The sequence below is a fragment of the Ailuropoda melanoleuca genome, chromosome 10 (genome assembly GCF_002007445.2).
Source record: "Ailuropoda melanoleuca isolate Jingjing chromosome 10, ASM200744v2, whole genome shotgun sequence".
Lineage (NCBI taxonomy): Eukaryota > Metazoa > Chordata > Mammalia > Carnivora > Ursidae > Ailuropoda > Ailuropoda melanoleuca.
In genome coordinates, this window is record NC_048227.1 from 93,387,388 (window position 1) to 93,459,476 (window position 72,089).

The 72,089-nt window shown below is 43.5% G+C and overlaps 2 long non-coding RNA genes across 2 annotated transcripts; one reads left to right on the forward strand and one right to left on the reverse strand.

The window, feature by feature from the left end:
* The first annotated feature begins 13,579 nt into the window (after positions 1-13,579).
* Positions 13,580-19,094, forward strand: LOC117804016. The gene is made up of 3 exons (XR_004628171.1): positions 13,580-13,627; positions 13,767-13,866; positions 18,007-19,094. It is a non-coding gene; the product is annotated as an uncharacterized LOC117804016 (long non-coding RNA).
* A 709-nt stretch (positions 19,095-19,803) lies between these two features.
* LOC117804015 lies at positions 19,804-30,957 on the reverse strand. The gene is made up of 3 exons (XR_004628170.1): positions 30,429-30,957; positions 21,999-22,160; positions 19,804-20,102 (listed from the first exon to the last, which is right to left on the reverse strand). It is a non-coding gene; the product is annotated as an uncharacterized LOC117804015 (long non-coding RNA).
* Positions 30,958-72,089: the final 41,132 nt, after the last annotated feature.

Below are 72,089 nucleotides of genomic sequence, written 5' to 3' on the forward strand. Positions count from 1 at the left end.
GTGTCAGGGAGAGACTGAGGTCAAAGGCCCAGAACTTCGTGAACTAGAACCCTGGGGACCGTCACCAGCGTTCACATGAGGCAGTGGGGCAAGCCTGCAGCCCCGCCAGAGCGGACACGGCCTCTCCATTCACCAGAGCCTGCACGCAGCACAGACCAGGACAAGGAGCCGGGGATGCTGGGGAGAACGTGGGGCGAGCATGCTTTGGGGAGGTGAGCCTCTGCTCTCCGCGGACCTAGCAAGTGGCCTCAGCAGTCCCAAAGCCAGTCTTCCATTTGGGGGCTTCCTGAGCCCAGGTTTTCTGAGGACTCTCATTTGCAAAGTATCGCAGGCCTGGAGATACAGACACTGTGGAAGCCAGACAATAATTCCCAGTCCTGTGGAACATGCAAGGATTGTAGAGATCACAACTTTCAAGTCACATCAAGCATATGTAGGCAGCTTCAACCTTAGAAACAAGCAAGATTTTGATCACCGTATCGAATCCATTCTGCATGAAGCCAGGAAAATGAGCCAATGTGGGCAGATCTGTCTGGGATCACCGTGTGGAAAGTCCTGCTGAGAGGATCTTTAAAACGAGTGCCCACTTTCTCCTTCTCCCTCACACAGAAAGCAAAATGTAGCTTTGCAAGGAGTGTTTCCCCTGGAAATGATGTTATTGCCATGGAGGTGGAGAAAAATAATCTAAAACAGCAAAAAGACAGAATCTGGATAACTCCTTTTTCCTTTTCTTTTAGATCTGAGAAACCATGCACTTTCATACTGCGGCCCATGTGAGAATGCCATTCAAAATAATGGTTTTCTATTCTCTGAATCCTTGTTATTAGTCATTTTGAGGGAATATCATATATCAGAAGGCTGCTTTTATTTTTTCCCATCGGACAAGGATATCCTAAGCAATTACCGAATGCTGATTCAGTACCCATGATAAGAATATTCAGGAGTGGGGTGCCTGGGTGGCTCACTCGGTTAAGATTCTGCCTTTGGCTCAGGTCATGATCCCAGGGCCCTGGAATGGCGCCCTGCTTCAGGCTCCCTGCTCCGCGGGGAGTCTGCTTCTCCGTTTCCCTCTGCCCCTCCTCCCTGCTTGTGTTCTCTCTCGCTCTCTCCCTCTCTCTCAAATAAATAAATAAATAAATCTTTAAAAAAAAAAAAAAAGAACATTCGGGAGTTTTATAAGATGCATGGTTCTGTGGCCTCTTTAATCTTGGGGGGTTGTCGGCACATAACTAGTCTTTTTGCTCGGTGCCAGTGGTCATGTCTCGGGTTGTTCGTGCCACATGGGTTTTGTGTTTGTTGATGTTCTCATAGTTGTTTGCTTTTAGGTTAGCTCTTGGGAGGAGCAAAAGATAGTATCCAACACTGGTTATTTACAAAGAACATTAAATAATATTGTTCTCAAAATCATTAACAATCAACTATGGTAAATCAATAATATAAAGCTTAGGGAAAGACATCCCAGGTCTCTCACAGATAAGACGTATGTCTTTATAGATAAACCCCAGCATTCCAATTATTTTGATAATTATATCAACTGGGAAGTAAAAATGCAACGGTTCCATCGCCATAAAGAGGCTGTACTGATTTCTTTTACCCACATCCTTGTTTTGTAGTTGATGTGCCTGCTAGTCATGGCATGTGTGGCTGGAAGACCGCGTCACTGGGAAGGAGGAGGCAAGGGTGCCCCATCATTGAACCTGGCCACGCCAGGCACAGGGCTCTGCTGTACGATGGCAGTTTGAGTGCCTACATTCTCTTGTTCTTCTTCATAGAATTCCATTTAAATAACACTTAAAAAGTAGAATAAATCCCTCACAGTACTGACTGCAGTGGACCAGCAATTTTGACATGTTTTTGAAAACCAGAATGTATATGGGATCATATTAGTATAAAAACATTGCTGAGAAAGTAGGAGCCCAGAGTACACCTAAGAGGTAAGACGGTTCCTTCCAGAAGAAGGGCCTGCTCATCCATATTCGTTTCCTAGGACTGCTGTAATAAAGCACCACAAGCTGGATGGCTTAGAACAACACAAATGTATTTTCTGGAAGCTAGAAGTTCCTATCAAGGTGTCATCAGGATTGGTTCCCTCCGAGGTCTGTGAAGGAAAATCTGTTCATGCCCCTCTCTGAGCTTCTGGTGACAATCAGCCATCCTCTGTCTTTCTTGCCTCGGAGATGTGCAACTCCGTCTCTGCCCCTGCTGTTGCCTGGTGTTCTCCCTGTGTGTCTCTGTGTCTTTCCTCTTCTTCTGACGACACCAGTCCCACTAGACGAAAGGCCCGCCCTACTCTAGTATTTCTTCATCTTAACCTAACTAACGCCATCTTCAGTGACTCTGTTTCCAAATAAAGTCATATTCTGGGATACTGAGAGTTAGAACCCCCACATATTTGGGGGTGGAAGGAAGAAGGCAAGGTATTTCTCCCCCTCTTACTCTACTCTCCAGCAGTCGCTACATCTACTCCACGGTTCCAGTTCCTACCAGGAGGCCTTGCTCCACCCGGGTGACCCTACTCTGGTGTTCCAGAAACCAGCAAGGGAGAGCTGCTAAACTCTGAAAATCTTTTGCCCTCACACTCCTCTTGTTCTAAAATGAGTTGCTTCATCACCCTGTTTTATCTGTCAGCTCTCCCAAGATCTTTGTAATTAATTCCCCTAATTAAATTCCCTCTATAGAACTACCTGGCATGAGTTCTGTTTTCCTGACAAGACCCTTGACTGACACAAGCTTCAAGAGCTGCCAAGCTCTGAGCCATCCAGTAGAGAACAGGAGTGGACCAGGGGGCAGCCATCAGGGTAACTGTGGGAAGGACTGCCGATGGGATAGGTGGGCAGTGTTCACCTCTCCCTTCGTCCCCAGCAAATGCAGTACAATTGTCATGAGGAAGGCATGTGGGAAATAATAGTTGTAAGGATGCAAAACCCTTCATCTTTCTTAGTGGACCGTCAATAGATACTACCCAAAGTTGAGAAATTAAGAGGAAGAGGCATAAGTGTATTTCCAATGCAGTGGTTTTATCTCCTTTCTCAATGCCCAACTACGGATGGTCCCTCAGACATACTCAGCTGTAGCAAGGCCCAGGCTGAGCAGGAAGGAACACCTGGCAGAAATGGTAGGACCCAGTGGAGAAGGCTGGCAAAGAGGAAACAATGGGGCATGCTGTATGACAGCTATAGATGACCAGACTTGTTTATTACTACATGGGAGGCTTTCTCTAGGGAGCATCCCCCCCACACACCTCACCATAACACTTGAAGAGATTTTCCCAGGGTCTATACCAGCAGGCAGCAAAAAGACATAGAGAAACATGAGAGGTTACTATGATCACAACTATGGCTTACTCATAGCTAGAGTGGCATTGGGAAATTCCACCAATGAGTAAATGATACATAAACTATCTTTCGTTTGACTGCTATCAAGTTGTAGCCTTAAAGGAAAGCAACCTTGGTTTCTTGTCAGAAGCCTATTATTGGGGGTTATGATCCACAATAATTCAGTGTAAAGACCTCTGGAAATTTCTACAGGTATATAAACCATGATCTTAAGGCAGGGAAGACCTTTGCAGATGGTTCTAAGATAGGTATTACAACACCCACCCACCCCCGCTGTCTTCTTTCATGTCAGCTATCTCCAGGGGCTTGTAAAAAACCTTGTTTTCCTGATAAGGTGACATCATTTGATAGGTTAAGATACTTTTTGCTACAGTAACAATAAAACCCAGAAATTTCAATAACTTAACACAATAAAAGTTTATTTCTCGATCACATAATGTCTGATATGAATGGGTGGCTGTGTTCCATCCAAAATACATGCCGACTGGAACACATGACCTCCATGGTCATCATAAAAGGGAGAAAGAAAGCTAGAGAATCCTGCGGGATGATTTTAAGCGCCAGACCTAAGAACGGCTTAGCTCAGTTCTGCCCATCTGCTCATCAGCCAGAGTGAGTCTATGACCCGCCCCGGCCCGTGAGAGCAGGGAACTGTAGAGAAGCACCAGACCACTGGGTGAACACTAAGAATCTCACCACATCTTTTCTTTAATCATGTCATTTCTCTAATTAGTTACCATATTTAAATTGCTGTTACTAAATATGTTTGTGTCTCTTTACGGGACTGAGTTAGTCAGGAAAGTTGGAATTGACCCAACCACCACCTTGCACACTTCAAATATATTATAATTCTGCTTGTCAATTATACCTCAGTAAAGCTGGGGGGAAAGGAACATGAAAGAAAGAAGAAGAAAGAAGAAGAAAGAAAGAAAGAAAGAAAGAAAGAAAGAAAGAAAGAAAGAAAGAAAGAGAAAGAAAGAAAAAAAGAAAGAAAGAAAGAAAGAAAGAAAGAAAGAAAGAAAGAAAAAAGAAAGAAGAAAGAAAGAAAAGAAAGGGAGGAAGGAAGAAAAAAAGAAAAAAGAAAGAAAGGAGGAATGTATTAATCAATGTTAAAAAAAAAATCAGAAACCAGTACCAGACACTCTGATCCATCTCAGTGTGATTTATCTAGCAATGAGTTAAACACTTGCTGTATATTTACCACAGAAAAAGACAGAGCAGCCTTTATGTTCTCAGCAACAGCTCAGAAAGCTGCCAACATTAGAACCTATTTGTTTTATTGAGAAGAGGGATTGTTGGCTGGAACACAAGGGCTCCCCATTACTCTTTCTGGAAAAAGCAATGGGAACTTTAACTTTTTTCTGGACAGCTACCAACATCTATCAGGAGAAACACAAGTTTAACATCTCTTTCTGAAGGACAGCACTTAGAATGCCTCACAGCCCTCCCCAGCCTCCACTGGTGTCAGAACGGCCAGGGGTCCCAAATTCAAGCTCTTTTGTGTTTAATAGAAGTGCTAAAGCAAATCAACTGTACAAATTGAAAACACCCAACTGGCCTGACCTGGAATACTAATTGAAATGGACGTCTGATGGTGCCGAGCAAAATGGCAGGCACCAGGGCTCTCTCACAGGATTAATTCTGAGTTCTGACAGAGAATCATTCTGCGACCGGAGAGAGAGTTGTTCACATCTCCACACATCAGCGAACTTGAGTGCAAACTCAAGTCTCTTGGGCAGGGAGGTTTTTCCTTGAAGGACAATTCTAGAAGTCAGGATGACATCGAAATGAGTACTAAAGTCTTCCGTTTCTCAGAGTTGAGTTTTCAGAACTCCCTGTCTTTACATTTCACCACTGATCTTAATCTTCCATGCTGCTTCCTCAAGTTCAGGACATTATCTATCTCCTCCTAATTTACAGAGAAAGCAGAGACACTGGGTGGGAAATCTCTCAATTCTCTGACCACACTGCCCACAAGTTTTTTTTAACTGAGTATTTTCCACTTCCTGTCCTGTTTGTCCCTCCACCCGTCACCACCTGACTTGCCCCTTCACCACGCCACTGAAACTGTGCTGGCTAGCGATACTGCTGATGCCCTAACCCAGACAACACTTGTAAGTCCTTATTTCGTTTGACTTCCCCTTGGCATCTCGTCCTGCCTTTGGCCGTTCTCTCACTTTCTCCTCCGCTGCTTTCAGTTTCCCAGATTTCTGGTTCTCCTGCCACCTACCAAGTCTCTGTATGTCTACCTCTTCCATGTTGGTGTTCCCCTAGGTTGAACCTTAGCTCTCTCTCAATTTGTTCAACAAGACTTTCTTGAATGAGGAAGAGCTTAGAGGAAGTGCTAAACCAAGTCAGCTTCTCAGACTGTAAAGGGGCTCTGGGGTTAGCACAGGAAAAACAAGATAGGGTCAGATCCACCCTGCCCTCAAGGACCTGTGCTCTGGATCTCATTTAATGGCCCCAACACCTACCCAGGCACCCAGGTTAAAAAAGCGGACCCAGTGAGGACTCCTCTCTCACTCTCATGGCCAAAAAAATCCCCAAGTACAGTTGAATCTATCTTTTGAAGATCTGCATCTGCTCCCTCCTCTTCTGATACAGGGTCACTAGTTGAGTTCCAGCCTTCATCATCTCCCACCTGGACTGTTGGCAGTAAATCTTCATCGTTCACTCTGTTCCAGCCTCACTCCCCTGAAATCTCCCCTGCGTAATGTTCCAGAATTATCTTTGAAAAATTCCACGTAGTCACATCATTCTCTATTCAAATCCCTTCAGTAGTTACCCATCATCTCCCTCCAGGGTCTTCCATGAGCTGGCTCTCACCTGCCTCCCCTGTGCACCTTCCGCTTCTCCCTACTGAATCTTAGTTTCCAACGTTAATAATCACCATAGAGTTTCCCTGGAAGTTCATACCTCATTACACTTCCAGAACAATAGCCTTAAGAAATCCTTTCTAATCCTCTGACTGTGGTTTTCATTATGCTATGTATGTGGTTCACTTCGCACACTATGGGCTTCACACATGAAAGTGCATTGACTTAAATGCCCAACAGTCAACAGTCATCTCAAACTTAACATGTCCAAAGCAGAATTTCCTGTAAAATCTGCTTCTTTTCCCCAGTCCTTTCCATCTCCATTGCTCAGGCCAGAAACTTAGGAAACAAACTTGACTACTCCTCCTTTCTAACTTGTCCAAGTTACCTGTCAATTCCATAACCAAAATATATCCCAAAGCAATCCGCTTCCCTCCTTGCCATGGCTATGTGCATGGTCCAGGCCATCAGTCTCCAGACTACTGTACAAACTTCCCATCTGGTCTCCCTGCATCCTGCCTTGCCCCCTTAGAATCTATTCTCCACGTTGCAATCAACATGATCTTTTAAGAACACAAATCAGACCATGTCCCCCTCCTGTTTAAAAGCCTTGAATGGCTTCCTTGAGACTTACAATAAATTCAAACCCTTTGAGAGCCCTTCATGAATCAGCCATGTCCTCCCTTCCAACCTTCTGTATACACCTGTCTGTCCCTCACCCACTGTGCTCTGACACACTGGGCTTCTTTCTATTCCCCAAACATACCAACCCTAGTCCTGTGTAGGACCTTCACAGGATCTCTCTCCACGAGAAGCCCTTCTCTTAGAAGCTGTCTCCCTCCTAACATTAGATCCCAGCTTAAATACACCATTTCAGAAATGCCTTCCCCAGTCACCACGCCTAAATTAGCCTCCAACACATCGTGAATTGTTGTTGTTTATTCCAGTTTTCTTTTAACTTCTACTTAACATTCATTCAATCCAAAATCAAATACCTTCATACACCAAACTAAATACAAGATAAAAAGCAGAAAAGGTGTTACCCTCATAATATTACCCTATTTTATTTGTATTATGGCTCTTATCACTGCCTGACTTGTTAATCAGCTGTTTTTTTTCAATTGACTCTGTCCTCAAATGAAGACATATGGTCCACAAGGGCAGGAACTTACTTATTGGTGTATCCAGTGGTGGTATTCAAAATATTTAACAACGGCGGGGGGGGGCTGCGCACCTGGGTGGTGCAGTCTGTTGAGCATCTGACTCTTGGACTCTTGGTTTCAGCTCAGGTCATGATCTCAGGGTCATAAGATTGAGTCCCATGTCAGGCTCCACGCTCAATGTGGTGTCTGCTTGAGATTCTCTCTCCCTCTCCCTCTGCCCCTCCCACTCATGCTCACTCTCTCTCTAAAGTAAATAAATCTTAAAAAAAATATTCAACAACAGATATGTCATGAACACCCAACCCATCAGAATGGATGCCAACCTTTAAGTGCTCATATGGTCTTGCTGGTAAGTAGTGGCTAGATGTCAGTCTTCTTATTCTTATCCCCAGCATCTCAACAGAGCCCGTCTCTCAATAAATGTCAGTCAAATATATGAACCAATAAATCAACAGATGTTTCTATGGTAATTTCATTGCTCTATCATGAACACAGGTCTACATTAACAAAGGGATTTATTGGGCATCCCCACGTGTTTGGATAGAGTCTGTTGTCTTCAGAAGTTTCTGAAATCCACTGGTGTTGACTTCCTTGTCGTACCCTCTATAGGGACCCACAGCTGAGCAAGAGTGACAGGAGCAATGAAACTGAGTTCAGAAGACTGAGTTCGAGTTCAGGCACTAGCACAAGCCAGTTGAGAGGTGTATGGCCCTGGGCACGTTACTTTACTCTCTGTGTCTGCATCTCCCTCTATAAAATGGGCACACTCTACTTCCCACGGTAGCCAAAAGACTGAACAAGATAGTATACATTGAAGTATCCAGCCAGTCACACCTATAGCATCTAAGGTCAATATGTGTCAGTTTTCTTGGGGTCATCCTTTCCCTTCAGAGTTTCTGTGAACATCAAATGAGAACATGCACATACAACTGTTCTGAAAAACATGTATTGTCCAGGTTATTAATAGTATATCAATAATAAATTCTCCTTCTTTAGAGTTATCTGTTTAAAAAATTTCCCAGTTTTATTGATACATAATTGACATAAAACCTTGTATTAGTTTAATATGTACATCATGATGATTTGCTATGTGCATACTTTGCCACAATGATTTGATTACCACTATAAGTTTAATTAACATCCATCAGCTCACATACAGATTTTTTCCTTTCAATGAGATCTTTTAAAATCTACTCTCTTAGCAACTTTCAAATAAACAATACAACAGTGTTAACTATAGTCTCCATATTGTACATTATATCCCCAGAACTTAAACTCATCTTATAATTGGAAGTTTGTACCTTTCGACCACCTTCACTCAATTCCCCCACCCCCTGCCACTGGCAACCACCAATCTGTTTTCCGTATCTATGAATTTGGGGTTTTTTTTAGATTCCACATATAAATGAGGTCATACAGTATTTGTCTTTCTGTGTCTGACTTATTTCGGTTCGCGTAATGTTCTCAAGACCCATTCGTATTGTTGCACATGGCAAGATTTCCTAATAAATTATCCTTGATTTGAGAAATCAGGTGGCTTTCCAGGAGTCATAAAGGAGCTGGAAAGGAACTCTGGGTCTTGTGGGGGCAAAGCCAGAGTGCTCCAGTAGAGGAAGTCCATGCTTTGCTTAGCCGAACAGCTCTCCTCGGAGACAGTGTCTTTCTGCAGAAATCTGTTTGTATGTCATTTAAAGCTGCTAGATGCTGAGAGATAGACTTGGCAGTTACCTACAAAGAAGGAAGGCCTTCAGCGTTCCATGGGTTAAATGAATGAAATGGGTTCAAGTGTTTCCCCAACAGCAAGAGCTGGAACTTTCTCCTTTGTCTCTCCTTCCATCCATATATCGCTCCCTTTATTGGAAAACACAGCTCATCTGGACTCTGGCCCCCACTGACATAGGCTGAGGTTTCTGTCTCCCCATCCAACTCATCCAGGGTTTTCTCAGCATCTGAAATCCTGTCTTCTTCCGGCCTCCCCCGATACTAGGCCCCCCTCAAACCATGGTACAGATAATATACTGCACAGCCATGTGGGGCCCCACACTCATCACGGTCATATGGTGATTCACGACAGTCCCGACCAACACACACATTCCTGCCATTGTGTCCTCCCACCAAGGCCCCCACCACTACCTGTAGATAGTGAGTTATCCTGAGAAGAAGTTAAGATACCCAGGAGAGCACTTACAGCAGCCCTTAAATCAACAATGGCTTCCAGTGAGCTCTTTTACCAACAACCTCTATGTAACTTCCTGTTTTAACTAACAGTTTTTGCCACCTAGATGCTAAGCTTGTAAACATTATTTAAGTCTTTTGTGCCCTCTAAAGCCACTGCCTTGGAGCAAATCTCCAGGCACAGGATCTGATTACCCCCTTGCCTGGACTTTCTTGGGGAGTAGAGTAAAAGTGAGCTGCACAGTCAAGGTCTTCATTCAAAATCCATCTACCACTGACTTGAACAAGTCACCCAGCTTCGCTGAGCCTCAGTTTCCTCGTAGACAAAACTGGCAATGACAACGACGAGGAAGATGATAATGATGATGATGATGATACGTACTTCACAGAGTTTCTGTAAGGAATAGTCAAGAAAACGCTTGTGAGGTGTTCCGCACAGTGCCTAGCACATACACAGTAATTGGGGAATAAATGTTAATTTTAGTATTGGTATTATTGTTTTATTGTTTAGCCCAGAGAAGACAAACTAAGACCCAAATGCCAAGTTCAGCTGCATACACTCCAGCACATATCATGCGAGAATGCTCTCCTTACAACAGCAGAGCTCGGTAGCTGCCACACAGACAATATGGCGGCAAAGCCTAAAGTATTTGCTCTCTGGCCTCTTACAGCAACATTTGCCAAACTCTGCTTTAGCCCGTACCACCTCGCCACCTCCACGGTGAGATCAGCTTAAAACTATTGGTGGCAGAGGCCACCAGCAACTTGCCTCCCAATGTTAAGAGTGAGTTGGACAGTTCGGTAGGCAGGGCCGGGGTCCCCGACAAGAAGATACAGAGTCAGGACAGCTAAGATAAACAGCACTGATGTTCAATTTTGCAGCTTAGACAGGAGTGCGCTAGCATTCTGCTTCGCAGCCTTTGCAGAAACGACCTCTGCAAAATGTCCTAGAATAAGACAATTAACCACAAAGCATCTGTTACTATCACGGTCAAGGGGCAGTTAACACATAAACCCCCAGGTGTCAACAAAAAAGACCATCAGTTCATAGACATTAACTTAATAGGTAGACAGATACCTCTAGTGACCAGAGCCCTAATTAGCACAACTCAGCACACCCTGATTGCTTAAGATAGTTCCACAAAAGAGTTGGTGAAAACCCCTAAACTTAGACACTCCGGGGGCAACCCTCTCGGGGTCCCCTCCCTCTCCGGGCGCTTTATACTCTTGCTCAATAAACTTGGCTTTGCTGCCCACTGCTCTTCGTCTGATCTGCCTCTTCATTCTTCAAAGCAGCGTGACCAAGAACTGCGGGCACTAAAAGGCAGAGAATTCCTGCAACACCTTTACCTATTTCTCCCTCCTCTGTAGTAATAGAACCATCTTCCACTTTTAGCCTGCACATGATTGCCTGGAATAAAAACTGCATTTTCCAGACTCTCTCACTACTAGATGTAGCCATGTGACCAAGTCCTCGCCAAAAGGACACAACCTGCTTTATAGACCTCCCTCTCCTCCTTCCTCAAACCTAGAACGCAAAGCATGGAGGCTAAAGCTAGGTCTAGACAATGACGCGAACTTGAGAATGAAGGCCTCTCATGGTAAAGCTATAGGACAAAAGAAGCCTGATCCCTGTCACTGCAAACCTGACACAGACTGAGGTTTCTGTCTCCCTGTCCAACTCAGCCAGGCTTTTCTCGGTTTCTGAAATCCTATGTCCTTCGGCCTCTCCCAATGCACTGCCAGTGAACTTATTTGGGATTTTCTGCACTCCGTGATGAACTTGATCCTAACAAATGTAGTTGCCAAACACTTCTAGAAGAACAGAAAGCTTATCGTTAGCCCTCAGCATCTCCTATTTCGTACAATGCCTAAAAAACTCTTTGTAGTAAATTTGGTACTTGAATAAATTGGTTCTTGGCCACACCGAACACTGACTCTTGCAGAATGCCAAAAGAACACTGCACATGTTTTATACTTATTCAGGAAAAAAGATTAATGCTCATTCAGGGAAAAAAACATTTATTAAAATGCTTATTCAGGAAAAAAAAGATTAATTTGGAATCAAGATTTAAAAGAAGTTCAAAAACAAAAAAAAAGAGTGACGTTAAGCCTGAAGAAAGCATCCAAGTCTTGTGTCTACACTAGTTCAACTTGGGTTTCTGGTCTTGCAGCCAAAGAGGCTAAAACAGGCCCACACTTCCAGAAGGGGCTGTCCCCTTAGAAGCAAGTGCTCTGAGGGGCACCTAGGGGGTGAAGCCGGTTAAGCCTCCCACGCTTGGTTTCGGTTCAGGTGATCTCAGGGTCGTGGGATCGAGCCCTGCGGCGGGCTCCGAGCTCAGCACCGAGTCAGGTTGAGATTGTCTCTCCCTCTCCTTCTGCCCCTCCCCCCAGCACTCTCTCTCTTTCTAAAAAAATAAATAAATCTTAAAAAAAAAAAAAAAGAATCAGGTGCTCAGAGCTGGCAGGGTGGGGTAAAGGATAAAGGACGCTGCCGTCATGTCCTTACAGATGAGAAGCCCCAAGCTCAAAGAAGGCAGCTTGTCCAGGGTGGCTCAGCCGGTGAGGGTCTGCACCCCACCTGGCTGGCTCCGGATGCCACACGCGTCACCTCCAACCTCTCCTGGAACGAGGAGAGCTCGTGACCGAGTTTGCTTCTCGAGAGCAAGTCCACCGAAAATGCGTGGAGAGCAGGAAACAGCCCATGTTTCTGGGAACAGAATCTTCTGTGATCTTGCGTCCTATGTCTGTTTGGTGATGTTCAGCAGAGAGGCCTGGGAAATACGCACTAATGAGTAGAGAAGGGAAACCTAGTACTTTTTAAAAGGCCATTAAAATCCCTGACTGCAAAGAAGAGAGACCGCGAGTTTACTGCCAGCAGAAACCAGATTGAGAAAAGAAAGAGCCGTGTCCAGGAAACTTGTGAACTTTCTTTTTGGTTCGTTCACCTTTTTTTTGTTTTTTTAGTAAACGTTCTTTTGTTGTCACTTGCTCAGTTACTAACTACAATAGTCTGGGGAGGGTTGGGGAGGGGGGGCATCAGTGACAGCGGGAGGGCAAAGAGGCTCACAGAACCCCTCCCAGAACTCAAACCGTTAGCGCCCAGAAGCTTCACAGGTTAAAAATCTCTGTTCTGGATGAGGCAAGGCCACCATTTGCCATTGTTATGTCAGCTCTGTTTACCAAATTAACTTTTGTTTTCTTAAGTGTTTCGTATTTTTGTACTCTCTGTGTGTGTGTGTGTGTGTGTGTTTAATTGACTTGCTAATAACCACTGAACGCTTACTATACGCTAGGCCCTGGGTCAGGTACAGAAGAATGCAAATGCAATGTCACACTTTATACTTAATGACTCAATGCATTATTACCCCATTTTACAGAGAGGGAAACTGAGGTGACCACAAAGACCCGCTTGGATTGCGCTGTTAATGAAGTAGGCTTGCTGAGGTTCCAACCAAGTGTCTGTTCATTTAGGATCTGCTCTTTTAATCACTATTCTTTTTTTAAAATGGAGAGGTAGGAAAGGTTTTTAGGTCCAATGAAGGAACGGGCCTTTTTTAAGTTACCTACTACTTTTTATGTTGCCTTCGTTTTCATTCAGTGACCTGATTCAACCCTGCACCTTAGTTGTTTATATGTAATTAACTCATGTTTCAGTGAATCTCTTCCTGATCTCCCCAGCCCCCAGATTCTTCTTTACTTTTGATAACTTCCCAGTGTGTTTCTACTATACCCGAGAGCACCCGGGGTCCCTTACTGTAACCCGTAGTTAGCATAGTAACAGTAAAGCAGCAGTTATCAATTTTTTTTTACTCTCCAGGGCCCCCTTACATTCAAAAATTATTGAGTCCCCCGAAGAGCTTTTGTTTATGTAGGTCATATCTATCGATCTTCGATGTTTAATAATTTAAAATTGGGAAATTGTTAAACTATTGATTAATTCTTTATTTTTTTTTAAAGATTTTATTTATTTATTCAACAGAGATAGAGACAGCCAGCAAGAGAGGGAACACAAGCAGGGGAAGTGGGAGAGGAAGAAGCAGGCTCACAGCAGAAGAGCCTGATGTGGAGCTCGATCCCACAACGCAGGGATCACGCCCTGAGCCGAAGGCAGACGCTTAACCACTGTGCCACCCAGGTGCCCCTGATTAATTCACTTTAAATAATAATAACCCGATTGCATGTTTACGTAAATAACACTTTCAATAAGATTAACCATGATTTTTAAAAACGAATGAGAGATGAACTTTTTTGCAAATCTCTTTACGACTGTCCAGGTCCTCATGTCTTCTTCTGTATTCGATCTGCTGTGATATGTTGTTTTGGTTGAAATATGTAAAGAAAATCGAGCTCTATACAGATACAAAGTTGGAAAAGGTAGGAATCTTTTCATAACCTTTTCAGATAACTGGCTATTCCTCTCTGATACCATACCAAAGCTCAGCAAGTGGTAGTTTCTTTTTAAAAGGGTAGTAGATGGAACTGGAATCCATTACGGATGAACTTTTCATATTCTGTTACTATGAACTCCACTGGACTCTGTTTCACTACGAACCCATACATGATTTTGCAGCATCATGCATTGGTCATTTGGAAACTCACCGACTTATCCAGATCTTCCAAATGTTGGCACATTTCATTATATAATATCCCCCAAAATTAAATTTGTCAATATTACTACAAAACTCACCAGAAAATCTGGAGTTTGGGGAAGTTGTCAAGCCTACAGTGGAAGATACAAATTTTTTAAAGCACCTGATTTGCACTGGAAAGCTCGAATTTTATCTTTGGCAACAAAGACTGTCAGTTATTTTCCTTGAAAGAAAGCTGGCTTCGTTCATTTTCAAGAAAACCTCTGCCATACATCTAAGTCAGAATAACCAGTTTGCCCATCAGTCTTTCTTTCAAGGAAAAGTGGAATTCCATGAAAAGAGCAGCTAGTTAAGCTCATGACTCAAACAACCACACCAGGTGTTTTTCTCAAGCCCCCTGTGGTGCTTATGAACATAGCAGAAGGGCTTTACATGTACTTCCCATTTTGTCAAAATATTAATAAGACCTGTAACTGAGGATCAGAATTAATGCAATTAATACTTTAAACCGCTTCACGAGGCACTCTTCAGTGAACCTAGCATAGTTTACAAACAAGCACATGACAGTTGCACAGTTGACTTGACTTGAGGTCTCAGCAGCGGTACCTGCCACTCTTACTGTATCCCCCGCGCGAAAGTCAATTCAGTGAAAAAAGCAAATAATATCTGTGTTATAAAAATAGTTTTGAGGGGCGCCTGGGTGGCTCAGTCATTAAGGGTCCTGGGATTGAGTTCCATGTTGGACTCTCTGGGAGTCTGCTTCTCCCTCCCAGGCTCCCTCTGTTCTTGTTCTCTCTTTCTTAAATAAATAAATAAAATCTTAAAAAGATAAAAAATAAAAATAAAAATAGTTTTGACCTCATGAATCTCTCTTATAGGGCTCGGGGAACCCCAGGGGTCCACAGATCCCACTATGAGAACCACTGCTACCACCAAGTTGGGGAGCACCCTTGGGGGCCAGACTTTCTGTCCCTGTCCCTCCCACAGTGAAACAACATACTCTCTAATCACATTTAACTTCCTGAGTAAAAGTCTCTTTTTTTATTGTAGAGAGGAGAGAGGAAAGAAGTTCTTTATAAAGTTTAAGTAGAATAGGTGCTGCTGGGTGATCAATCCTGGAACACAAGCAAGACAGAAGTGACTTCCCAAGTATCTGAGCCCTGGTCTGACATTCAGAAATGCCAGTATTCCAACTCCTGATTTCCATTCCTATTACCAGACTTGGGGAAACTTACTCACCCCCTCTTGACCACGTGAATGTATGTAACAGTTACTCCCTTTGGAAAGAGGGAACTCAGGGATGATTAGAAGTGGGTCCCCTACTTTTCTTGCTGCTGTCTAGCCCCAGGCAGCCATGAAATACTGCCAGCCTCTCCCTTTCTCTTTCTTTCTTTCTCTCTCTCTCTCTCTCTTTCACACACACACACACACACACACACACACACACACACACACATCTCTCAGAGTCCGTACATTTAGAAAAGCTATTCTCGGGGCGCCTGGGTGGCACAGCGGTTGGGCATCTGCCTTCAGCTCAGGGCGTGATCCCGGCGTTATGGGATCGAGCCCCACATCGGGCTCTTCCGCTGGGAGCCTGCTTCTTCCTCTCCCACTCCCCTGCTTGTGTTCCCTCTCTCGCTGGCTGTCTCCTATCTCTGTCAAATAAATAAATAAAATCTTTAAAAAAAAAAAAAAAAGAAAAGAAAAGCTATTCTCCCAGAACAATTTTCCCTAACTGACCCATATCACATCTGTTAGGAATTTCTAATTAATAAGCGAAATTAACAAAAAGACCGAGAGTATCATCAATCCACCCTTCTGTTAGACTGTGACCTCCACCCTCTATTCATTATTGTCTGCATCAGCCTCATTTTCTGAACCAAGATCAAGTCTCAGAAGAAAAAAATTATTTTTTTGCTAAGAAGCAACAACCACACAACATAAATTATAAACTCAAAAGACGATCTTATTAATATAACACAAAGCTTTTAGGTAAGAAAATGGGGAGTCATCAGCTTTGTTTCAAGACAGACAACAGAGCCTGGTCTGTGTTTCTGCTACAGAATTCAGTTCTCAGAACATTCTGATCTACCAACGAGGACAACATGTCAGACAATCTTATCTCGCACCAGCTTTGCTTTGTCTCCTTAGTATGCAGAATCTGTGCCATTAAAAAGAAAATTCGAACAACTGATCCCTAAGACTCATCCAGCTCTGACATGGAATGGTTCTAGAACCCCCATTAGTTTCCACATTGGAGCCTGTGTTTCTTGCCGTTCATTGTCTCGCCATTTTAGAAAGTATGGTCCAGATTCTCTGTCCCCCTCCAGTCCACCGGGAAATACTTTCCACTTGAAATGCAAACCTGGATGGTTAGAAATGATAATTCTCTCCATTTAGATCTCCATTATGCAGGTTTTCTGTGACTTAGGAGATGAAATGCGTGGTACAGAGAGATTGACTCAGTTGTTTTCGAGAGTTCTTCGAATGTTGTTTCAGCTGCTTACGTAAAAAATGTGAAGCTGTGTGATTATTTGAAAACTTGACTTAGTGATGTTTTAATTGAATGCTTTCCATTTTCTGGACATCTAATCCAATTTTGTATATACCATACCTAGTTCAAACCTTCCAGGCCGTATTTCAAATACACCAGTAGCTGAGACTGATTGCAAATATTCCTTCAATCTGGCTGAGACCATATATCTCTCCCTTTAGGAAAAGGGGGGAAAAAAAACTGTAGGGACTGTCATAAATAATTTTACTTAAGTGAATGCTGAAATTAGGCACCACGTTGCCTGGCTCTCAGCAACCTCTTTGCAGCCAGATATGTCGAGTACCCACTGGCCAAAGCCTCGCCTTTTCAGAAATGGAAAGCAGGAAAAACAATACGATCATCTTTTAAAGTGGCATGTTGGACCCATCCCCAAAGTTAAATATACCTAGACAGTTTTCAGTGAGGTAACTACAGCTGACCTTGGAAGAAAACGATGTTTATAGCAGCCCATGAGCTGGGAAAGGTGATAATGAATGAGATGGAATCATGTGTTTCTGGCACACAGTTTTGATAGTACAAGGAGCTAATTGCATTTAAGTATTATCTTACAATATGGTGACCCAATCATTTTGGAAGATAACCAAAGTCTCCCTTTTTGGAAGAGTTACTCTATTTTGAGTCAACATTCATGAATGTTGCCCTCTGAAACTCCAAAAAAAAAAAAAAAATCTTTCCTGGATCAAGTCAAATGGCTTGGATTTTTCCTGTAAATCTTCCTATCCATGCTGTCAAATGCTAACGAGCATATCAGTGGTTCGTGGGCCGAACTCTGAAATAATGGATCCTGTTTTCCTTTTGCTCCTGGTAATCCTTGGTTTAGTGTAACTTGCGGCACTAGTCACTGTGGTTCTCACTAAGATTACACGACGGCAACATTCATCCTGCTAGAATCTGGTGCCTGTCCAGGGAAGCATGCCAGTCCGCAGTGCCACAAGGGGTGAGGGAGAGCACAAATGTCTCAAAGAACAAAAGAGCAACAGGAAGAAACTAGTCCTAAAATGGCAGGGTAAGAGTATTCTTTGCTTTGACTTTTTAAATCACGGACAGGTTGATTCATAGATTAATGCCGCCCTACATACCTTAATGTGGGAGTTAAGCAGACCCTTAAAATGTAAAAGGAGAACTGACAAAGGAATTAAGGTATTTTCTCCTACAGACGTATTTTTTTTAGAACGTGTCAGTGTAATTGATAGCATACGGCGCTCTTGGGTCATTTTTCAGCTCTGTGTTGATACGGGATGTTGGGCTTAATTGGTCTCTTTCTGGAATTTGTGTTTTGATCAAGTGCTTATAATTTCTATTACTTTTTTTTAAAAATACGATTTTTAGTTGAAATATATTTATAATCTCAATGTGTTATGTATATTACAGCCAAACAGAACAACAGCATCAAAAAGATACTGTCCCTGCTTCAGGAGTGTACGTGCTAAGCAATGAAAATGGAGAATTTGTAATGATTTGCAAACCTACTTGTCAGCAGCGTAGGCAACAGGGACATGAACCTTTTGAACAAGCAGAAACAGCGACTTGAGAAGTAGCCTGCAGGCCTTCAAAGCCCATCTGCGTTTTAAAGCTTTACCGTAACTAAATCCAATTTGTACATCAGAAAACTGGGAAAGAACAGGACTCTCCTAATAAAAAGAAAAAGTAGAACTCATGGTCTCAGGGAAAGTTTTCAGAATTTGCCAGATCTCAATGGTAGTCTAGAGTGTTTCGACACGTGCCAGGCAGAGCAAGAAGCGAGGCCAGGGTCTTCCCGCAGGTGGAAGGAAGGCTTGGAACAGGGCTATAACATAAGGTGGCTGGGGGCCTCCCTCCCGGCCCCTCTCCCTCTTGCGGATCAACCAGCCTTTTTAGAATAGAAATAGGAATTTTATTTGTCCCAAATCTAAGGACAGGGGCACAATTTTTAAACTGGAAGAGCTTTACCCCTCTCCCTCCCCTTCCCCCCAGTAAATTTCATCTTGCCTGAAAGTCACCAGGCAGTCGGCAAAAAGGAGGACCTGCTCCCTGCTGGAGTCTCTGAATGAAAAATATGTTTTGGTGTTAGCTCATCCCATTGCTGAAGAATTGGGAGAAAATAGAGCGTAGCATTTCAAGGATTCCAAAAACAAGCAGAATTTGAGAAGTGGAATATGAAGAGCTAAGACCCAAGATCAATACATCAGCCGTTCGAAGAGGATAATAAAGCAGGCATGAAGCCCTGGGGGTCCGCCACAGCGAGCAGGACTTGAGTCTTCTTGAAGCCTTTCCTCCCAGAAGCTCCAAAGGCAACACTGGGCGTCAAACTGACAAAGTACAAAAGCACGGAAGAACAACCACCAGGAGCATAGAAGGTTCGAATTAAATTGGGCTTAGGTGCAACAGGAAGGACCAGAGGACCCTGAGCTCTAGCCATGGGAGGTTAAGATGATTACCTGGCTTTGGAGCCAGCTAGACTGCTCTTCCCTCCGGGACGCAGGAAGTAACCACCAGCTCAGGCACGGCTGGGGGCTGAGAGGGGTCAAAAAGCGGTGTGAAAGGAAGTGTGAGGACCCATCTGCCCAGTTCCTCTGGGACTCCAAAGAACGTGCTCCAATTAGTCCTCTGGGAAGTGTGTGCGTGTCCATGCACAGGCTCCATAATTGACTTCCATGATCCTTTCCAGTCCCCATGTGTGTGTCGGGGCCCTGTTGCTTCAGCTCACTGTTCTGTGATGCTCCCACAAGCCGATGCACCGACCCGGGATAATTTGCTATTTTAGAAATACAGTTGACCCTTGAGCAACGTGAATTTGAACTGCGCCCATCAACTTGGATGGGGCTTGTGTTGATAAATACAAGATAGTACTGTACATGTACTTTCTCCTCATAATTTTCTTAATAATATTTTCTTTTCTCTAGCTTACTTGATGGTAAGAATACAGTGTATAATACATATACGATCTATGTGTTAATCGAATGTTTGTGTTATCAGTAAGGCTTCTGACCAACAATTAGCTATTAATAGTTAAGTTTTGGGGTGCCTGGGTGGCTAAGTGGGTTAAGCATCCACCTTGGGCTCAGGTCAGGATCCCAGGATCCCAGGATTGAGCCCCGCATTGGGTTCCCTGCTCAGCGGGGAGTCTGCTTCTCCCTCTCCCTCTGCCTGCTGCTCCCCCTGCTTGTGCTCTCTCTCTCTCTCTCTGTGTGTCAAATAAATAAATAAATAAATAAATAAATAAATAAATAAATAGTTAAGTTTTTGGAAAGTCAAAGTTATATGAAGATTTTTGACTGAAGGGGTTGGGGTCGGTGCTCCTAACCCCCCGCCCCCGAGTTGCTCAAGGGGGAAATCATTATAATACTCACCTTTCCCAGGTAGAAACTGTTTTACCTTAATGTGTTCCTAATTGATCCTCATCTGCAGCCAGTCCGAAAGCAGAGAGCGATGGAGACAGATCTTTGACTCCTCAAATAGCACCACAGAGTAGCATCTTCCCATTAACACTAATTTTTGTGAGACAGTAAGTGTAAGCGCAAATGGAAGGCATATGTGTTTTGCTAGTATTGACGTGCTTTTATCCCGGTGTGATCAGTGTCAGCCTCTCCGCTCAGTGAGGCCACTGGTTAGAAAAACAAACCGCCAACTGCGTAATGCTGAATGCGCCTAAACCCGAATTTATAAACTGCACTAAGTAACAAAGTCTTTAGAGCTCAGAAGAGTTTGATGAATGAAGGAAGGAATGAAAGAACGGAAGGGGTATTTATTCCTTTTTTAAAAGAGTTCTCTGCTTCTCAAACAGATTTATTTCAAAATCCGTGCACAGAACTCCAGATTCGGCAGAGAATTTTTGGTTCTTCCCTCCCCTCCAAAAAGCGAAACGAAACAGAACAATATATACCTAGTCTTTTCAGGAGCATGTATATTCTGGAAAGCAAGGCTCATCTCTTGTAAATGGTGTTTAATGTTAGAATTAGAGAGGGGTTTTTTGGTGCCACGTTATCTGAATTACAGAAATTAGAAACGGTAAACAAATTCTTCACCGTCTCCTGTGCATGACTAAATAGTATTATGTCCAGCGTCATTTTCTTAAAATGACTTAAAATGACTCTCTTTTCTTTGCTCCAATACACTTTGATCACCCTAACCACAACTTTTATAGCCTGCTTTGCGCTGAAAGTATGAAAAATGAGTGAAGCTTGTTTGTGAAAAATCTAGCTCCTTGATGTCCCAACCATAGGCCAGTATGAGAGGCTTTAAAAACTTGATATGAGCTCAAAGAGAAAGAGAGTCGTGTTACCACCAACAAGCAGACCAGGCAAATTCCCATGATGCCGGGCCACTGGCTGAGGGGGGAGGCGGGGGGGGGGGCCGGCAGGGCATTCCTTCAAGGGATTGGTTTCCTGTGTGATGTCACTGGGGGTGAGGCCAGGTTGCTACTTGTCCTCTAGTTCCATGAAGCCGCAACAGCCCCTGGAACACGTCACCAAGGATGAGTCTTTTCTGACCTTGGGTACAATGTGGGCCATATGGGCCATCCTTCCTAAAAGTCTAGAAGAGATGCTAACATGTTGAAGTATACTGGATGAAACAGATGATTTTTTTTAAAGGTGTGGAATTTGCTTTAAAGTAATCTATAGGGGAGGAGCACCTGGGAGGCTCAGTCGATAAGCGTCTGCCTTTGGCTCAGTCATGATCTCAGGGTCCTGGGATCGAGTCCCACATTGGGCTCTCTGTTCAGCGGGGAGTCTGCTTCTCCCTCTGCCTGCTGCTCCCCCTGCTCGTGCCCTCTCTCTCTCTCTCAAATAAATGAATAAAATCTTTAAAAAATAATAAATAAATAAACAAATAAAGTAATCTACCAGGATGAAAGAGGTCTTGATCATTCCTATTACTGGGTGATGTGTACATGGGTTCATTACACTATTCTGTGTACTTTTTGTGTATGGTTGAAACTCTTCAGAATATAATGGGGGTTTTTTAGCTTTTTTAAAAATTTAAATTCAATTAATTAACATATAGTGTATTATTAGTTTCAGAGGTAGAGTTCAGTGATTCATCAGTCTTATATAACACCCAGTACTCATTGCATCACGTGCCCCCCTTAATGTCCATCCCCCAGTTATCCTATCCCCTCACCCCTTGAGCCTCCAGCAACCCTCAGTTTATTTCCTATGATTAAGAGTCTCTCTTGGTTTGTCTCCCTCTCTGATTTCGTCTTGTTTTATTTTTCCCTCCCTTCCCCTATGCTCCTCTGTTTTGTCTCTTAAATTCCACATATGAGTGAAATCATATGATAATTGTCTCAGAACATAATGTCTTTTAACAACAACAAAATTCCCTAACATAGTTAGAGTGAGAAGCAAGCAGAGAGAGAGAACAAATAGAATGTCTATACTAACCTCATTTCTCAGGATGAAAAAAGCAGAAAGTCCTCCTTATTGGGTGAAATAGCCCAGCCGGAAGCACTGCCCTCTCTGATCAACATTGTGGCAAAGCCACAAAGCCCAGCACCAATTCAGAGAAAACAGCTGCAAAAATAGAGGCGGCTCCGACCTTGAAACCTAAGGAAAATAATAATTTAAAATTAAAGAAAAATCTCTGAAAAGAATCCATTTCCCCCCATTTACAATAACAACTTTTCACTTGAATTATGCATCACCACGACAATTTGAATTACAAATGTATGAATTATGCATTATCTGCAATGCGACTGAGTGTTTTGGTCCCACTTGTTGAAAGCCAGTGTTAAGCTTGCCTGGGATCTGGGTGGCAAGGGCAGGGTGGCATCTGGGGACCCTGGGAGGGAGTTGCCCTTCAGAGCCCTCCTCCACCAGGGGGGAGAATGGAAGGGGACATTGTACTGTACAGAGTTGTCAACTCTGACCTCTTCTTGCCATAAACCGTCCCCATCGTCTCCTGGCTCCCCAGCCTGTAACAGCTGCTACCCACTGGCACCACCTATATTTTAAACCAGCTGGAGACAGAGTTCTACGTGATAAGCCTGTTATATTTGCAGAGTAAGCGGGAACACCTAATGGGTTGGCCCCCTGACGATCCTGGGACTGGCCTCTGACAGGCTACAGCAGCGTGCACTGGCAAAGCAGAGGAAAAAATAATTAAAAGAGCCTTTGTCAAAGCTCCCTCTAAATCAACCTTTTAAATGTGCTGGGTTTAAGAGTCCCAAAGTTCCAATGCAATCACACTGGCCTCTAAGAACCACAGAAACCCCCAGGATAGCCATGGCCAATTAGTCGAGCAAGAGGGGAGTGTGTGTACGTGTGTGCGTGTCTGTGTGTGGATATGGTCAGAGAATCCACATAGATGCTGGAAGAGCCCCCCACCAACCCATCCCCGGAAAGAGGGCAGAGTGACCCCCAAACAGAACCGCACTGTTCTTGTTCCGGAGATTGAAACAAAACAAAAGGAACAATGAGAAAGATGGTAGTAAAGACTGACATTGATAATAAAAACGAGGGGAAAGGTCAGCACACAGGGGACCTCTAAAAGAGTGAAACTAAAACTAGTATTCTTAACGTCATCCACCAAGAAGGAAAGCCATCCAGCCGTCTAAAACCCAAGTGCACGCCTCGGGAAGGACGAGGGAGGGGAACAGGGAGAGACAGATAAAAGAAGAAAACACGCGAGACGCCAAAACCAAGAGGGAAGAAAAAAATGTGCGGTGTCAGAAACCCAGCGCAAGGGCAAGGATGGAATTGTCAACAGTGCAAAGTAAACCCCTGAACTGGCGATGTGGTTTTGCTAACAAAGAAAACGTGTGCTTTTTGTAGACAGCGCAGCAAACCTGAAGCCTTGCATATAAATGTCCTAAAGGGGGGCGGGGAGGGGGGGCAACAGCGGTGGTTCCCGCCTCCCCAGTGAACGGGCTTTCCTCCTGAGAGGCGCAAACCCTCCCCGGGAAGCGGGACGCGGGACGCAGGCCGCGGGTCCGCAGGGGTGGTGTCTGGTTGCTGGGAACGCCTGCAGCCACATCAGGGCGGCGCGGGCTTCGTTCCATGAGGGACAGTGGAGCCGGCTGAGAGTCAGCCGGGCGTGGAAAGGAGGCCGGGCAGCGGGTGTCTGGCCACAGAGCGGGGATCTGGGGACGTACGTGCGCTGTAGACGACCCGCGGTGCCATCTCCTGCGAGACCGGCTTGGCCAGACTCGGGTCTGAACCCGAGTTCGGATCTTCAGTGTCCTGTGTGCACCGCTGGGGGCCTCAAATGTCATCCGCGACTCCAAGGGTGCCCTTGGAGGTTAAGCTTTCAAACCATGGAGCAGAGGGCAGTGGGGTCGGTGTATTTGGTCTTTTAGTGGTCATGCTATCATTTGGACGCAAGTTTTAAATTTCCCCAAATCCTAATTGGAGTTGCTCAGGACATTGGCTAGTTTCAAGCTCTGGAAGTAATGTTTGGACACCTCTCCCAGAAGTGGGTAAGAAGTTAGAATAACGGAAAGGCTTGGCTCCAAGTTCAGTGGAATGTCAAACAGCCTATGTTTGGCTGAATGGACTTTGTACAATGAAATCTCAGCTTCCCTCTGTGCTCTTACAGGCCAAATACATACTGGATGAAACTGATGAAATTAAGCAAAGTGAGAGGCTTTGGAGTATTTACTGCAATATTCTATTGGTGAGGTGCATTGATTGCAATACGCTATCCATGAGGAGTATTTATGGTAACATGCTAGGGATGAACAACAATGGGTCTCTCTTTGGTTTCATCCTGTATGAACGTGTTCAGTCATTTACTAATTCATCTACTCGTGTATTTGATACGTTGAGCCCCTCCCATATGCTAGTCACGACAGAGAGAGCGAAGAACCCCTTCATCAGGGATGCCCTTCCCACCACCTTCATCTGTTCTGCGCAGACGGCAAGGGTGTGCTTCTCAGTTTCCTGCTCCCTCAAGGGTTAGGGGCTTGAGTTGTTCTACTGAAGAGAGTAATAAATCGGTCTCGAGTCCAACTGAAATCAATAACAGATAAGTCCTAGGTCAAGTGCCTGGGGCAAAGAATGGTGTTTGAAAATAAATGTATCAAGTTCTTTAGCTAGGCAGAGCAAAGCTCACTGATCCATGGTATGGCTGACTCTATTTCCTTGGTTATAAGCTAGTAGACTATTCTAGCTGGCCATAATCTGTCCAGCGTGGCGAAATCTGCAAACTGAATTGGCGGGGTCTTCTCACCAGTCCACAAGCAGACTGGCCTCGATGGAAGCCTCGTTGCCTACAAGGCCATAAGGACAAACTGTAGTGAACTGGAAGGTCTATTTTTGTCCTAGGAATTCGACCCCACTTTTGACACACTGGCATTCACAATAAAGGTTAGGAAATTATACATGTTCTTCTATGGTCAGGTTGATATTCTGGCATCTCAGGGTAACTGAAAACAGACCACTTAGTTCCCTGGAGCTTTTTATGTCTCCACTGCCCCTGGTTTTGCTGCAAGAGAGAGGAGAGCTACAGGATAGGAGGCAGGCGAGCTCACTAACTGAGCGTGGCGGCTGTGTTTTCCATTAGAGACGGATGTCAGGTGCCTCTACCTTCAGGACACTTCCGTTCTGATTCGAGGCTGCCACACCAACCGTGGAGGCTTAACATCACAGTTCAGTCCTTGTGCTTTGGAACTTTTACACCAGTATTTGGGAGGCATCAGGAAGGAGAGATGGAAGTGTAGACAATGATTCTCTTTTCTCGCGTGTATGAAAAGGGCAATGGGGCCGATGATTAACTACCCCATGCTTGGCGAACTTGAACAGTCACCGCATTAATGCCAGACTTTATTTTCTAAAAAGCTGAAAAAAAGGCATGCATCTGTGGTTATACACTGACACAAGTAGAGGTCTAACTGCGTTCTGTAAGTTGAAAGTGTGTAGGTAGTTATAGCTTGTGTAGTGACTTTTTGTGGTGTTTTCTTCTAATTTTCCTACAAATTAAATTTTAAGCTTGATTTGGGGATAATACTCAAAGTAAGTTTAATATCCTTTAAGTATCTTTTCTATATAGTATTTATAATCTGAAAAAAACACATAAAACAGTATATATAATCACTATATATATAAAACATAAATCAGTTTATTTTCTCTTGAAAGAAAAAAATTAACTAAGCTAAGTTAGAGTTCCTGTGTTTAAACAATTAAAATTCATCAAAATTTCTTTTAAATGAGTGTAGAATTCTCTTTCAGAAAGCTGACACTTGGGAAGACATCAAGAATCCATCTCTAGTCCTGGGTAGGACACTCAATCACCTGAGAGCATCCGAGATGTTTACATCTCTTCTTCCAGTTGGAGTTTCACAACTTTGGAAAAGAAAAGAAGAAATGAAGAATGAACAGCTGGCTTTAAATTGGTGTCAAAGAGCAGAGTTTGGTTTTCTGGACCAGGGCTAGCCACATAGAGCAACAGTTCCTGGCAAAGGGACAGTGAGCACGTCCACAGGCTCAGGAAGAATATGTTTGGCAGGAAACTCACGGACCCAAACAGAAGGACCAGAAATAGAAATTCGAAGAGGAAGTAAGAAAACTACCCCAGTACAACTGTGAACTTTACAGGAGAGGGAACAAGACGCGAGCTGGAGAGGGGGGAATGGTTTGGGAGGAGCCCATTAGTTTCAGCAGAGAACAAGAGGGAAGTGGGTGGTATACAAGGCTGACCTCCCAGGACCATTGGCCGAGCAGGTGCAAAGGGAGCATGATATTTTAACACAAGGTGGAATTGTGACCTCACAAGAGTCATGGAGATAGGAAACCAGGTCCATGACAGGAATATGGTTGGGAGAGTGTTTGCCATATTTGAACAACAGAAGTGCTGAGGGGGTTCTCATTGTATTGCTTAAAAAAAGAACTAAATTAATTTAGCTCTATGTACCAAGCACTGTGCTCTTTGCCTTCTATTGATTACTTCCTTTAATTCTATGAAGAAGGGTTCCATTTTACAGATGAGGAAATTGAGGCATAGAGAAGTGGAGTGGCCCAGGATCATTCAGTCGATAAGCTTTAGAACCAAAGCCCCTGCTTTTAGCCATGTACTAGACTGTCTTCTGAGAAAGTGTCCCAGAACAGACAAACCCCAGGATGCCTGTCATACCCGCCCTTCTTTGTGAGGGATGCTGCCATGCTTCTTCCATTGTGATCTGCACTGGAGCCAAAGTCTCACAGGGAGCCACAGCTGAGATCCCAGCGGGAGGACCCTCTCCCATGCCGGTCCATAGTCAGTAGCTTTACAATGAGCTTCATCCTCAGGTCACCTGTTTAGCGTCCACACCTCATACCAGGAGCGGGTCATCCTGTAGGGAAATCTACCAACCAGAGGCAGAGGCGGTAAGAAGAGCTTTGTGGGTGAGGATAAGTAATGAGAGAAAATAGTCAATAAAGAAACTAATGTTGTGGTGACTACCTGGGTAGGGGGAGAGCAATGGGACTTTTTTGGCACAAATTACAGCTGGGACCACTTAGCACAGTGACAGAATCTCAGTCATTCAGGTGTCCACAGTAAATCTCATTCCTTTCAATGTTCCTGCTCTGCTTCTCCATCATGAGAGCCCTACTGTATGTCAAGGAAGCCTATCCTGGGAGCTCTGACTCCAGGGAGAAGCAAACTAACGCTCCTTCCTGCCTGGGCCTAGAGCTGCCCGGTGCCCAGCAACCTGCTCTTATCTCTGTGTTGGATTTGTCACACATAAAGGTCATGGTCAAGTCATTTGTCTGTCTCCTCCATTATACTATGAGGCCCTTAAAGGTCAGAACTGCTGTTTTTGTCCCTGAATCACCAATACTGACCGTGGCCCAACACAGGGAAGCTCTAGGTAATTATGGATCTTAACTATTCTTCAAATGTGAACCCCTTAGGAAGGCTTTCCTCAATTGATGACTCCTGCTTTTCTTTGCAACAGAAATCACCTGACTGGGATAGAGGAATTCACCAGTTACTGAAAAGCCTGAGGGCAACTGGGGGCCAACCAGACTTGGAGCCAACAAGAAAGAGGTGATAATAAAAGATCCTGGTATCAGAAATTTTTTTACCATCCTGTCTGGCGCTATCCCTAGAACAAAAAGAATTTCAGGGTCACATGCCTACCCTTTGACTGTCCCAGGGAATTGACAGGAAGAGTCTGGCAGATGAAACTTCCAGAGATGTCTTTGACTTCCACATTGGGAGGACATCTATATTTGTTGTCCAACCCAGGCTGCTCTGGCAGAAGGTAGGTTATGCCCAGGAGAAAATCGTGGTGCTCTTAGGAAGGGGAAATGGATTGAAGGCATCCAAAAAAAATGAAAAATGACCACTACACAGAGCTCAAGATGGAGAAATACGTTCTAAATATTAAAGTGGTCCAGGAGCATAATGTCCACAAGGTCACTCTCATCCAAGGGATTCAAGCACAGATCATCATAGGGTCAAACAAGGGAGGTTCCAACCTGACACGAAAGTTACTGTTGGCTGAACTCAAAGATCCCTTAAATTCTAAGAGTCAACAACTCTAAGTAGTTTTCGATCCATGCACGTGTCAGAACCATGTGAGGAGAATTTTCAAATTATTTCTGCCTCACTCTCCTCCCTGTCCCCAAAGATTCTAAAGCCCCCTTCCCATCCCCTATACCCCATCCCCCATCCCCCATCTCTAGTTGAGAACCAAAAAACCCCACACATCTGAGGTTTCTACTATTGTGTCACTGCCTGACCTTGGTGAAATAGGCCAGGAAGGCAGACAAGATGCTCATCAAATGGGAAAATTCTTTTTTTTTTTAAACTTTTTTTATGCATTAGGAATGTCTAACTTGTAGATTTAAGCCATGTACGACATTTCTGTGAAAAATGAAAAGGAACTTGGTGGAAGAAAATTAATAGTTGGCGTTATCTAACAATGCTGCAAATGTTGGCTTCCTTCTGCTACTGCTATTTTGTTTGGAATGGGTCCAATTTTCCCCTCGCATAAAAGGAGACAAGATCTGTTTGAAGCCATTAACAGCACCAAAAGGAGGGACATTTGAATTAATAACCAGAAGGCCAGTCAGCCAGGAGCAATTTGGAGCATAATCTTTTCCTTTGACTTTTTTTGTGAGACTGATATTTTGCTACATTATATTTGGTCCGACATGCCACTGCAGAGCCAAATAATTTATCTCTCCAACTCTTTTTATTTTTTAAATTGACCTAAGTAAAATATTTTAATTTATTTGCATGGAGATGCCTTCTGTGGATTGTGTTAGGCGCTATTAAGCATTATTCCTGAGCATAAAGAATTCCTTGGAATTCAGCAAGAAATAACAATATATTTAAGGGCATGAGCAGATGCTCTCGAAATAATGCTAAGCGAACAGAGTAAGATACAAAACCAAATGTAATGTGTGATCTTCATTTTGTGTCTTAGAAAGTAAATTTAGGGGTGCCTGGGTGGCGCAGTCGTTAAGCGTCTGCCTTTGGCTCAGGGCGTGATCCTGGCATTCTGGGATCGAGCCCACATCAGGCTCCACACTGAGCGCAGAGCCCCATACGGGGCTCGATCCCACAACTGTGAGATCATGACCTGAGCCGAAACCAAGAGTCGGACGCTTAACTGCCTGAGCTGCACAGGCAATCCTGTACCACCACACTTTTTGCAAAGTTGCTTCTCCAGGGACACAGAGCCCCTCAGAAAGCAGCTTCCCAGGGCCACCACATACTCCCTGGATACAATGGAGTCACCAAGGGACCAAATCTGGGCCAAATGCTGTGCCAGAGTGGGGAGGCCGTCAGTCCTGCCTTTCCTTGAGCTAGTCACCGTACCCTCCTCCCACTCATTCTACACTAGGCCCTAGGCTGATCTTTGTGAAATGCCCACTGGAAGACAGGCCTGTCCTGCTTGCAAAGCCTTCCAAAGCTTCCTGAGAACTACACTATAAAACCAGAACCCCTTAGCCATACCTGTGCAGCCCTGCCTTGGCTTCCGGCAGAGACCCTGTCCTGGACCTCACCCCCTCTTTTCTGAGAACAGCAAAGGGCCTCCCATGAGACACCCATCCCCCCTCCCCCCTCACTGCAGACACCCTACTGTGTGCCAGGCCCCGGTGGGCTCAAGGATGAGCTGTGATCCCCTTTCTCAAGGGGCTTCTGCTGTCCTTCTGCCCCAAACGCTTCCCTCACCAAACCCATCAGCCTGACAAGCATCCACTTCTTCAAAACTCAGCTCAAACGTTTCTTCCTGTGACGTTTTCCTGAACATTCCCACTGTCCCCCCCCATGACAGTATGTCTGCCCACACTCAGTGTCCTCACAGCGCTTGGGTCTCCTTTTCCCTCCTCACTTCTGCAGTATTTCGCCCAGGCTCCTACCGGCATTCGCTCGTGTTTGTTAATCTGTCTCCTCCCTGAGGCAGTGAGCTGCTACAGTCAGGGACCCTCTCCTCATTGCTTCGGTGGACCCAGGACCCAGGACGTTGCCCAGCGTCCATTGGCCCTACCAGAATCTGACTGCACAAATGTGGAACTCCACACTGGAACTTCGGAATTTCCGAGAAGCTCCTAAGGGTCCATGTTTCTTTTCTCCTATGCTAAAGAGCACCTGATCGCTCAGTCCCCCTCTTCTCCACCCACGAGGAGGTCACAAGATGTGTTTGGTTTCTGGCCTGCGCTCCTCCAAGACTCCAAACCCGGGGCGTGTGCACAAGGCCCAGCTAACGGACTAGCTTCAGAATGATCGCGATTAACAGTGATCCTATGTGGCCCGGCCCAGTGACCCAGTGCCGAGTGAGGGCCCCGGCCTGACAAACACCCATCCCCACTACCCACCAGTTCCCACCCCACCCTGGGATCAAGGTCATTCCACCATGAGAACATGCCCAGCAAGACACAAACCTGTCGGAGTCCGGAAGCTGTCTGAGGCTTCGAGGGTATGTTCTCATCTCAAACACAGGTTTGCCTCTGCCATCTAAGGAAGGCTTTGCCAACACAGTGTGGTCTTCTGCTCAGAGGGCACTCCACCAGCTCCGCTGAGCCTGTCCCTCTTCAGGTGGCACGGCCACGAGTCACCTGTCATTTGTTCGAGGGTCTCGTTCAAGACCACCCTGCTTCACAGAGCTAGGGCTGCAGGCCTATCTCATCTTCGCCGTAAAACTCACACTTATCCTATGTAGAGGACCGGTTTGGAAAAGAAGACCGCAGCAGTGCAGCTGTCTCTGGGACCCCCACAAGGGGGTCACTCAACCGACTGTGGAACGTCAGTGCCTCACCAACCGAGAGCCGGTCACACACGCATTTCTCCGTCTAAAACTCTAGCGACTCTCAGAAAGGGATCACAGCAGATATCACACCCGCGGGGCAGGCGGGCCTCCAGCGAGCCTGGTGTGCCTGACCCTTGTGAACCCCGAGGTCACAGGATGGCCTGACGGGCACGCCCAAACCAAGGCCGGGCCGCGCCTCTTGGTCACCAGTGCTTCAAATCGTGCCCAGACTTGCCACGGCCAGAGCTGACTGGGGTTCTGTGGTGAGGTCACCTGAGCCAGAAGCCTAGTCGGAAAGCAGAGGCTGAGCCGTGCGATGGGCAGACCACGGCTGCAGCCACAACATCACCGCCAAAACAATGTCATGGACAAGCCTAGAATTTGTGGTTATCAAAAGGTGCTTTAAGCATGCGAGCGCCTTGCCACAATCCGAGGCTTTCAGTTAGAAAGGCATATGTAAATGTTTTGACATGGTGTTAAGACATTTCACTTAAATATAGTGAGCTTAGGTACCGGTAAGAAAATTCAGGCTGCATTTTGTTCAAGCTGTGTCCACGGGCTTCCTTATTCTGTCCCCTCGTGTGCTTGTGTTCATGATTGTTAACAAGGGGTGGATTTCGTCCTGAGCTCGGCACTTGCTTACCCCCTTGAGGCTCAGAATTGAGACACATGAGTCCTTATTCAACAAATGCCCACTGAGCCTCTGTTAGGTGCCCGGTACTGAGCTAGTCCCTGGGGGTCCAATGCTGAACGGGGCAGAAGCATCTCCTGTCCTCACGGGGGTGACAGTGCAGTGACAACATATTCTAGAGGTAAGCTCGGCCTGTTGTCAGGCCTTTCGCACAGGAGCAAGGCCATTCTATTCAAATCCTAAACCACAGAGCTCGCAGCAGCCCCCAAATGAGAAATGGGTTCCCATGACCGCAACTGATAGCCCTGCTGTCGACATGCCTCCCTGGAAAGTGGTGGAAAGTAGCAGGAGTTTCAGGCCTGGAATGGCCCAGTTGACCCTGCTCGTGGCTGAGCCAAGGTTCCTGGCTGTGCTGTTTTTATTATTACTAGTTCTAGTGACTATAATTTATTGAAGGTTCTCTAGAGACTGGGCCCTAGGCTAAGGGCCTGACCCATGTCACCTGGCTGTGGCTGGGATCTTCTGGTCTCCTTAGCTTGGGAGGAGGGGAAGAGGCACCCGGGGAGTTCAGTCTTAACTTCCCCTTTGGCCAGAAGGTTCCTCCAGCTTGCTGTCTCTGCGGTGGTGGCAGGACTTCTCCAGGCTCTGAAACCGCAGGGACATGTCCTGCCTCCCCAGGGGACTGCCCCTCCCTGCCAGACCCTTTTACCATTCAATAGACGTAGGCCTTAGGGAAAGAGCTTCTGGAATTCCAGTGTAAATAAGGTCAAGTAAGTCGAAATGCTTTGTAAACCGTAAAATGCTATAAAACTATAGGATACCATCATCATCATCATTATAAATCCATAGTGGTGACATCACCATTAGGCTTTGACTAGACAGATTCAAATCAAGAGACTTTACCTTTATTTTTCCACGCTTTCCACTACTTTTCTATTCTTTTCCTGATTGTGGTATATTCTACACACAATACAATGAACAGATTTTAAGTGTCCTATCCATTCCTTTTGTTCATTACTTGTTGACCAACATAAAGTCAAATAGTTATATTTAAACACATCGTGCAAAGTCAATGAGCTCTATTTCCATTAGTATAAATATGGAGAGCTGCACATTTGATTATGATACATGTTACGGACTGAATGTGTGCATCCCCACCAAAATTCGAATGCTGAGGCCCCAGCTCCCACTGTGACTGCATCTGAAGGTAAGGCTTCTGAGGGGATGACAGGTGCAGGCACCCGAGGCAGGTGCGCAGGGAGCAAGAGACCCAGGGCTCTTTCCTCTCGTGCCCAAACAATAAGTCATGTGAGCTCATGGCGACCAGGCAGCCATCTTCAAGCCAAGAGGAGAGGGCTCAGAATAAACCAACCCTGCCAGAATCTTCATCTTGGACGCCTAGCCCCCAGTACTGTGCGAAATACGGTCCTGTTGGGAAAGCCACCCAGTCTAGAGTGTTATGGCTGCCCGGGCAGATTAAGACGATACATTTCTGGCTAAATTTAATACTTACACTTGATAATAGATAGGCAAACCACACTTCCTTTTTTTGGGGGGGGGCTTGTTTTCAAATGGTGATGTTTTGCCTAAACTCTATAATTCTGTGTCCTGTAAATGATTTCAATGTTTTTATTTTTTTATTATTTTTTTTTAAGATTTTATTTATTTATGTGACAGAGAGACAGCCAGCGAGAGAGGGAACACAAGCAGGGGGAGAGGGAGAGGAAGAAGCAGGCTCATAGCGGAGGATCCCAATGTGGGACTTGATCCCAGAACGCCGGGATCATGCCCTGAGCCGAAGGCAGACGCTTAACGACTGCGCTACCCAGGCGCCCCTTAATGTTTTTAAATTGCCGTTACAAGTAATAATAACTTATTTGCTCTGTTTTGTCAGACACCAATCCGATAAATGTTTGAAAAGGTTGAATACCTGCAAACATATTTTAGTTTGAACATGCACTCCTTTAAAATCTCCTTGTGGGGCGCCTGGGTGGCTCAGTCAATTAAGTGTCTGCCTTTGGCTGAGGTCATGATCCCAGAGTCCAGGGATGGAGCCCCATGTTGGGCTCCCTGCTCAGCGGGGAGCCTGCTTCTCCCTCTGCCTGCCACTCTGCCTGCTTGTGCTCACTCTCTCTCCCTCCCTCTCTCTCTCTGTCAAATAAATAAAATAAAATAATAAAAAACTTAAAAATTAAATAAAAGTAAATAAAATTCTGTTCACAAGCAACTGTCCATACTGTGGATTAGGAAATACAATGCAAACGAGGTAAGTCAAAAAGGAAGGTCAGGCTGACTGCAATCTTTAGAGAACACATGAGACTCCAGGCAAATAGTACCAGAAATTCATACCACGCTATGCTATCTTGAGTGATTCACAAACCAGATTGTGATTTCTCCTGTAGCCCAAGCCAAGGGATTAGACTTTGATTGCATCTCTACGTAGACACCGAATCAACCTGCAAGATGGCTTCCCTGAACTCGTAGACGCACACGAGAAGCAGGAAGAATCGGGGAGGAGGCAGCCTTGACCCAAAGCTGACCCTCTGCCTTCCCACTGGTGCCTGCTCTCTCCGCTGCCCAGCAAGGGTGGCTCCCGGGGGCCCTGCGGTCTTCTCGGGTACCACATCCTCCACTGCCTTCCCCAGGCATCCTGACCTTTCCGCAGACACCCTCGCCCTCAAACCTTATCTGCCATGTGCCATTGGGCTCCACTTTCTGTTAGGAAACTGATACACTAGTCTCTCTAGAATAGGGAAGTCGCTGCTTGATCTGTCCCTCCTTCCTGCCAGTTAAACGTATTTATATGGGAACAATGCTCTTGAACAGACGGTGCTTGAACTGCACAATCATTGTGATGATGCCAGTTCTAGTCTTTGGTCTGTAGCTGTACTGGTTTCATGGACCCAATATTCATTTTTATTAAATTTGATTAATTGGTTTTTTCCACAGGAATATCATATCACAAGAGTCCCTGGAGGTTTAAGATAACTCAGCTATCGCCCTTGGTCCCATTAATAATAATATCAATAAAAAGTAATTTTTAAATATAAATAAAAACCTATTAGCACTGTGAAATCTAAATGAAACTATTCTCTACTTAGTGTCAGTGTCTTGTTGCCAGTTCGGGCTCCTATAACAAAATCCTATAGACTAGAAGGTGTTATGATAGACATTTATTTCTCCCCAAGTTCTGGAGACTGGGGGAGGTCCAAGATCAAGGTCCCTGCAGGTTCAGGGTCTAACGGGAGCCACTTTCTGGCTTGTAGACACAGCCTTCTGCTGTGTCCTTATTTGAGGGGATGAGGGGTGGTCCTAGTCTCTTCCTCTCCTTATAAAGGCACTAATCCCATCATCTGGGCTTCACACTCATGATCTCATCTTAACCTAATTACCTCCCAGAGGCCCCACCTCCAAATACCATCACCTTGAGGGTTAGGGCTTCAACATAGGAAGGGAGGGTGGGATACACATGCATTCATTCCATAACAGTCAGTGTGTTTAATTACAAGGTACATAAAATTGTCCTTGAGTAAAATAAGAAATAAATTTCTCCCAGTGAAAGGAAATGGAAGATTTCATAATGGACTCACAGTGCCCAAAAGGAGACATTTCCTCTGGTATTGAGCTGCCAACAAAATTGGAGTGTTCCAGAATGGATGGTTTAAGAGAATTTCCAACGTGAAACAAACAACACCGTTCTTGAGGAGCGTGTAAGTCATCCATCTTGGTAGTCCCCTGGTGAACCCCAAGGCAGCTTCTGTTTCCTGGCTGTTTTGCCACGGAGAAAAGGATGTGATTTAAGGAGAGCCCATCTCTCCTCTCCATGGGGCTGTTAACTCACCCCCACAGGTGGCCATCAACCCCCCCGCCCCCCAGAAGTGCCTGGCCCATGGACAAACCATCCAAGAATGGCAGGCTGTGTAAATCCCTGCTCCCCAGGGGAATTGCCAACTACATTATGCCAGAATGCACTTCATAAAGGGTGACCCGGGGTACCCAGTCCTTTCATCACTTCATTAGAAACTGGGATTCCCAGAAATTAGAATCTGAATCTGGAATTCCAGTAGGATCTCCATGTGGGCTCGAAATCTAAAAAGAGAGAAAAAATTGGCTATGCCTGCTGTTGGTCTCAACATCTGAAATTGTTCCCTGCTGATTCATAATGTAAACATAGAGGTTAATTTCCTCCTTTCAGAAATCTGCCCGTGTGCACCCAAAATTATTATTATCTGTGTTCAACCATGAGAACATGACAAGCTGAGTGGCTGCCAGCCTGGCCCTTTGCCTTTCCCGATTTAAATAAATAGATCTGGCTTTGGACAGGCTTTCCAGACTGACATACACTCCAGACATGAGTGTTATTTTATTAAGATATATAGTGACGTAAAAATATTTGTATAATCAATATATCTTGTTGAGCTTTAAAATCTAGGACAGGTTTTCAAGTAATCTCATTTTCACAGATCAAGTAGACTAGTCAGAAGCAATGACGAATGTTGGAGGAGACATCATGTTTATTTATAACGGATTGATATTATATCTAGTTTCTGTGTACTAGGAAACGGAAATAGGTTTGCCCAAACCTTTCCCCACACCCCAAACCTCAAAAACAGGAGACACTGCATCTGAGCCTCTTACTATATATATTTTCTCTTTAAACAGGAGATAGATGGTCCATATTTCCACCTTATTGGCTTTCCCCAAGCTTTTTGTTTCACTGAAAGAATCCCCGCAAGAGTGAAGGGCCATTCTTTGAAATGGAACTCTTCCTAACACTCTCCCTTGAATGGGTCTCTTTTAAGTCCTACTTTTGCTGATTGTTTTCACTTCAGTGCAACATCAATGGGGAGGAGTCGATGAAATGAAATGAAATTGAAATGTGGACCTAGGTAGAGGTGACTGAAGGTTCTTCATTTAAGGGGTTGGTTCCTTTTTCTTTTATTATATTGTGGAATCTGAAAATACCCCTTGAAATTCTGGTCACCACCATCTTTAGGACACACCAAGAGAAGTCCCCGTCATACTTCCCCCCTCCAAGATTTTCCCATCCCATTTGGCAAAAAAATAGCCAGGCTCGCACTCTTCTAGTGGGCAACTGAAAGAGATACCAAAGAAAGTAAACCCACACCATGAGCCAAGGAGCACATAATTTTAAGTTGAAACATAAATGATATACAGAAAGATAAATTAGATGACGCACACCAATGAGATGTAAGTACTCACAGGAGTACCAAAATGCAAACACAAACACTGGGGTGTTTGGAAACAGCCTAAGTCAGGAAGTATCTCAAGAATGGCTTTGTCCATCTATTGTCCCTTTCACTCCCCCCAACATCAATATAGCCTCCACTCCGTGCTAGACACTGTGCCCCACCCTGGCCACTCAAAGATGAAGGAGACTTGATTCCTGCCCTTAGATTGCTTAAAGTCCAAGAGGGATGAGTAGGCAGAGACAATTAAATAAATATCTGAGAGGAATAGCCAAATAGCTGCGTCTGAGATGAATCTGCAGAGATGAGTGATAATTACAGCAAGCAATATAGTGCTGTATGGCTAACACTGCCCAAGCATTTGGGGACATCTTCACTGGCTCCATTCCCAGTAGTATCCTTCTTTCATGAGGCACAGAGAAGCTGTGGAAATTGCCAAATGGAGCAGCTACCACATGACAGAGCTGCGTTTTGACCTCAGGCATCCAGCTGCAGGGTCCGCACTCTTAACCAAGACGCTAAGAGTTTGCTTGACATGCAGGCATGATGGGACATTTCTTTGAAGAGGATCAAGGTCATAGATTTCGTGAAGAAGCCGAGGAAGAGCATGACATTAGGTGTCAGTGGACCTTAAAGATCCAACTTTTGGAAAGAGGAGGGTGATCTGGATTGAGTTGCCCCTTGACCTCTCACAATGGCCTGGGAGCACCCTTAGGCACACACGGTGGTGACCAGAGGACTCATGGCCACCGGATCCACAGGGCACGTTATTTCATTCTCCCAAGATTCACGAAAGGAGGCTTTCATCTCACAGCACATCACTTTAAAGTGTAGTTTTATATGATAGAAGAGGATGTGAAACCACCATGAACTTTTTCTTTGTTTCTTCTTCCTCTTGACATCTGACTCAGATTATTCCTTTAATGTGTTTAAAAAATCAAATTTCAAATTACAGAAGTAATTTGTACTTATTTAACGAAATAAAGGAGCCCATAGCTGCATAAACTAAAAGCTATTTCTCCTCCTAACATCTTTCCATTCTCACTTTCCTGAGGTACTAATACCTCTCTCTGAGTTTATACAAATAGATAATAATGCATATGCACAAAATTAGGGCGTTCTATTGTTTCTTTCCATGAGGACGGAAGCAGTGCACACTCGATTCCACAGTTCACTCTGTTCACTTAAGTGTACACCACAGACAATCGCCTAGCTCCTTCTTTTGATAGCCACACAGTACTCCACACCACCAACCTTCCACTGCTCCCTGACAGTCGGATGGCTTCCAGGCTCGTCATCCTAAGCTGTGCTGAACCAAGTATCTGTGCCTAGCCACCCCACCATCCTGTGCCTTTAGGCTTTAAGTTTTTACCACAGATGGACACCTACCTCACAGGGAAATGGCTGCCTAGAATCTGCTCCTAAAAAAAATGACCTGTTCAGACCTAAAAATTGAGTTGCGTTCAATCGTGGGCTGCTTCTCTAGCAGGCTGTGTGGAACAGTTTTCACCAAATGTAAACTCAAGTCTTCCTGGATGATTTCCTCGATCTACGTAGGTTGCATCATTGAAAAAAAAGCTTTTCATAAAATCATTAATCGGAAGTTCTTATGTTTTTTGTTTGACAACAACTTTCTAAAATAAAAATTGAAAGGCCCAAGAAATCCCAGGTTCACCCGCTGTGGTGAATGGGCCCGGAACAGGCCCCGAAGCATGGACTGCTGGGCATGGGACCATCCAAGGTGAGGAAGTCAAGAGCCCATAACTCAGGTGACGGGTCTTGCTCTTGTTTTGAAGAGCTAGGCGCTCTTTTGATGTCCCCTTTCCGAAATTTAGACCTTTGCAATCGGAAAGTTATTCTTATTGACCAAAAGGCTAAAACAAAACAGAAAGTGCAAGTGTTCTGCTTTCTCTGAGCCGCTCACTCAGCAATCCATGCCCCACAGTCATGGCCACGTTTTCGGTTCCTTAACTTGGAGGCTCCCTGCCCCTGCTGCCCCTCTGCCCTCCCCCCTCCCACCTCTTCAGTATCAGCTTAAATATCTCTTCCTCAGAGAAGCACTACCCTCTCCCTAGACTCCTTCCCACACAGTTATTCCTTCTCATGGTACTTTTACTTCTCCCTCATAAATGTAAGTAAGCTCCATGAAGGTGAAGACCTCACCTGTCTGGTTCACCACCATATCCCAGGGCCTGGCACGGGGCCTGCTTCATACGTCTGTAAGGACACAGGTGGCCTCAGGCACGTTGTATACTCCTACTGTGGGCCAGCCACCCTTCCCAGTGTCTCACACATGCTGTTTTGCTTAATTCATAAAAGAACTCTACAGGGTGGGTACTCTCAGTGTCCCTGTAATAGGCGTAGAAGCCAAGAGGTAGGAGCCCATGCTCTTAGCCATTGGGCTTTCTCGTCACCCAAACTATACCCTTGATCTTCTGACCTAATACGACTATAAAGTCTTCATTCCCTTTTACAACCCTCAGTTCATGTGGGGTGTTAGCCTTCCTGACACGATTCTTACCATGTTCCTTCCTTGGTTTTTAACTTGATCACGTGCTTTCCTTACCAGCTCTTGTGCCTGAGCCTTTAAAGTTCATCAGACAGCTAATGCAGCCATTCTGTTTGGGGGAGTGGGGGCTCCCTTTTATTTTCAGTAAGATCAGTTGTAATTACACAAAGTCCCAGTTGTGAGCTCATCGGGATGTCTTGAGCCTCCCTCTCTTCCAAAATCCTGGGTCATGGAATCATATCCATCTTTCCCTTGAATCTTAAGAAATCGGCATTCCACAAATGTAGAGTTCGTAGAAATTGCACACGTCTGAGTTTCCGCGGCCAGCTATTGCAAACTTTCTCCCAAGGTGCCCATAAGGAACACTGTGTGAACTCCAATTCTGTTCATTAAAATTTATCGAAGGGAGCCGTTTCCCTAGTTCCTTCTGTACCATCTGGGAAATGAAATTATCAACAAGCTAATTCAGGAATTCGCCCGGAGGTCTGCTCTAAGAGGAACGAGTATCCGGGGCAGTGTCCAGGGGAATGTCCCATCACTGCCCCTCCTCAGCCTGTTTCCTGACCTGTGTCCAGGGACATCTGCCATTTTTTTCTACCTTGTCCCAGAAGCTGTAATGCCCCCACCCCCAACTACTATCACTTCAGCTCATTTTCTGCCATAGCTCTACCTCTTTAAGGACATGTGGCAACCCTCTCCTTCCTGGCTCCTCCCCCGATCCTCCCCACCATACATGCCACAGAGGCTAAATTACAGAGAAGAGGAATGCCAGGTGGCCCCAGCCATATTTATGAGATTCCCTCCTACATTTTCTTTAATTTTCTCTTTGCTCATCTAATTTCAAACTTTGCTATGCTACAATCTCTTCTCCCTGCTCCCTGCCCCCCTACACCCACAGATGTGCACGCATACACACACACACACACACACACACACACACAGGCACTCACTCTACTAGATGTAATTCAGGGTCACATCTCCCCAGACAGTGGCCCAGTGCCTGGAGCATGTGTGTCCTACAAGGCAGACAGAACTCTGCTCCTAAAGGTTCAGTGTCACCTCCTAGCTTCTGTCCCCTACTTCCTCTTCAGCATTGGGCCCTCCAAAACGTCCCACCAGGACCTGCAAATCTGGGACCTGCCCTTCTGGGTGACTCCAGGTAAAGGCTTCTTTCTCTCCCCTGCTGCTCACTGCCACGTCCACCCTGGTCCCTGACTTTCAGGACATGCTTTCCCGTGACCTATGTGACTCCACCCATTTCTTCCCTTGTTCACTTACAGTCAGTTACTGGCCGCTCTTTCAGGCCCTCGCTTATCATCTGTTTTGCAAACCAAATCAAGAGAGAGATATTCAACTAATAATACAAATCTAGGTCCTATGCTTGAAGGACAAACAATGAGCTGTGTGAAAACAGAGAAGGGGCCATTATTTCTGCTTAACCTGTGAGAGAAGGCTGCAGACAAGTGCTCTCTGTGATTCGGGTCTCGAAAGATCAGTAGGAGTTCTGGACAACGGACAGGAAGAGCACAGGCAGGGCTGAGCATGGGAATCACCGGGGGCCACGGTCTGGGAAGCATGAGTCAGGAGTGGCTTTTGTTCACAAGTGTGTCCAGATCCTGAAACAGCACATGGTAGTAAATATTTATCTTGGATTTTCTGTGAAGTAGGATAAAGCCTAAATTGAAACAGCATTTGATGCCATGCAAGGCAGTCCACATTTTAGTTTGTGGACAGTGAGAAGTCACCATATTTTTTTTAATCAAAGAAATACCAAGTTTACATCTGGGATTTTTTTTTTTAAGGTATGATCCTGAAGACTGCATAAAACAGGGGCGCTTGGGTGGCCCCGTCGATTAAGTGTCCGACTCTTGATTTCAGCCCAGGCCATGATCTCAGGGTTGCGAGATCGAGCCGCGTGTCAGTCTCCCCACTCAGTGGAGAGTCTGCTTGTCTCCCTCTCCCTCTGCTCACTCTCTGTCTCTGTCTTTCTCTCAAATAAATAAATACATCTTAAAAAAAAAAAGACTGCATAAAACAGATGTCAAAGGGGAAATTTAGAGGGGAAATCTAGCACTGCACTAGCTATTTTTAAAAGGGTATATTGTTTTTGGTTGGGTTTATCCCATTCTCTGTATCTGCTCCAAATCTTGGTTTTTCTTGCAAAATCACATTTGCTGCCTTATGTTAAAAATTCACTTCATACTGATGCTTAATATGTGGCCACAGAAGCCCCTGAAACCACGGACTTTTCCCCTGCCTCTCCTCATAGCTTTCTCCAAAGATCTCCCTCCTTTTCACACTTATTTCCAAACGACACTTGGGTATCCCTCCATACGGTCCCGCTTTCAACAGCAGTTCAAGGATTTATATTCCCTCTTTCTCTGTCTCCATTTTAAATCCCACGGATGGCACAGCTCTGCCACGACAAATCAGTCAGAATTAACTTTCTCAGTCAACACGTTAGCCTTTTGACGCGCCTCAGAAGATGCAGTGTCTCAATTACTTTCATAAATGATTATACGGGTGCTGATTTCAGGCTCCACATCAGGCCATCACAGGAAATAGTTTGAGGCTAACAGCTCACTTAGGATCGGTCAGTTCCCACCACATAACAAGATTCCTAATTCTCCTGGGTTTGGGGCCAGTCCCCACCCCACCCCTCCTTTCCGTCTCTGGGTGCCGCTGGTTGGGGGGAAGTGTCAGATGATGGAAAGGTGATGTTCACCCCATAGGAGCCAGCATGTGATTTCCACCGGGACAGATTGTATCTCTAGCATTTCAAGCTATAGAAGAGAATTGTTTTTTATTTTTTTTATTTTTTTAAAGATTTTTTATTTATTTATTCGACAGAGATAGAGACAGCCAGCGAGAGAGGGAACACAAGCAGGGGGAGTGGGAGAGGAAGAAGCAGGCTCATAGTGGAGGAGCCTGATGTGGGGCTCGATCCCATAACGCCGGGATCACGCCCTGAGCCGAAGGCAGACGCTTAACCTCTGTGCCACCCAGGCGCCCGGAGAATTGTTTTTTAAATAAAGCAATAATAGAATTTTAGATCCAATTTCTTTTCTTCTGGTTGCTTGAAAATTATTTCCCACATAATTCTGTGGCTGTTCGTGGACCCATGGCAGTTCCACACACAGCGAGTCCTGTGAACTTAGGAATTTTTTCCCTCCGGCCGACATCCTCAGTGCTGGGATCAGCACATCATTCACCACCCAAGACAGGAGAAAGGTCTCCCCACACGAACACATGCTCTTGAATTCCTAAGCCAACCTCATTTATAAAAAGTTAAGCATCCATGGCATAACTTGCAGCTGATCCAAGGAGACTTTCACTGCACTTTGTTAAGACATGTACTGTATTTAAAAATCTAAAAATGATGAAACACAGTCACTAGAGAATCATTGTACTACCCAGATAATTTTAAATTTTATGGGTATACCAATTCTTAAACTAAAAAACAAGGAATGGATTAATGTATAAGAACCATTGAATGGAACGTGGTTTTCTTTTCTTGTTTTGTTGTCTTTTTTTTTTTTAAACCAAAGAAGTCTCAAGAAATATTTTATTCTTCGGGATATTTTCTGAAAATTATTCCTATTAAATTTCTTAAAGACTTCCAAGATAACCAGACACTTGAGCTACAGATCTAGAAAGAAAAAACAACAAACTTCAAGAGGGCAGAGTTATTTTTAAGGCTCCTAGGGCTGAGGCATGAGAATCCTGTAAAGGGGACCCTGTGGTTGGTTGGTGGTCTATGGTAGATGGAGTTATTGGCTCTCATTCTTTACCTTTCCCCATACCGATCCTGTCTTTTTTTTTTTTAATTTTGGTATTGTGCTCCTGATGGATTTTTTTTTTGCATTGATTTTGATTTTTAAAAATACTGCATTAAAATATCATTTATCTTGATTAAATATCTTGGCATCCCCTTAAACTTTTCGTGGAAGACAAGTGCTCACTTGCCTCACCCTTAGCTCCGCCCACAGCGTCTGCCCTGTGATTTTGAAATTCCTCCCCTAACTAGACAGGGTCTATTTCTCCTCCTCTTTACTTAACGTGATTTGCTTTGGCCAGTGAAATGAGACAGAAGTGATGGTGTGTCACTTCCAGGTCTAAGCCTTAGAGGCCTTGCATGCTTCCACACGCCATCGTTCACGGCTACCATCACCATGAGAAGAACCTGCCTAGAGTCCCAGGAGAAGCTACATGGAGCAGAGAAGGAGAGATATGTGAGCAAGGGCAACCCAGCCAAGTTATAACAGCTGGCCCCATCCTAGATCAGACAGCCACCAGCCCCCACACACAGACACGGGAGCTAAATAAACACTTATTGTTGAGACTTTGTGGATGTTTGTTACACCGAAATGCATAACACATCCTATGAATTATTTCAGTCTGCCTGCTAATTTTGAGTTAATCCTATTAACCCTCCTCAGTCATGGACTTCAGAATAGAGATGTCCAGGCTCATGCAGCCACCATCACATAAGAAAGTCTTACTAGAATCTCCAGGGGAAATTATTACTTCCTTTTAGGAGATATTCCAAGTCCTGTCTCTTGTTATCTTCCTTACTTCTTGGTGAACAAGAAAGCAAGGTAGCTCTGGCGGCCAGCTGCAGCCATCCAAGGAGTCCAGAGGAACTAGCCTGGGGAAAAAATTCATCAACAGAGGAAAGCAGACTTGTGACAATCACATAAAAATAAAGTAAAAAGCTTAATCAAGCCATGCTTGAATCTGAACTCCTCCCGATTTTCATTCATTGAAAATCCACGCTCCCATGATTCAGTACATGTCCTTCTTATTGAAGCTAGTTTGAGTGGGGCTTCTGTTCCTTGCAGCTGAAAGCATTCTCGGGAGCTGATTCTGCTTTAATTTTGATGACTGTTTCTGAACTCACTTTAGGACCCCTCCCTTCACATTAGTCCATGTTTCATCGGTGAAGTCTTTCAGTGATCTGGAATAAAGTCCATAAAGCTCACAGTCACCCTTTGGAGGTTCCATGCTCTTCCCCCAGGCCTTCCTCCACAGAGAGCTTCACACAGCTTACCTGTCTTCATTGCAGATGGTCTCTCCCTCCCTCATCGCGGCTGTAATTACACAAATAACTTCTCACCTTACCCCGTGCTGTTTCTACTTTCAAATGGAAAAAATAGGGAATGGATGAGATTAATTATGGTATTTTCATAGGATAGAATATCATGCATCTGGTAAAAAATAATTTGTTTATTAATTCAACAAACATTTACTCAATACCTACTCTGTTCCAGGGACTATACTATGGAAAAATATTTGATGATATGGGGAAAGGTTAAATATAGACTCTTTTAGAAAATCAAGCTATCAAATGTACCTAAAGTGTAATCTTAAATATGTGCAGACAGAGTGTGTACACATATATCCACATCCCTACGAAGAAAACGAGATTGTAAGACTGAAAAGATACTTTATAACTATTAATAAGGATAATCTCTGAACAGTGGAATAATGGACAATTGATTTCTTCTTTGTGCTTTTCCATATTTATCACATTTTCTATGATTAATTGCTATTACTTCTATAAAGAGGAAAAATACCCAAAGAAGGAAATTATGTTAGGACCCTTGATAAATTTAAGAAATCTTGAAATGTTCATTATCTTGATCCACTAACATTTCTTTCTTCTTTCAATGCACCTTGATATTTCATATATATTCACACAAGGTTTCTGTGTGTATGAACTAGAGGCGGAGCAAAGGAAAGGGATATTGTGAAGTGATCAAAAAGTCAGATTTACCTCTAGAAGTGCCTCTCTTTTCATGTCAGAAAAAGGGAAGAACCACAGGGACTATAGGTCATGTTTATTGCTCAGGCCTCCTCAAAGCCTGGGTGCCCTTCTAAGGAGAACGGGGAGGAAGGAGAAATAGAGAGAGGGTCATGAGACTGAGAACTCAGGGGGTTGAAGAGTGAGCAACTAACTCCTTCCATCCCAGCTAGCAGGAAGCAGCTGACGTACTTCACACTCTGACAGACTACCATGGGAAAAACCCACATTATGCTGAGACACTTCCAGGGGCATGGTGGGCACTATGTAAAAGAAAGAAACTTTTTAAAAGAAAAAGAAGTGGGGGCCCCTGGCTCAGTCAGTTGAGTGTCCGACTCTTGGGTTTGGCTCGGGTCATGATCTCAGGGTTGTGAGATCCAGCCCCATGTCAGTCTTCCCAATCACTGGGGAGTCCTGCTCTCATGCTCTTCTCTCTCTGTCTTTCTCTAAAATAAATAAATCTTAAAAAAAAAAAAAAGTAAAAGAAGCAAAGGAAGATGACGCATTTTTATGATTTCATCTCAAAATGATAATACATTAATTCCATTGTACTCCTAGATGGCACTGGAATAAAAGGCAAGAAATTGAAATTATTAAGCCTGGAATGCTCTATGTGCGCATATATTAATATTTATAAACTACATTCAAAAACTAGATTATACCATCATAAACTATATTACTTTGTTCTTAGTCTTTTATAAAATGTTCACCTAAGTCATTGCACTTGATTCTCATGACCTCCCTACGCGAGACCTAAGACAAATATTCTTCTCCCCCTTCTTTATAGTCGTTCTGTGGCTTCAAGTCCAAGTCATATGTGGTCAGAGGTTCTTTTCTACTAAATAACTCCAATGTATTTATTCCGCTGATAAGATATAGAAAACATCTCATTTGCTCTCTTTTTCACATGTATATTGAACTAGAAAAATCGAATACGCCGGATAAAATTTTCCACACGTGGAAGTACCCAGTACAGTCCTCACATTCACTGGATGTTCCAAAAATATGAGATGACTGACATGCACTTGATCTTAATAAGGAACAGACTCCTTTAGAAAATTATAGCCTTTATATTAGATTTTTCATTACTCTTTCCTTTCCTTGAAACTTGCCTACATGCTACTGAAAGATTGCATGCTGGGGGGGGGGGTAAAAATTGTATCAAATATCAAAGGGCTTGAGGCCCAAGTCTCATAAGGTAGTAATTTTTCATTCTCTATTTTTCAATCAACTCAGTATAAATTAATTTGGATCCTATTTTTAAAGAAAACCCATCTGATCTCATTCACATGTGAAACGAGAAAGAGCGAAGTTAACAACCACACAACCAACTGAACTTTTTCCTGCTAAGAAAATTGCCAGTCAGAGTGGTTTGCTAATAAAAACACAAATTGGGTTAAGTTTGGTGAAGACGGAATCCTCCCGTCCACAGGCATTGTCTATGGCTGGGAGGTTTATGTCTACACAACAAACAGTAAACACATCCACGGAAAGTGAAAAGTTCAATAAACTATTCAGGCAGTTTCAAATACTCAGAATATTTGGGCTCATGAAGACGAATCTTGGACCAGGCTCTATGTTTCTTTAAAATGACTCTATTTGTTCCCTACTGAGATCCCACAGCATATGGATACAATGCCGGCGAAGATGTCTGGCTTGCCAGCCTTCCAGGAGCTCCCAGGCTGGGCAGTCAGTGTGGCCCGAAAATGACCCTCCAGCCTCCGAGATCACCTGGTGCTTGTGGATAATGCAGATCCTTGGTGTTCACCCCAGACCTTCTGTGTCAGAATCTCTTGGGGCAGAGCCTTACCATCTGCATTGTAACAAGCTCCTTGGATGATTCCCTTGAACTTTGAATGCCACTGAGTTCCTGCTTGTTGGACAAGCAAGGGCAAGCTATTGCCACTCAAAGGAAGGGGCTCCAGCCCAGCCAGGGTGGGGTGCAAACAATGAAGTGATGACAGGGGGTTGGACAGGTCAGGCAAAACACCTAAACAAATTCTAGACAGAGAGAGGTTGAGAGAGTAGAACAAAGCAATCACCGTTTGCCCACACCAGAGAGCTTAGCCCCCAGTGCAGCCTACAGCTCTCATAGCAACTAGAGATGTCTAGACAGCACTGAGAGGACTGCCAGCTCGTCCTGATGCATCTGGGGATCTGCTGCTTCCCCGGCTACGGGGCTGAGGGACCCGCCGGTGTAGCACTGGCCAACCGTGTTGCTGTGTGCACAGACCGAGAGCAGTGGGTCTGCTGGTCTGTGTTTAACAACAGGCTCTCCAGGGAGACTAAACCCTGACTTGCAGCATTTGCTGATTTCCATGGTGTAAATTCTCCCACCAGGGCTAATGTCAAGCCATTTAATGTGATTTCGCTGAATGTAAACTTAGGAAAATCGGCACACAATGGTTCTCATAAGCCAATGGGATCCAGCTCTACACACAGCTGGCTCAACACACACACACACACAGTTCTCACATAAAAACACTCATCACGTTTATATCATATTGTCTTTCTCACACTCTTATATCTAAGGATGCCTCCCATCCCGTCATTGAACATACAACTCTTCTTTGCTAATAATGAATTTAAGAAGGTATCGATTTTTATACAAAAGATTATTTTTTCCTAATTAAATTAAAAGTTTGAATCCAGAAAATGGTCATTGCCGTTAACTGATCTCTCTTTAATTGGATAAAGAAATTACCACGTGCCTGTGTTGTAGGCAGAATCATGCTCCCCGCCTAAAACGGCCACATCCTAAACCCTAGAACTGTGAATGTGTCAAATGACACGGCGATGGGGAATTAAGGTGGAGGATGGAATGGATTTTGCTAATTACCTGATTTTAAAAGAGATTATCCCGGATGATCTGGATGGGCCCAGTGTTATCACCAATGTCCCTCAACATGGAAGCAGGAGGCAGAGGACTCAATACCAGACTCAATACGTGATGTAAGAAAGACCCGACAGGCCATTGCTGGTTCTGAAGATGGAGGAAGAAGCCACGAGCCCAAGAACACCGGCCCCTGTGGAAGCTGGAAAGACGAGTCGCTCCCTGAGCCTCCAGAGAGGAATACCGTACTGCCGACACCTTGACTTTAGCTCAGGGAGACCCGTGTTGGACCTCAGATGTCCAGAATCTATTATTTAAGATAATAAATAAATAATACATCTAAATTTGTGGTAATTCTTGACAGCAGCAATAGGAAACTGTTTTTCAGGAAAGAGGCAAAACAAAGGAGGCAAAACAAAGGAGGAAATACGTATAACTAAAAAGCCATAAATGGCCCTAGAAGTGCTGACTGCATTTGGTCATTGTGCAGACAGGGGAAGCCCGTCTCTCATGCTCCCCCTACACACACACTCACTCACACTCACACACTCACACACACGCTCACACACACACGCACACACGCACGTCATGCATGCACAGAGGATGGGGTCTCTGCTAAGCCTAAGGATGCAGTTTGACTTCCTGAGGAATAAGTAAGATACTAGGGAGTGTAAGCCTGCCACTTTCTCTCAATTCTTTTCTCGGAGTCAGTGTTTCATCTTGACATTACGTCATTTGGATACCTTAAAACAAGATCTCTAGCCTGAAGTTAACACCTGCACCAAGGGTCAGAATTGGCTGTTAGCACTGCCCTCCCTAGCCAAAGGCAAGACATTCAGAAGTCTCCAGAGGAATCAGGCAGTCTTACAGATGCTTATTCATACAAGGGTGGGAGAGCCTTGAGGTGTAAAATATACTCTCTCTTGAAGTCTCTAATTGGCTGCCTTTAAAACTTCTGCATGGTGCTAAGAGGCCCATTAGGTAAGCTTTCACATATTGCAGATAAGAAATAAGCCATGAAGCAAGCGGCCCAAAGTCACCCCTTGAGTTCATTGGCATCAGAACCAATACTCAGAACCCGGAGCCTCCCTTCAGCCAGGGGTTTCTCTACCACTGGCCATGACTTGGATTCTGTGAAGAATCTGGAGGAAAAAAAGAATGAACTATTGCTACACAAAACATAGACAAATCATCCCACAGACCTTATGTCGACAGAAAGAAGCCAGACACAGAAGAGTACATATGGTATGTTTCAGCACATATGAAGACCAAGAACAGGCAAAATTAACCCACTGTGTTGGACAGAGAGCCCTGGTTATCCAAGGAAGAGTTGAGGGAGTGGAGTGTACTGACTAAGAAGGGACTCAAGGGAGGGGCGCCTGGGTGCGACAGTAGGTTAAGCCTCCAACTCTTGGTTTCAGCTCAGTTTATGACCTCAGGGTCAGGGTCGTGGGGTTAAGCCCCCCAGTGAGGCAGCATCTGTGCTCTGCACTCAGCATGGAGTCTGCTTGAGATTCTCTCTCCCTCTCCCTCTGCTCCTCCCCCTGCTCGCTCACTCTCTCTCTCTCAAATAAATAAATAAATAAATAAATAAATAAATAAAATCTAAAAAAAAGAGGGACTCAAGGGGGCCTTCCAGGGCACTGCAAACGTGCTCTATACCCATTGGAATGGCAGTCACACAGGTGTGTACATAGGAAAGACAATTGTCGACCCATGGCTTAGAGTCCTAAATTCATTTAAGGCAAAATCCTTGTTTCTCACATGAAATGCTAATTTCCAAGTAGTTCAGTAAATGAAGGTGCTTTGAAATTCTTAAAATTGAAACTTTAGAAGCTTATTTCTTATTTACTCTTGACTAGGTTGAAAGTAGTTTAAGTCATGTTTAATTACAGTTCTCAAATTGTCTTTCTAATTAGAAAAATCAATGGAAAGGCCTTATATCATCCAATTTCTCCAAAAAAAAAAAAAAACAACTTTTTTGTTTATCTGTTTGTTTGAGGAAAGGCAAGGCAAGAATTGAACATTTTAAGAGTTACCACAGTTTGGTTCTTCCATATTTTTGTCTATAGAAAGTCAAAATCTTTGCTAGCATTTGAGAATTTTCACAGCGTCTCTTTTGCTGCACAAATGTTGTCCTTCCTCTCTTCTATATAAAGAGAAATGAAGAGGCATATAAAAGGGTACAAAATGTTTTCGTTATCTTGTTGAAAAGTTTAGAGGAGATGCTATAAAATATGCATGTATGGTACTAAAGCAGATGAAAACACAATATTTTAATTTTTAAAAGACGAAAAGAGCTATTTTAAAAAGCATGTGTTTTTCATAGCATACTTTATACCAATGATTCTAAGGTTTCTATTAAGCAGAAAAACAAATTACAAGTCTGGCAACCACAGAGATGAAAGGGGAAGAAATCTCTATAAGTGAAAAGGATTGAAACCAATAGTGAAGTGATGACAAAATACCAAAGCATATCGACAGCATTGTTAAGGCTCCAAATTACATTTAATGATAGCTAGCTAATGTCTGGGGCTACAGGAGTCCACAGATGTCTAACTGTTGACGAAAAAAGGAAAAAGAGAAATGAGGGATTGTGTCTTCTCCAGAGAACATCTAAATTCCACTGATCCAGCTGAAACACGGTAACTTTCAGGGTAAAGTGACTTCCGTTCTAATTAACTACATGAAGCAAACCCAACCCCTCCTTGCATGTACGACTCAAGACTACTTTATCAGTCCTTGGGTAATCAATTTAGCACCTGGACAGTAGCTTGGGCTCCAAATTTCAGAGGACACCACTTCAGGGCAGGCCTCGCATCTCTACGCATTTGGAGTTCTACTTGTCCAAAGCAATTTAACTGTGGATTGACTATCAGTTGAAGCTCAGTGAAATCCCTATTCCTTGAAGTAATGGAATATTTACCAGGAAATAGTGAGCTAAACGAGGTCTGGTGGAAGGGTGTGCATGTTTAAGGGTGTCTAAACCTTTAACAGAGAAATGTAACATGTGTATAAACTAAGATTATTAGACTCAACTGATGGCCGCATTGACGTGCCAAGTGTCAAAGTCAGCCATTACAAGGTCTGTTTTTCTAGGTAAAAATTTCAAATGCTAAAGTTGTCACCTGGCAAAATAAATTCCAGAGCTAATGGAAGGAACTTGAGAGGACTGTGTTCCTTGGCTGAATAAAAATCCCTGCCATTTAGGGAAAACAAAGGGACAGCAGGAAGAAGCAAACCCACGTCACTAACCATCATCCATCTTCAATCAGTAGCTCTCACCGCGAATTCGTCCCATATGTAAAAATTAAACCAAGAGGGGGAAAAATGGAATTAAATATTGAAGGCTTATTCTTTCAACTCTTTTTAAGAGTTAAATATTCTTTTGTGAGAGAAATAGTCAACTGATCAAATTTTAATTATGTATTTTTTTCCTCCAGGATTTAGACCAAGTACAAATGTTGAGAAATTTTAATAATGATGTCTAATTTTCAGAGCTATTAAAATCTTCTTATTAGGAAAAAGGAGTCATGTTATCGTTACAGAAAAAAAAAACATGTTTTTAATTAGAAATAAATGGGTAGTATCTATATCAAAACAGATTTTTTTTACCTAAATTTAACAAATTCCTATTACTATCCAGACACAAAAACCTCAGTTTAATTTGGCCACCTACTATGCACAAAGCATTATGTTGATACTGTGTGAGAGCCAACAGTTACCAGGCACCGCCCTGCAAGAATTTACAGAATGAGAGCTGTGTGCAGCGAGTAAGTTCCGTACGAACTGGTGCAGGGAAGACGTCCCATGTTAGCCAAACCAAAGGACTGGTAGGATATCATCATATGGAGATTGACAGAATGTTCCAAATGAATGGCATGATCCAAGTTTACCCTAAATGGTGAAAAATAGTCCCTCCTCTGCGCTGAAAATGCAGAGTAACTTAATAGGCTTCTTCACTTCAGCAATCCCGGGCATACAATTTCCCTAAAAGGAATTTCTAAAGGCTATTATGGGACAGGCTGGTGGTATTCAGACCCACGAGCTCTCCCAAACATTCCGTAGTGGACACGCCTCTCCCGCGTAGCCATCTCTGCGGGCTGTTTGGTAGGCGGGCCATTCTGGGGCACCAACCCCATCTCTTCTTGACTTTGGAAACTGGAGAATCTGGCAAGGCCGAGTTCTTCTTTCCATGGCAGATTCCCAGCCTGCCTCCTGCCAGCTTCAGAAGAGGATCAAGTGAATGTTTTTCAGTTTATGCTGAAGGTGATCCCTCTTCTGCATGCCCATCACGGGAATTCAGAAATGGGAAGGCAGGCCGAGTGGGGTTGTGTCGTCTTGAAGACCCAGTGGAACAGGCAGAGAGCCTCTTGAACAAAGAAGAGGAACAAAGGCCCCGCAGGAGTCTCCTTGGCCGGGCCTGGGAATTCCCTGGCCTCCCGGTGAAGTCGAGATCAAATTGCCCACTCGTGGTGCAGGAACTCTTGGTGACCCTGGCAAGGAAGGACGATCTCTACTGTGAAGAGTGCAGTCTGCTCAATCCCCGAGGGAGGGCTTGCCAGGGTCCCCGACAGAGGGACTGTATGCAAGCAAAGGCTAAGTCAAATGAGAGTTCTGATGTTAATGGCTAATGATTAGTGACTAATAGTTGTGACTAATGGAAGGAGCAAGGCCTTCTTCCTCAGGGGCTAATAAAAAACTGTGGGGGTGGGGGGGAGTTCTTATTCTATCCCAGCACCGTCACTGCTGAAGATACAGGGAACCGGGAACAGAGCAGGAGAGCAAGGAATGACATACACGTCAGTGACCCTGCAGATACAGTAGCAAGAAGGGTGTTTGTGAAGGCAGTCACATCCACAGGACACGGCCAGGTGAGCCACAACAAAAACTGCAGAGGCCAACACAAGTGCTGCAGGTGTGAGTGGCCCTGGCCTCAGAGAAGTTAGTGACCAAAGAGAAAGTGTGAGCCATTGCCAAAAAGCACAATGTGGCCACATTTCCAGTGATTGCCATGGTAGCGAAAGAGTTAGAAAGCCCAGTTGGTTATATTCTGTTGTTTTTACCCAAACATTTTGCACCAGTGCGAGCTAGGGTGGCTTAGGCATTTAGGATATACTTGTCTTTAGAAGTGTTATGATTTCTAAATCTGCATTAGACAAACTTAGTGAGTTGGAGCCTGAAGAGGGACGGGTGTTGACTCATTTGAAATGATGCCGGAAAAATGCATTTTAAATGGCAAGGGTTCAGAATCCTTTCCTTTAAAACCCAGCAGCTTCCAAGGTTTACAATTTTGTGGGTCTCTAATGGCGAAGACCCTACAAAGCAAATCCAGCATTACCAGCATTCTCTTCTAGAATGTTCTTGGAATTCGGCTGAGGTTAAGGATATTTCCATAACGTAAGTCTACACCTTAGATGTTTTCCAACATCTGAACATCACTGTTCATGCGACCGCTTCTCTTTTATTTTGCTGCGGCCTTTCTCAGCTTCCCACAATTGGGATGGTATTTCATATCCACAGGAATGGAAATAATAACCAATAGCTCACTTTCCTCTTCTGTGGTTTATGTTTGTGTTTTTGCTCCTGCTTCCCTGAGCTTCCTCAGCGCCCCTCCTCCCCAACTACTTACCCTTCTAGCACTGCTCCACCCAGCATCTTTACTGAAAGTCAAGTTTTATGAAGAATGAGATAAAGGGAATATAACAAGGGCTTAGACCTCAAGGCTGTCACCTCCAGAGCCCTGGAGTTGGAGGTGGAAGGCCAGGGTTCAATGTTAACCCCCCAACCCCCCTCATGTCTATATGAGGTACAAGCTTCTTGGTCTGGAATTCAAAGTTCTCCCCAATCCGACACTGACCTGCGTCAGTCTCCTAGCACAGTACCCACATAAATTCTCTTCACCAGCCAGATAGGATGTCAACCCTGAGCAAGGCATGCTCATCCCTGCTCTCTGCACCCTGCTCAACACTCCACTTGGTGACAACACCGGCTACGCCCTTCCCTGTAGAGGTCCTATTGATCTGAAGCCCACTTGTGGGCCTTACAATGGGTTACCGCATTCAAATACTGAAATAAAGTTATGCCCTCAGTTAAAAGTGGAATGTATTCTGTGATATTAGCTTTTGGTAAAAGTCGCCTTAAAAGAAAAGTCTAAAGAATAAAAGGAAGCGAAAATATCATCTGGTGTTAATTGAATGTAAAAGAGAGAAGTAGTCACATTCACGTGCAGGAAGGATTTATGTGAACAAAAAACCAGACTGACCTGTGTGAAATCTAGGAAAAGGGAGCCAGCCATTGCCGACAGAGCCACAGATTATCCACACGTCTGTGTCACTCGAGTGGGCATCCTCACTGGTGAACATGAGGGTTCTCATCCGCCTGGCAGACTGTCCCTTAGCAGAGACAAATACTAGAACATCCTAATCTGGTCACCTTACTGCTCATACCACCCCCCTCTTTACCTTGCTCACATTTTGTGCTCACCAAGGATCCTTCAGCTGCATTTGGATGCCTAGGTTTCCTCAAGAAGAGAATAGGTAAGCACAGAGCATGAACGCCCAAACCTACGTCATGTAACAAATGGTCATCAGGTTCTTACTCTGCACCTTGATCTCCTGTGAGTTTGCTTTGCAAAGACCCACCACCAAGAACATGACCCACTCGAGGCTCACTGACCAAACAGAGTTGTGAACATCACAAGCTAAGAGCCAGAGCACAAATGTGGTAACTCTTGGAGGCAATGCCTCCTGAAAGCCTGTGTGGGAGACCAGCCTGATTCCCTGGGACACCACTTTACTGTCTCTATAATTGCCACACTGTCTAGCCTCACACTGGTCAGGGCTCTGTAAGAGGGAGAACCCACCCCAGTTACTCTAACGGAGAAAACCTAATGTAAAGAATTGAGCACGAGGTACAGAAGAACCAAAACTGCAAAAAAGGATCACAAGGTTTCATGGATTTAACAACTGTAGAAAGTAGCTCCCACCCCTGGGACTGGGGAAGCAAAGGAGAGAGGTTGGAATTATTAAAATTTAGAAGGTTGGAACAGCGTTATGGTCTAAGTTGTGTCCCTGCCAAAATTCATGAGTTGAAGTCCTAACTCCCCGTACCTCAGAATGTGACTGTATTTGTAGCTAGGGCCCTTAAAGAAGTAAAGTTAAAAGGACCCTAGTCCAAAATGACACTGTCTTTGTAAGAAGAGGAGATCTGGGTACAGATGGGCACAGAGGGAAGAAGACCATGTGAAGACTGAGAGAAGACAGGCCATCTGCAAGCCAAGCTGAGAAGCGTCAGGAGAAACCAATGCTGACAACACCCCAGTCTCAGACTTCTAGCCTCCACAACAGTGAGACAATGTATTTCTATTATTTATACCACCCAGTCTCCAGTTCTTTGTTATGGCAGCTGTAGCAAATCACGGTCAGCAGGGAAATGGGGATTCCTGCAAAACTGGAACGCAGACAACCAGGAAGGAAGCACCTGCCACTGGTGGTGAGGTTTCTGGGGGAAACCCCTGGGGCTGGCACCATACAGCAAACACGAAACATGCATATGTCCCTTCTGCCTCTTCTGGCAGTCCAGATTCCCTGATGCCCCATCTCAGTAGACCCTCACAAGGATCCAGCTGGCAAAGCAGAAGCATGGTTCCCTGAGTCTCAGCTCCAGCATTGCAAAGCAGAAGAAGGATAGTTTGGAACAATAGCTTAATAACTGGCATCACATTGTCTATAGAGATAGTCATTCATTCTCTCTCTCCTCCACTCAAAAGTCAGCTCCAAGAGCACAGGGATTTTGTTTTGTTCACTGCTATGCCATCAATGTATAGAATGTTCACTGACGAATACTAAGAACTCAGCAAATTTATGTTGAAGGAATAAGTAAGTTGCTATCATCATCCAAAACAAAAAATGAAAACAAAAGCTATAATGAAATATGCTCTACAAAGTACAACATAATCAATGTATTCAAACTAAGTTGGCTTTAACTACAAAACAATCAAAATGGTAGTGGCTTAAATCAGAAGGCACTCACTCACAAAAAGGTCATCATCAGTCCAGGGTTGATATAGCCCTCCATTGTGTTAAGGACCCAGGCTCCCTCTTTGTTACTGTTCTACCATCCCCAGGTCCATGTTATAGTTCAAGATGGCTGCTCCAACTCCAGCCATCATGTCAGTATTCCAGCCAGAAGGAAGAAAGGCAAGAAGTGCTGGCCTTTCTCCTTTAAGGGCACTTCTCAGAAGTTGCTGACTCAGCCTCCTCTTATACTCAATCATGTGGACACATATAACTGGGGAAAATAACATGGTGATCATGAGCCCACTCTAAAATCAGGCCTTCTATTTACTAAAGAAGTTGAGAACGGATATGGAAGATAACTGGCATTCTCTGCCACAGTGACACTGAGAAATTCTCTCTGTCACATACATAAAAGGAGAGAAGTAAATCTGATTTGCTAAGCAGCGGTTCTCCATGCGTGCTGTGATACCTTCATGTTCTTATTTTAGAATGCTACCGTAACTTCAGTTGCTCCCAGGATTTGTCCAATACAGGAATCTGGGAATCATCATAACATCACCCTCTTACGTCCACATCCGGTTGTTCTTTGAGTCTCTGTCTTGACTTCCCCTATAAATATAGTTGTTGAAAATGTTAGGAGTTTGCATAAGACAGGGTCAGAAGTCAGAGAACCTGGGTTCGGGGCACCTGGGTGGCTCAGCCGGTTAGGCGTCTGCCTTCAGCTCAGGTCATGATCCCAGGGTTCCCCAGAACCTCCAGGCCCATGTTGGGCTCCCTGCTCAGTGGGGAGCCTGCTTCTCCCTCTCTTCCCTGTTTGTGCTCTCTCTCACTATCTCTGCCTCTGTGCTCTCTCTCACTATCTCTGTCTCTGTCTCTCTCTCTCTCAAATAAATAAATAAAATCTTAAAAAAAAAAGAAAAGAAAGAAAAGAAAACCTGGGTTCGCTACTAGTCTACTACTAGTCCCCAGCACTTGCTAACTCTATAACCTTGAGCAAGTTACTCAACAGCTCTGTATCCTCATTTGGGTTTTTAAGCTTTTATTTAAATTCCAGTTATTTAACATACAGTATAATATTAGTTTCAGGTGTACTATAATGTAGTGATTCAACAATTCTATACATTACTCAGTGTTCATCATGATAAGTGTACTCTTAATCCCCACCAACTGTTTCACCCATCCCCCCGCCAACCTCCCCAACAAACCACCAATTTGTTCTCGATAGTTTAAGAGTCTGTTTCTTGGAGAGAATGTGGAGAAAGGGGAATCCTTTGACACTGTTGGTGGGAATGCAAACTGGTGCAGCCTCTGTGGAAAACAGTATGAGCTTCCTCAAAAAGGTAAAAATAGAACTACTGCATGATCCAGCAATTGCACTACTAGGTATTTACCCAAAGGATACAAGAACACTTCAAAGGGATACATGCACCCCGATGTTTACAGCAGCACCATGTGCAATAGCCAAATTATGGAAACAGCCCAAGTGTCCATCGGCTAATGAATGAATAAAGAAGATGTGGTGTATGTCTACGGTGGAATACTACTCAGCCATAACAAAGAATGAAATCTTCCCATTTGCAGGGATATGGATGGAGCTAGAGAGTATCACACTGAGTAAAATAAGTCAGTCAGAGAAAGACAAATACCATATGATTTCACTTATATGTGGAACTTAAGAAACAAAACAAATGAGCAAAGGGAAAAAGAGAAAGAGGGTTTCCTCATTTGTAAAATGGGACTAATGACAGCGTCTCTCCTATAAGGCTGTGGTGGAGATTGCTGAGCACTGCTAAGAGCTCAATAAATGTTTCCTATCACTATTATAATTATTCCCTGACCCTTCTAACCTCTGGACATCTCTCCTTCCTCCACCCAGATGCACACCTTACATTCAGGCCCTTATCAATTTTCAACTGGACCATTTCTCACAGGTCTTCCTTACTGGTCCTTCTCCCTTCGTGTTTATTCTCCTACAATCTACCCTCCACATACAGCCAGAGAGATCTTTACAATATACTTATCAAATTACGCCATGCAGTTCCCTAAAATTCTTCATGACGCCCCTTCATGACCTGACCTTTCCGGCCTCAGCTTTTGTTACTTCCCCACTGTCAAAGTTCCCTACACTCCCCACAAAGCACTCACAGTTCTCAGAGCACACTCTTTCTGGTTGTTCCATCTGCCTGGGATACATTTTCTTCACCTTAATCTCCGTTAAGTGACTCCTCGCCTTTTCGTGATTCAACTCAAATATCACTTCCTCCAGGAAACCTTCTTTGACCTCCCCAGGCACAAATGAATTAATATACTTAATGAGCTTGGAATAGCGCCTGACATGGTAACTTCTCAATTGGTGTAAATTGTTGTTACTGCCATTTTATCTCCATGTTTACAGAGTACCTCATTTTTTGCTATTAAGTTTCTATAATTGTTTTTAAGTGTCCATTTTTTGCGCCAGGCTTTCTTTTACCATTTCCTAGAAACTTTTTATCCCAAGCACCTAGTACAATGGCTGGTACACAATAACCACTGAATAGATGCATGGGTGATGGATAGAAAAATGGATGGATGGATGGAAGATGACTCTACCCTAAATGGACCCAACATGAATTTAAGAAGAGGAATGAGAAAGACCAATTATCATATGATTTCTCTCATCTATGGAACATAAGAACTAGGAAGATCGGTAGGAGAAGAAATGGATAAAGAAAGGGGGGTAATCAGAAGGAGGAATGAAGCATGAGAGGTTATGGACTCTGAGAAACAAACTGAAGACTTCAGAGGGGAGGGGGTGGGGGAAGGGGATAGACTGGTGATGGGTAGTAAGGAGGGCACGTATTGCACGGTGCACTGGGTGTTATATGCAACTAATGAATCATCGAACTTTACATCAAAAACCAGGGATGTACTGTATGGTGACTAACATAATATAGTAAAAAAATATTATTATGAAAAAGTGAGTTTAGAGGCACAAAATAAAGTGCCTTCCCCCATCTGAATAGGTAGATAAAAAGATATCTGCAGAGATGTTTATCTAACGTGGCAGGAACTTTGGGCAATACTTTTTTACTTTCTACTTAGTACACCTCTGCATTATTTGAGTTATTTTATTGTAAGCATGTGATTTAAAAAAAATCCTTAAAAAAAACAAACACGGTACATGATTAATACTGAGTAGTAGAAATATGAATGATTCTTAATCTCTCCTTGTACTTTTTGTGGTTTTTAAGTTCCTGCTCCCACACCCCAAATTCTTGTTTAATGAATCCAAGAATTTTGTCTTTTCAGATAGTACTGGTTAAGGTAGCAGGCTCTGGAGTCTGCCTGTCTGGGTTCAAATTCTGTTCACATAATTCACTAGCCGTGGTTCCTTAGGCAAGTTACATAACCTCTCAAAATCCTCAGAGTCCTCATAAATAAAACAAATTTGTCCTTCCACGTAGTGTTGTTATAGCAAGTATCTGGCACAGGGTAATTATTATTCCCTAGCATATGGCCCACTGAATCCTGAATACATGTGTTCAATTGAGCTGGCTTTTTTTTTCTTTTTTTCCAAACATAGAGTACATTTTTCATGGCGCTTGCTCCAGGCCTTCTCTGGACTTCAGCCGTGGTTTTGCTTTATCTCTGTGAAGACTTTGGAAAGCTCTTAAACCGGAAGCATGCTGGCAGCCACTAGCAAAGGAGTGATTCTCCCTCTCTGAAGGGCCAACAGGGAGGCTGTAACGTGGGAAGAGGAGGAAAATGTTCACTTCCTCAACTCTGAGAAAAGAAGTTGCTGGTGCCTCTCTGAATGTTGAGAGGCTGACCTGCCACAGTGATTTAAAAAAAAACGAATCTTCTATTTTGCATTTAAAATAAAATATATCTGTCTGCAATTTCTTCTGCCTGGCTTTCCACAATTTCTAATTTCTTTATAATGAACATGTATTGCTTGTGTAATAAAAACTTAAAAAAAAAAGCACAGTACAGTAGTTGTTTCCAATTCTCATGGTTACAGAATGAGTCAATCTTTTTAATGTCAAATTTTTTTTCAGAGAGTGACTTAGTAGACGGAGCATGAGACTGGGAGCTAGAAACTTCCAAGTCCTTATCAAAGCGCAGAGAGTCCCTTGCTGTGTAGCCTTTGCAGTTCCTTTAACCTCTCTGAATCTTAAGTTCCTAGTGCAATAAATAAGGAAGGATAATTGGGGACATTGAAAAGTTTGATTCGTTAGCGTTCACTAGATCTATGAAGACATAACACATTACTTTCGTTTAAGATAGGTCAAGAACTGAGCCAGAGGCATAACACCCAAATAAAAGCCGCTTTCATTAGTCTCTGTGCTATGAAAAATGGTATATCCTTTGAGTATATTGTAAACACCAGAGTTTCAGTAGGCCAAAGTCTCACAAATCAGGATCTGTTTTCGTTGACACATAGAAGGAAGATTGGAAACATTCCTTGGTTTACTTTACTCATTTGCCAAGCATTTACTAAGAGCAGGCTATGAACACAACTCATTTGTAGTAAAGGTACCAGTCATTGCCTTCCACACCCCTTCTTTAATAATCTGATGCATGTCCACAGCCTCAGCAACTCAGTTCTTCATAACCCAACTCTCTCTGGCCACAGCTGCCTGAACTGAAGAGTTAACCCATGATTAGCTGAGCTGGTCAGGTTCTGTCTCTAGTGAACATGGACTGAGTCAGGGACCACTTAGAACTTGGGGTAGCTGCCATTTTGGGCCATGAACAAGCAGAAGAACCCAGAGCGCATCCAGGACAGAGGGGTATGATGGAGAGAGCAGCAGAGGAGAGAACTTGTAACCAATAAGAGAGAAAATGAGGGGTAGGGAAGGGGGAAAGCTGCCCAAGGCTTTCTTGTTTCCACACACCAGGAAGAGCTCCTGCATTTGGGTTCCACAAGAGTCCTCTATATCTCCCTAGTAAACACCTTTCTTGATATAATTTGAGTGGTTTTATTTTATTGCACAATGATCCCTCATTCCATCTATAGAGTTTGGACTCCAAGGCAGTGAATCCTAGGCTGAGATTACATCCACCAGGAAGATGTCCACCAAAAATCTGGGATTCCAGGATAAAGTTGCCAACTTTTTTTTCCTCCAAATAAAAAAAAAAAAAGGAAATGTTATACTGTACTATCAACAACACAGTGCTACAAATTTTAATGCATGCATAATATAATAACATCTTTAACTAGGTTGACTAAAAATTCACTGCATTATTCTTTTTTCCATTTTTCATTAAATTATAGTTTACATATAGTAAATTTCACCCTTTTTAGTGTACAGTTCCTCAAGTTTTGGTAAATGGATAGAGTTCTATAACCCCACCATGATAAAATAGTTAAATAGAATAGTTGCATTACCCTAAAAAATTCCTTTGTGCTCCTTTCAATTCACCCCATCAGCACTGCCAGCCCCTGGCAACCACTGATCAGTTTTCTGTCATTGCAGTTTGGCCTTTGCAAGATTATCATACACGTAAAATCATGCAGTAAGTAGACTATTGAGTCTGACTTCTTTCATTTAGTATAACGTATTTGAGATTTAGCCATGTTGTTCCATGTATCAGTAGTTCACTCCTTTTACTGCTGAGTAGTATTCCAGTACATGAATATATCACATTCTGTTTACCTGTTACCCAGTTGAGAGACATTTGATTTGTTTCTAGTTTGGATCAAGCCCTGCGCATCAGGAGCCTGCTTAAGATTCTCAGTCCCTCTCCCTCTGCCCCTCCCCCCCAAAAAAGAATTAGAGCTTCAAATATAGACTGAAGCTTCTCCAACCCTAACACACTGGTTTGATTCCAGTTTGGGGTGATAATGAATAAAGCCACTATAAATATTCAAATACAGATTTTTTAAAATTTTATTTTATTATATTATGTTAATCACCATACAGTACATCCCCAGATTCCGATGTAAAGTTTGATGCTTCATTAGTTGCGTATAACACACAGTGCACCATGCAATACGTGCCCTCCTTACTACCCATCACCAGTCTATCCCATTCCCCCACCCCCTCCCCTCTGAAGTCTTCAGTTTGTTTCTCATAGTCCATAGTCTCTCATGTTTCATTCCCCCTTCTGATTACCCCCCTTTTCTTTATCCCTTTCTTCCCCTACCGATCATCCTAGTTCTTATGTTCCATAGATGAGAGAAATCATATGATAATTGTCTTTCTCTGCTTGACTTATTTCACTTAGCATTATCTCCTCCAGTGCCGTCCATGTTGCAGCAAATGTTGAGAATTCGTTCTTTCTGATAGCTGAGTAATATTCCATTGTATATATGGACCACAGCTTCTTAATCCAGTCATCTGTTGAAGGGCATCTCGGCTCCTTCCATGATTTGGCTATTGTGGACAATGCAGCTATGAACATTGGGGGTGCATATGGCCCTTCTCTTTACTACGTCTGTATCTTTGGGGTAAACACCCAGTAGTGCAATGGCTGGGTCATAGGGTGTGAAAATAGGTTTTTATTTCACTTGGGTAAATACCTAAGAGAGAAACTGCTAGGTCATATAGTAAGTGTGTATTTAACTTCACAAGAAACTGCCAAACTGTTTTCCAAAGTGGCCATCCCATTTTGATTCACACCAGCAATAGACAAGCTTCAAGGCTCTTATCTTAGCCTATGCTTGACAATGTTGATTTTTGTTTAACTATTCTAGTGTTTGATGGTATTTGCAGCTTTTGATTTGCATTTTCCTAATGATTAATGATGTTAAACCTCTTTTTATGTGCTTATTTGCCATTCGTATATCTTGTTTAATGAAATGTCAGTTTAATTCTTTTGCCCATTTTTTAATTGGCCTATTTGGTTTTCCTATTATTGATTCTTAAGAGTTCTTTCTATATTATGGAAACAGTCCTTTATCAGATATCTGCAAATAACATCTCCCAGTATGCGGCTTTTCTTTTCATCCTCTTAACCACTACATTATTCTTATTTTTTTTTAAAGATTTTATTTATTTATTTATTTGACAGAGATAGAGACAGCCAGCAAGAGAGGGAACACAAGCAGGGGGAGTGGGAGAGGAAGAAGCAGGCTCCTAGCGGAGGAGCCTGATGTGGGGCTCGATCCCATAACGCCAGGATCACGCCCTGAGCCGAAGGCAGACACCTAACCACTGTGCCACCCAGGCGCCCCCTTATTTTTTCATTTAGACTTGGACAGTTGAAAATATTGTCAGGAACATCATCGGTATGACAGTGTTTGGGAATCCCTACTGTGTAGAACACAGAAATGGGCAAGAATGTGAATAATTTTGTTGATAAGCTTGTACATACATAATTTCCTTAATTAAGGATAGGTGGGTAGCTCTACTCCATGGGGTCATCCAGGGACCCAGGTTCTTTCTGTCTTTTGGCTCCAGTGTCTTCTGGCATATTGTCCTCATCTGTTTGGCTGAAGCTAATTCACCATCATGTTTTCTGCACTCCTACCCTAGGGAAAAGAGGAAATAGAGGGCAAGCTACTTCCTTTTTAGGACATGACCCAGAAGTTACTAACAACCTTTTGGCCAATCTTAGTCCTTATCCCCAGATAGCTGCTAGGAAGGCTTGAAAGTATCCTTATTGGCCAAGCAGTCAAGTGCTTTCTTTAAAACTATGTTACTATGGAACTGTGTATATTGGGAGACAAGGAAGTAGCCGACCAGGGGTAGGAAATGGAGATGCTGTACCTGAAATCAGATCTTCTTACTCATACTCATAGACAACAAGAAAGCAGAAATTACTTTTTATAAGCTATAAAAGGCTTTGCCCAAAACAACTTTTGAGGCTAACAGAAAGTTGAATGGGATTTTTCTTTTGTCTTGGAATTAGCAAAAGAATTGGCAAAAGCTGGGGACAGAAAGCCAAGCACCAATTTTGTCAGATACTCCCGCAATACCAACACCACACGCCTCCAGCCCCACCCCCACCTCCCAAAGACTGAGTTAGTAGAGAGGTAAGAGGAAGTTGTTGAGCAACTGCCCTATGGGGAATGTAATATTCTGCGGTAAGAGACGATTCCTTCCTCATCCTATGAGAAAGGAAAAGGAGACATCTCTTCTCAAAGCTAAGTGAGGAAAGCTCAAGAAAAACCACTCCTAAAACTTAGAGCAGTGTGTCTCATCAGGGGGTAATTTTGTCCCCCATATAGGATGACCAACAATCCTATTGGGGTTGGGACAGAGGAGTTTCCAGGCATTTTAGTTTCCTATTGCTACTATAACAAATAAGCATAAACTTAGTGGCTTAAATGATGCAAACTTATTATCTTACAGTTCTGGAGGTCGGAAGTCTCCATGGAATAAAGTCAAGGGGTTGACAGGATTGTGTTCCCTCTCCCAGGAGGCTCCCTGGGAGAATCTATCTCTTGCCTTTCCCGTCTACCAGCTGCTGACTGCGTTACTTGGCTCTCGGCCCCTTCCATCTTCAAAGCCAGCAACTGCATCACTCTGATCTCAGCTCTTGTTGTCACATCTCTGACTCTGGAATTCCTGTCACCCTCTCACAAGGACGCTTGCAATTACCATGGCCTCATCCAAATCACCCAGGGTAATCTTCCCATTTCAAGATACTTAACTAGTCACATCTGCAAAGACCCTTTTGCCATGGAAGGTAATCCATTCACAGGTTTGGGGGATTTGCATGTGGACTGCCTTAGGGGGACAGTATTCTGTGTATTATGCCAGGACATGGGACTTTCAGCCCTAGCTCCAGGAAAGCTGGTCACCCTGTCACCAGGAGTCATAAGACAATATCTGGAGACATTTTTGATTGTCACAACTGTCATCTAGTGAATACAGGCCAGCAATGCTCCTAAATACCCTATAATACACAGGACAGGCCCCCACAACAAAGAATTATCCAGCCCGAAATGTCAATAGTGCCAAGGTTCAAAAAGTCTGGATTAGAGGTACCTTAAAAAGTCAAGAATGGCTTCTTTTTTTTTTTTAAGATTTTATTTATTTATTCGACAGAGATAGAGACAGCCAGCGAGAGAGGGGAACACAAGCAGGGGGAGTGGGAGAGGAAGAAGCAGGCTCCTAGCGGAGGAGCCCGATGTGGGGCTCGATCCCACAATGCCGGGATCACGCCCTGAGCCGAAGGCAGACGCCTAGCCGCTGTGCCACACAGGCACCCCCAAGAATGGCTTCTTAAGGGGTGAAATTGATGATTTTCTCTCGGCCTTGCTGAGCAGGTGAAGGAAAATGGAGGGGAATGGTAGGTTTAAGAGAAGAGGAGGCGGTGAACAGCATGAGTGTCTTCTCTTGGCATGGAATGGACCCTTGAGTTTCCTGTGGGTGAGTGGCTCTAGCAGAAGGCGCTGAGAGGAATCTGCCCTGCAGAGCCACACTCTGAAGATCTGTCTGCCCCTTGGGTAAGCTCCACCAGCAAGGGCAGACTGCCAGGGGCAGGTATTGAGGGAGGTCAGGGCCAGACCTTCAAAAAGGGAATTGTGTGGTGGGGAAGCTTCATGTGGTCTCCCAAAAACTGATTTATATATTCCATGAGAGAATCAGCCTATGAGCACCTCGCACAAAGACAGCACCCACGGTCCACCCGTCTTAGCAAAAGAGGCAACAATAATCAGCATGAGGAAATGGTAGTTGTGCCCCCACCCTCCCCCTTTGTCCCTAATCCCTCAAAAAGAAATGAGGAAAGGGAACAGAAAGGCAAACCACATAGGTTCCTTGCTGAAGGTCTTGTAAGCCGGAAGTCTGAACCTGTGATGGGGGAGAGGGAAGATTTTGAGTGAGACCTGTGATTAGAATTGACAGTGGACAAAGTTCAATAAATTGGAAGTGACTAGAAAGTAAGTGGACCAGTACCAGAACTCTGAAAAATCTGCTGCCTAGTAGAACAAGAAGAATGGGCAGAAGGGAATCAAAAGCAGTGATTGGAGAAAATAAAATTGTATGCTTGAAACTGACGAAGTTATATCTCCTTTAACCAACTAGTTTCATGTCTTAAAGGTGTAGTGTTTCCATTGGCCATTACTATTGTTCAAAATGTAAGAAGGACTTCAGTCTAAACCCATAAAAGTATGGTAGAATCTTGCACCCAGGACCCCAAACCAACCATTTTCTATCTGGCATAAATAGCAGTGCACTTGAATTGCTATGGGTGAGTAGTCTTGCCTTCAGTCATCCAAAGGTCTTATGGAGTAAGTGACTTAATTAAGGGATTCCACTGCTAAAGAATTTTACCAGAGACTTTTTAAAAAGTCATTTCATAATGATAAATGTGTCACTTCATCAAGAGAACATCCTAGATGTTTACATAGCTTATAACAAAGCTTCAAAATAGATGAAACAAAAAATGAGGAGAAATAGACAAATTCATAATTATATTTGAAAAATCTAATAACCCCTCTCAATAAGTGATACAACAAATAGAAAATCAATAAGAATACAGAATACGCAAACAAAACTATCCACTAACTTGACCTAATTGACATTTATAGCACAGTCCCTCTAACAAAAACAACAAAATAAACATTCTTTTGAGGTGCATATGGTACATCTACTTAATTAGATTATAATCTGAGCCATTAAGCAAATCTCAAAAAAATTTAAAGGGCTCAAGTCATACAGATCTATTCTCTGACTGCAATGAATTAAGTTAGAAATTAAGGAAATGGGGCACAAAAAATTGTCCTTACTAAATGTGTGATTTAAAATGTTACTCACTGGGGTGCCTGGGTGGCACAGCGGTTAAGCGCCTGCCTTCAGCTCAGGGCGTGATCCCAGCGTTATGGGATCGAGCCCCACATCAGGTTCCTCCGCTATGAGCCTGCTTCTTCGTCTCCCACTCCCCCTGCTTGTGTTCCCTCTCTCGCTGGCTATCTCTATCTCTGTCAAATAAATAAATAAAATCTTTAAAAATAATAAAATAAAATAAAATGTTACTCACTGCATTTTCAGATCGAATTTTAGGACAACAATCAAAACAGATACAAATTCAGCAGGAATTGACTCTCTTTCCACAACAAAGCCCAAGACTATGTCTGAGTCACGTGAATTAGTCACACACTGAAGGAGCTCTGGTTGCCACTGCTCTTAGAGGAAGCAAATTTGCCATGCACAGACAAAAAAAAAAAATTATTGCCTACATTAAAAAAAAATCTCTTCCCACCCACATAAGACCATAATACATCACAGAAAAAAGCATTCTTGACTGCTGGTTCATAGTAAGTTACAACTGACTGGGACAGCTTAGGGGAACTTGGGGTGGAGAGGCAAAAGAGAAAAAAAAAGTTATGTGAAGATTCTATTTTCTACCTTAATAAACACAAGTCTGACAAGTGGCCACATGGGAAGAGTGACCCAGCTCTTAATAAATTAAACATTTCTCCAATGAACAGTTTTGAGGGGCTGTATCGTGGGAGCCCCCTGGCTGGGTTGTTTTACCAGCTCCCCTATCCTCTCCCACTGGGCTCTGTGTGCTCCACTTGGTTGATGCTAAGTCGGTATAGGTAGTAGAAGCCATGGATTTCAGGTCATGACTTGTGTAAATAGATCGGTAACCAATAGAGGAACTCAAAACGTGATACAAGTATAATGTGAACTGGGAGGAGGGGAGACAGCATGTTATATATCATTGTGTAACATGTCGAGAAGTTTACTGATCATATCTGGAGATGATAAATCACAACGTAGGGGCAAAAGAACATCATTTCGTTGTATAGAAGTAACCACAAGAAGAAATAACTGGAAGACAAGTGGTGGATTTTGCACAAGAGGACTAGAGTTGAATAAGGGACAGCAGGGGGCTGGCTAATAACTGTGTGTATCTTTGATTTTTAAAAACATATTTAAAGTATAACAAAAATCCTTAAAATTAATGGGGCAAATAGTTCCAGATTTCAGAGCACAGATAATGACAATCTTGTAGGTGTGTGGTGACTAGGATCTACCAAGGATTAACTGCAACTTCTCTCCCTCTCCTTTGGTTTCCTCAAACTTAACCCTCATTTGCCAGTTCATACACCTAAAATGCAAATTGACCTATGTCATTTCTCATCTTAGAGCTTTTAATAGCCTCCTATGGTCTACAGCAGAAGGGCAATGCTCCTAAACAGTGTTTAAGAAACTCATACCTCTCCCGTGAAGTCTTTTTACCCCTTGCTGAATCCCCACTAGCTTCATCCTGAAACAATATCAAAATGCTTTATCTCCCCACAAACCCAGCCTGGGTGCCTCTAGCCACATGCCCCACTCTGACTTGTATCTACTCTTTAAGGATAAGCAACGGGTTACTTTCACCAGCAGGAACCCTTCTGACTTCCCCCACACTGGGTTGGGTGTCTCTTTTCCATAATTCTGTTCCACAATTCTTTGGGAACAAATCCATCACTCTTCCACCAACAATGTTTTGTAATGTTCTATCTCTAGTTCCCCCACTAGACTGTTTCTTGAATTCAATTTTTATATCCCAATGCCTATGGCTGTGTACATAGTAGATAGTATATGCTCAACAAATATTTTTTAAGTTAGTTCTGGGACTAGTTCTCACTAGGACTAAGAAGGGGAACTATTGAACAAAAAATTAGGTCCAAGTTTCATTCTAGATTAATCCGCATCTGCCACAGAATGATCCCTTTACACACACACACACACACACACACATACACACACACCCCAAAGCCTATATACATCTGTCCTTACTCATGGTCAGGGTAGATAGTTGGCTGAAGAGCTTGATTTGGAAAATTCCCTTTAACCTACTCCAAAATACCTTATCCATTAGCTATATGGGGAAGCAAAATTTGCCACTCTAAAATGTGTCTCAGCTGACTGTTTTTAAGAAACAGAAGGCTCAAGAAGAAACTTTGACTTTCTCCCTAACTGTCTTAAAGAATTTAGATAGAGGACCTACTCCTGGAAGAGAGTTATCACCATAGATAACTACATTATGATATGAACTAGTAGTGGTAGACAAGGAGGAACTTAGCAAAGTCTGTCTGTTAAAATTCCTCCCTGGAAAGACTTGTTTACCAAACTTTTGCTCTTTCTACTCTTTCTGTCAATTGCCTTCCTTCCCTTTGAAGCCCTAAACCCCTATCCCCTTCTCCTTAGTCCAGAGTGATATGTATGCCTCATTTTGCCTGATTGTCTTTGGAATCTCTCATATTTATGCGGATTCCCCATATGTATGTAATTAAATTTTATTTTCTTCTGTTAATCTGTCTCATGTCAATTTAATTCCTAGACCATCCAAAAGAACCTTAAAGAGCAGAAGATAATTTTTTCTCCCCAACAGCTGCTATACTGCTAGAGAGGCTCCCCCAAATTGTTAACATCTAAAAAGCTGCCTCTCCAAGCATTCTCTTTTTAGACACAAACAATCCTGAAAGAAGTTGCTGAATTACAGCTGCTACCCCATTGAGATAGCCACTTCCCAACACCCACTGCCCCCACAGAGCCAGGAGCAACCAAGATCACAATTTGAGTGGGAAGTAACTAACGGGAGGAGGAAGGCACTGTTCTGAAATCTGGGGCACTGCTCAGAGACACTGTCACACAGAGAAAAGGAGCATGACCTTTGGAATCAGACAAGTCTAGTTTGACTTGTCTCTGACTCTTCTATCTCTGATTTGGACAGGTTATTTTACCTCTGCGAGTCTTGTTGTTTTTAAGAGGCTACATTCTCCTGGGATAGTTGTGAAATTAAATGGTACAATGCTCATTGAGCTCTTCAAGAAGGTGCAAGATAGGCTCTCAGTAAATGTGAGTTATCACCCTCACATCTGTAGTTGTGTGTGTTTACTAATTTATTTATTTAAGAGAGAGAGAGCACAAACAGGGGAGGAACAGAGGGGACAGTGAGAAGCAGGCTCCCGCTGAGCAGGGAGCCCGACATGGGGCTTGATCCTGAGACTCTGGGATCATGACCTGAGCTGAAGGTAAATGCTTAAATGATTGAGCCACCCATGCACCCTTCCACCTACTTTTCTTAACTTTTTCTGCATTTCCACCTATTATTCCTATTAACCATATGAAGTCTGAAAGGAACAAAGAATCTTTCCTTTCATAAGGTAAGAAATGGGGAAAAGGTTCTAAAACCTGTATTTTAATATACTTACATACCTCCTCTCCACTAGAATGTGAACTCCATATGGGCAGGAATACTTGTGTGTTTTGCTTTCTTATATATTCCAAGATCCTAGAAGAGTATAGTACACAGTAGGTGCTAAATAAACCTTCTTTATGCAAATAATTTAGTAGGTAAACCCCATTTTCATAGCTTCAGCCTGAGCCTTGTTTAACAATTTATCACAAAATCTAAAATAATGAGAACCAAATTTAAAGGCTGTTCCTCTTTTAGGGGTTCCATTCCATTTGTTAAAATCAAGCACAATCCCTAAGTTCCTGCTGTATGCAGAGCACTGCATAGTAAACTTGTATTTATTCAGAATGATTGGAGATAGTGTGCTCTGTGCACTGAAAGTGACTGCATACATTCATCATTCAGACACTCTCAAATTTCAAAAAATCAGAGTGCACTGTGAAGCTCAGTTTAAACTTTCTTTGATCATTTCAAAGACCACTTCAAAATTTTAGTGTGACTTGATGTCATCATTAGGAATATTATTCGAGTCTTCTAGGTGAATGAGTGCTACTCTCAGTGACATTGCTGGTCATACGAGCAATAGAAGACAATGTCTGGGGGCGCCTGGGTAGCGCAGTCGTTGGGCATCTGCCTTCGGCTCAGGGCGTGATCCCGGTGTTCGGGATCGAGTCCCACATCAGGCTCCTCCGCTATGAGCCTGCTTCTTCCTCTCCCACACTCCCTGCTGTGTTCCCTCTCTCGCTGGCTATCTCTGTCAAATAAATAAAAAAATAAATCTTTAAAAAAAAGAAAAAAAGAAGACAATGTCTGTCATCAAGAATCTATAGTCTATGAAGAGAGATATAAGAACTAAATCATCAGAAAACAGTTATAAGACAACATACCAATGAATGTTCCTTAAAATTACATAAATTCAGAAGGTAAATTCAGAACATAAATGGATAATCTCAGCAGCCTTCCCAGAGGAAGTGACTGGCAACTGGATTTTTCAGAATTTAAGAGTAGAGATGGGGGGCACCTGGTGGCTCAGTCAGTTAAGCGTCTGCCTTGGGCTCTGGTCATGATCCCAGAATCCTAGGATCAAGCCCCAGATCGGGCTCCCTGCTCAGAGGGGAGTCTGCTTCCCCTTTTGCCCCTCCCCCTGGCTCATTGGCACTGTGCACTCTCTCTCTCTCAAATAAATAAATAAAGCCTTTAAAAAAAAAAGAGTAGAGGTGGCAAACAGATTGATTCACTAGACAGAAGTATGGTGCTTCTGATTAAAACAACGTCCTGTAAATGGTTTAGTAAATTTTTGACTGCATTGACAAATGAAGCTCATTTCCTAGTACCTTGTACCACAGATTAAAATCTGTCAACATTGGCATCAGAAACTTTCTTAATCAGGAGTCCATGAATACTGGACAAGTGAAGATAAAGAACAAAATTTTAGAACGAACGATTGATGCAATTAAAGTTATTAAGGGTTTGGCCATGAAGTAGCAAGTTTAAACAATGAGACTACTCCCAGTAGCATTTCTAGAATTTTTGCTTACCTTAAGAAAAAGCATAAAATAAACTAAATAGGCTCCTTTTAAATAGAGGAAGAACAAATTATTTAATTTATTTTTAAAAGAACGCTAAACTCTGTTATTGACAGTGTTCCAACAGGTAAATTAAGAAGCACAAAAGTTACATAGTAAGAAATCCAGCATATTTCTGATTTGGAACAAGAACACCTCTGAAGTTTCTACAAATCAATATACCTTAATTAAGCAACAATGAGCTTATTCAAAACTTAAAGTTATTTCAGAGCTAATCATATGACCTATTTCCTTAACATTCTTAGCCTTAATTAAATTCCTTTGTTTTTCTTTAATAAAAACATCATATAACTCGGGCTAATTACAAAAGTTTTCATTGTTACTCAATATATGAGAATTAAATTATAATTTTTTGAGCAGATGAATAAATTAATTTTTCCAGGCACATATCTTTATTAGTTTCCCTGATTGAAAAGTTGGCAGGTTGGGAGTTTCCAATCGAGTTGTGCTTCCCAATGAAAACAACCATACGAACTCCAGAAATTGCCTTCTCAGGCTAGGCTTCCTGACCGCGGGGCCTCCTTTTGGGAGCTTACTAATGACAATCCAGCATTAGAAAACTTCTGAATTGTCCTTCTTCCTCTTAATTTAGAATTGGAGACAGAGAGGATGGGGGAAGGGGAGGAGAAATTT